Below are 65792 nucleotides of genomic sequence, written 5' to 3' on the forward strand. Positions count from 1 at the left end.
CGTGGGGTCATTTTCACCCACACAAGGCTTGACAAGCAGGTGAATTCAAGTCAAGGAGGTGGATACGGGTCTTCCGCTCCCACTGGACACATTTCCACGAGAGCGTCACAGAGGAGCCAATGGGAAGAACAGGGAGTATCTGGTTGGTCATCTTGCTGCACAGATAAGACCTCAGCAGGGGTGAAGGCATACAGCCTTGTTGGCAGCAGAGCTGACACTGGTCCAGAGGCTCCTGCATGCCCTCCCAGAGTTGCCTCTCCACTTCTTAACACTGGAACCCGTGCACTCCTCTTAGAAGAGGCAGAGAGGCAGGAGAAGACTTGAGCTGAAGAGATTTCACTGAGGAGAAGGATGAGTGAGATGTACACCTAGATCTAGAGTAGTCCCTTTATAAGACTTAGGAGGGCCCTTCCCAGGGGCTGGGAGCCCTGGGCTTGTGTTTGCTATCTGCTTCCTGGAGCATTGCCCCAATCAGGTGGTTAGGCCACACCTAGGAGGGTGTGCTTGGTCTTTCCCACTAGAATTCTAAGACAGTGTGTCTTGTCTCTCCCAAGCTTCCTCCTCTATAACCTTCTCTGTCCCTGGCTTGATATGGGCCAGTGGGGCATGTCACAGTTGGACCTGGATTGGGGAGAGAAACTGGGTTTCTGGACTTAAAAAATATGGAATTTTGGATTCTGAAGGCAGCATGATCTCCATTTTCATTCACTCAGTCCTTCTACATACTTGGTTTGAGAGTAATAACCACCACTGCCACTTACTGAGAGCTTAAGATGTGCTAGACATGAAGACACCTGCCGCCATTACTGTCTCCTTAGTCCTCAGCACCTTCGAGCTAGATCTATTGTCATGTAGGAGTTGAACATATGTGAATCAGATTGGTCAAGATGGCATAGTAGAAGGATGTGTGCTCACTCCTTCTGCAAGAGCACCACAATTGTAACTAACTGTTGAACAACCATTGACAGGAAGATGCTGGAACTGACCAAAAGAAGATACTCCACGTCCAAAGACAAAGGAGAAGTTGCAATGAGATGGTAGGAGGGATACTATCACGGTAGCATCAAATCCTATACTCACCAGTTGGGCAACCCACAATGTGAAGTACATTATTACATAGAAAGTCTATCACTGTTGCGAGGCTTCTGAGCCCATGTTAGGTTCCCACCCTGGACATCTAGCTAAGGGACTAGGCATCCTCAGGGAATCTGACTTTGAAGGTCAGGGGAATTTGATTGCAGTTCTTCCACAGGACAAGGGAAAACAGAGACTCCACTCTTGGAGGGCACACACAAAATTTTGTGTGTGCCAGGACCCAGGGAAAGGAACAGTAACCACACAGGAGACTGAACCAGATCTACCTGCTAGTGTTGGAGGGTCTCCTGCAGAGGTATTGGGTGGCAGTTGCTTACCTCAGTGACAAAGGCACTGGTAGAAGCAGTTCTAGGAAGTATCCCTTGGCATGAGGTATTCTAGAGGTCACCATTAGCTCTGCAAAGCCTACAGATGCAGAGCTGGGTCGCTTCAGGCCACCAAACAATTAACAGGGAGGGAGCACAGCCCTACTTATCAGCAGACAGTTAGATTAAAATTTTAATGGGCATGGCCCTGCCCACCAGAGAAAGTTCCAGTTCTTCCCACTGCCAGTCCCTCACATCAGGAAGTTTGCACAAGTCTCTTAGATAACCTCATGCACCAGAGGGCAGACAGCAGAAGCAAGAAGAACTACAATCCTGTAGACTCCAGAGCAAAAATCACAATCACAGAAAGTTAAACAAAATGAAAAGGCAGAGCTTTATGTACTGGATGAAGGAACAAGATAAAACTCTTGAGAAACAACAAAATGAGCTGGAGATAGGCAGCCTTCCAGAAAAAGAATTCAAAATAATGATAGTGAAGATGATCTAGGATCTTGGAAAAAGAAAGTAGAAGATGCAAGAAATGTTTAACAAAAAGCTACAAGAGCTAAAGAACAAACAGAGATGAGCAATACAGTAACTGAAATGAAAAATACACTAGAAAGAATCAATAACACAATAACTGAGACAGAAGAATGGATAAGCAACCTGGAAGACAGAAAGGTGGAAATCATTGCCATGGAACAGAATAAGGAGACAATAATGAAAGAAATAAAGACAATCTGAGACCTCTGGGACAACATTAAACATACCAACATTCACATTATAAGGGTCCCAGAAGGAGAAGAGTGAGAAAGGATCCAAGAAGATGTTTCAAGAGATAACAGCTGAAAACTTCCCTAACATGGAAAAGGAAACAGTTAACCAAGCCCAGGTAGAGCAGAGTCTCAGGCAGGATAAATCCAAGGAGGAACATGCCGAGAAGTACAGTAATCAAACTCACAAAAATTAAAGACACTGAAAAAATATTAAAAGCAACAAAGGAAAAATGACAAATAACATACAAGGGAACTCCCATAAGATTATCAGCTGATTTCTCAACAGAAACTCTACAAACCAGAAGGGAACGTTATAATATATTTAAAGTGATGAAAGGAAAGAACCTACAACCAAGAATACTCTACCCAGCAAGATTTGATGGAGAAATCAAAAGCTTTCCAGGCAAGCAAAAGTTAAGAGAATTTAGCACCACCAAACCAGCTTTACAACAAATGCTAAAGGAATTTCTCAGGCAGAAAACACAAGAGAAGGAAAAGACCTACAAAAACAGACCCAAAACAATTAAGAAAATGGTAATAGGAACATAAATATATACACAATTACCTTAAGTGTAAATGGATTAAAGGCACCATCCAAATCCATAGACTGGCTTGGTGGATACAGTGATAAGACCCATGTATATGCAATCTATGAAAACCCACCTCAAACCTGGGAACACATACAGACTGAAAGTAAGGGTATGGGAAAAGCTACTCCATGCAAATGGAAATCAAAAGAAAACTGGAGCAGTGATACTCATATCAGACAAAATAGACTTTAAAACAAACACTTTTATAAGAGACAAAGAAGTCCACTACATAAATGATCAAGCGTTCAACCCAAGAAGATGATAACAATTGTAAATATATACGAACCCAACATAGGAGCACCTCATTATGTAAGGCAAATGCATAAAGGGAGAAATCGACAGTAACACAATAATAGTGGGGGATTTTAACACCTCATTTTTATCAATGGATAGATCATCCAGACAGAAAATAATAAGGGGACACAGGCCTTAAATGACACATTATACCAGCTGAATTTAATGGATATTTATAGAGCATTCCATCCAAAAGCAATCAGAATACACATTCTTCTCAAGTGCACATGGAACACTCTGCAGGATTGACCACATTCTGGGCCACAAGGTAAGCTGTGGCAAATTTAAGAAAATTGAAATATCAAGCATCTTTTTCAATCATAATGCTATGAGATTAGGAATAAACTACAAGAAATAACTATAAAACATAAACACATGGTGACTAAACAATATGCTGCTGCTGCTGCTGCTGCTAAGTTGCTTCAGTCCACTAAACAACAAATGGATCACTGAAGAAATCAAAGAGGAAATAAAAAAATACCTAGAGACAAACGAAAATGAAAGCATGATGATCTAAAGCCTATGGAATGCAGCAAAAGAGGGAAGCTTATATTAATAGCAATACAATCTTACCTCAGAAAACAAGAAAAATCTCAAACAAACAACCTAACACTACACCTAAAACAACTCTAGAAAGAAGAAGAAGAACAACAAAAAAGCCTAAAGTTAGTAGAAGGAAAGAAACCATAAATATCAGAGCAAAAATAAATGAAATAGAGACATAGAAAAGATCAATGAAACTAAAAGCTGTTTCTTTAAAAAAAATAAACACAATTGATAAACCTTTAGCTAGACTCATCAAGAAAGAAAGAACTCAAATCAATAAAATTAGAAATGAAAAAGGAGAGATTATAACTGACACCATAGAAATACAAAGGATCATAAGAGACTACTACAAGCAACTGTTTGCCAAAAAACAGACAACCTGAAAGAAATGTACAAATTCTTAGAAAGGTACAGTCTACCAAGACTGAACCAGGCAGAAATAGAACATATGAAAAGACCAGTCATAAGCAATGAAATTGAAACTGTAATTAAAAAACTCCAAACAAACAAAAGTCCAGGACCTGATGGCTTCATAGGCAAATTATATCAAACATCTAGAGAAGAGCTAATACCTAGCCTTCTGAAACTGTTTCAAAAAATTGCAGAGGATGGAAAACTTCCAAACTCATTCTATGAGGCTACCATCACCCTGATATCAAAACCAGACAAAGATGCCAGAAAAAAAGAAAATTGCAGGCCAATATTACAGATGAACATAGATGCAAAAATCTCAACAAAATACTAGCAATCCAAATCCAACATACTTTAAAAGGATCATACACCATGGTTAAGTGGGATTCATCCCAGGGATGTAAGGATTTTCAATATCTGCAAGTCAATGTGACACATCACATCAACAAACTGAGAATAAAAAGCATAAGATCATCTCAATAGATGCAGAAAAAGCTTTTGATGAAATTCAGCACCCATTTATGATAAAAACTCTCCAGAAAGTGGGAATAGAGGGAACATGCCTCAGCATAATAAAGGCTATATATGACAAGCCTACAGCTAACATTATATTCAGTGGTGAAAAGCTGAAGGCCTTTCCTCAAAGGTCAAGAACAAGGCAAGGATGTCCACTCTCACCATTTTTAGCCACCATAGTTTTGGAAGGGAATCAGAGAGGAAAATAAATAAACAAACAAACAAACAAAAAAAAAACAAAGGGAATTCAAACTGGGAAGGAACTTAAACTGTCACTGTTTTCAGAGGACATGATACTACACATAGAAGATTCTAAAGATGCTACAGAAAACTATTAGAGCTCATTTATGAATTTGGTAATGTTGCAGGTTTCAAAATTAATACTCAGAAATCTGTTGCATTTCTATACACTAACAATGAAAGATCAGAAAGAGAAATTTAAAAAAAATTTCATTTACCATAGCATTAAAAATAAAAACCTAGGAATAAACTTACTTAAGGAGACAAAAGACAGGCACTCCAAAAACTATGACACTGATGAAAGAAATCAAGAGGACACAAACAAATGGAAAGATACCATGTTTGTGGATTGGAAGAATCAATATTGTCAAAATGACTATACCAACTGAGGAAATCTACAGATTCAATGCAATCCCTATCAAATTACCATTGGCATTTTTCACAGAACTAGAACAAAAAAATCTTAAAATTGTATGGAGACACAAAGGACTCCAAATAGTTAAAGTGATCTGGAGGAATGAGGGTCCCTGGCTTCAGACTGTATCACAAAGTTAGAGTCATCAAAAAAGTATGGTATCGGCACCAAAATAGAAATATGAATCAATGGAACAAGATAGAAAGCCCAGATATAAACCCACACATCTATGGTTAATTAAACCTAGACAAAGGAGACAAGACTACACTATGAAGAACAGTCTCTTCAACAAATAGTGCTGGGAAAACTGGACAGCTACATGTAAAAAAAAAAAAAAAAAGAAATTAGATCATTGTTTAATACCATATACAAAAATAAGCTCAAAATGGATTAGAGACATAACTGTGACCAGATACTCTAGAACTTCGAGAGGAAAACATAGGCAGAACACTCTCTGACATAAATCACAGTAATATCTTTTTTGATAATCTCCCAGAATAATGGAAATAAAGCCAAAAATAAACAAATGAGACCTTCTTAAACTCAAAAGCTTTTGCACGGCAAAGGAAACGATACACAAAATGAGAAGGCCAGCATAGATTGGGGGAAAATATTTGCAGATGATGGGACTAAAAAAGGATTAGTCTTCAAAACCTGCAAACAGTTCATGAAGCGCAACGTCATCAAAACAAACAAACAACCCAATCAAAATATGGGCAGAAGACCTAAATAGACATTTCTCCAAAGAAGACATATGATGGCTAAGAGGTACATGAAAAGATGTTCCACATTGCTAATTATTAGAGAAACACAAATCAAAACTACAATGAGATATCACCTCACACCAGCCAGAATGCTGCTAAGTCGCTTCAGTCGTGTCCGACTCTGTGCGACCCCATAGACGGCAGCCCACCAGGCTCCGCCGTCCCTGGGATTCTCCAGGCAAGAATACTGGAGTGGGTTGCCATTTCCTTCTCCAGTGCATGAAAGGGAAAAGTGAAAGTGAAGTCGCTCAGTCGTGTCCGACTCTTAGCGACCCCATGGACTGTAGCCTACCAGGCCCCTCCGTCCATGGGATTTTCCAGGCAAGAGTACTGGAGTGGGGTGCCATTGCCTTCTCCGCCAGCCAGAATAGCTGTCATCAAAAAATCCACAAAAAATAAATGCTGGAGAGGGTGTGATGAGAAGGAAATCCTCCTACACTGTTGGTGGGAATGTAAATTGACATAGCCACTATGGAGTACTGTATGGAAGTGCCTTGAAAAACTAAAAGTAGAGCTACCATATGACCCTGAAATCCCACTCCTGGGCATGTAACCAGAGAAAAACACCTTCTGAAAGGATATATGCACCCCAATGTTCATTGAAGCACTGTTTACAGTAGCCAAGACATGGAAGCAACCTAAATGTCCATCAATAGAGGAGTGGATAAAGAAGATGTGGTACATATATACAATGGAATATTAATGAAGTGATGCATGTTGCAGCAACATGGATGGACCTAGAGACTGTCATGCTGAGTGAATTAAGTGAGACAGAGAAGCAGAAATATCGTATGACATCCCTTATATGTAGAATACAGAAAGAAATGATACGAATGAATTTATTTACAAAACAGAAACAGACCCACAGAATTAGGGGACTAATTTATGGTTTCCAGGGGGGAAGGATGGGGGAAAGGATAGTTAGGGAATTGGAGAATGACATGTACACACTACTTTATTTAAAATGGATAACCAACAAGGTTCTATTGTATAGCACAGGGAACTGTAATCAATGTTATGTGGCAGCCTGATGGGAGAGGAGTTTAGGGGAGAATAGATACAAATATGTACATGGCTGAGTCCCTTCACTGTTCACCTGAAACTATCACTTACTTGTGTCTGACTCTTTTGTGACCCCATGGACGGTAGCCCACCAGGCTCCTCAGTCCATGGGATTCTCCAGGCAAGAATACTTGAGTGGGTTGCCATTTCCTTCTCTAGGGGATCTTCCTGACCCAAAGGTTGAACCCGGGTCTCAAGCATTGCAGGCATATTTTCTACCATTTGAGCCACCAGAAAAACCCTCTGGTTTTCTGGGAGATCCCAGAAAACCAAGTGGAAAAAAAGGGAAAAGCAATGTGGGTTTTTTTGCTGTTTGTTTATTCATTTATTTATATTTATATATTATTTACATTATGAGTACAGACTGTGTTCTGGATGTGAATGTGGGGGAAGCAGAGAGAGAGATGTTGTAGGTGTGAATGGTATTTGAACGTTGCTCCTCCTGAGGGAACGTGAGTGACCCAGTTGACCCAGGGTGAAGGAGACACAGTGTGGTGGTGGTAGGAGCAGGGAGAGGGTACACAGACCCCAGACCTCTTGCAATTCAGTGGTTCTTCCCATGTGAGGTCTCCAGACAGAGCCTTCATCCCCATGTCCTTGGGCATGCAGGTTGTTTTCTCACACTGTCCCCCGTCCATACTCGCTGAGGTCTGGTCCATGTCTCACTCTCACTGGCCCCAGTGCCCAGAGTTAGGTGAGAACTCCATGGACACTGGTTGAACCAGCAAGTGAGGTATTGTCAGAAAGGTTCAGGGGAAGAGTGTTGGAATTCTGAGGAGGGAGAAATCACTTGTCAAGTGGGAGAATCTGGGACAGCTTCATTGGGGGCATCCTTTGAATTGGTCTTGGAGCATTGCCAGCAGGTGACACACTTTGGGGTGAGATGGTGATCAGAAATAGGCACTTGCGCTCTCTGTGGTCATTAGGGTTGTGCTGAGCCTTGACCTGGGCTTCCAGCAGCAGTTAGGAGAGGGGCAAGAAGGGAGGGAGTATGGGTGGGGCACTCACTGGAGGGTATCAGGACACAATGCTGCTTCTCAGTTATCACCTTGGAGGATGGAGACTTTAATGGAGCCCAGAGCCTGTGCTCGCCTCTTGAAAAGCTTTCCAGATCTTGACTGGAATGGGTGTGTAGGGGGGATTTACTGTTATTAACTCTGTGACCCTGAGAACCAAAGAAATTTGCTTTCTCTTAGGTCATCTATGCAGACAGTATTGAGAGGTGACTCTAGGGTTACTTCTGCTCAAATTTGGGACATGGTGGAGAATCCACTCAAATATGCAAAGATCATTCCTGATCTCCCTCCCAGTCTCATAAAGGTAAGGCTGGCGCATCTAGGCTGAAGCTGGAGAGTGGGAGGAAGTGGTGGGGTCCATTCCCAGAAGGCTCCCTGAGATTCTTATCTACAGACAGCACTGCTCCTATTCTGGTGGTGCCAATCATAGACCCAGTGGGAGATTCCTGCCCTGAGTGTGGATATTTGATTTTCTATTTCTTTAGCTTCCACTTGGTGGTGCTACTGAGGACTTGTCACATAGAGTTGTCACATGAGGTTTCTCCAGGGTTGCTGGGATGTCTTTGCTGGTTTCCATGTGAGCACCAATCAGCAAATTTTAATTTTTGCAGCTGTGTCTTCTGGTAGTGAAAGCTTCTGAATTTATCTATACTCTAATTTATATTCTTCTTATTTATTTATACTCTAATCTTTTCCCAATGCCTACCACCAAGCTTTGCATAAAATCATGTTTTGGGGATAGAAGCAGAAGAGTAGCGCTTCCATGCACTCTCTGGGTGTGCCCCTCTCCTGTAACTCCTGGAAGCCCTCCAAACCCTTTATTTTGGGGATTTTATGGAGTCTTCATCACTTGGGATGATGGATCATTAACTCCATTTTCAGTACTTCTCTCTTCCTAAGAGAATGAGGGAAGAACTGAAAATTTCAAGCTTCTAATCATGGCTTGGTCATTTTGGTGACCAGCCCTCAATCAGCAGCCCACCCAGAGTCACTTCTTTAAAGCAAAAGACACTCCTATCACCCAGGAAAATACAAGGTTTTCAAGAGCCCTGTGTCAGGAGCCAGGGTCAAAGAGCAAGTATTAGAACATAAGATGTTTCTAGTGCAAGGGTTTCAGGAGCTCTGTGCCAGAAACTGAGGGCAAAGACCAATGTATACATTCTATTATCTCTCAGCTCTAATGAACACAGACTTTTGAATCATTTACTCTGGGGGACGGGGCTGGGGTGACATGGGATAGAGTAAAAACTGATTGGTTCTGTCTAATTGGTTGCATTTCTTAACACCAACAATGAAATGTTAGAAAAGAATAGTAAGAAAGCAATACCTTTAAAAATTGCAACACCCAAAATAAAATACTTAGGACTAAACCTCACCAAGGAAATGAAAGACTTAAATGCTGAGAACTATAAAACATTAATAAAGGAAACTGAAGATGACTCAAAGAAATGGAATTATATCCCATGCTCTTGGATTGGAAGAATTAATATTGTTAAAAGGGCCTTAAAAGCTTTTGCACAGCAAGGGAAACCATAGACAAATGAAAGACAACCCTCAGGATGGGAGAAAATATTTACAAATGAAGCAACTGATAAGGGATTAATCCCCAAAATATACAAGCAGCTCATGTATCTCAATATCAAAAAAAACAAACAACCCAATGAAAAAAATGGGTGGAAGATCTAAATAGATATTTCTCCAGAGAAAACATAAAGATAGCCAACAAACACATGAAAAGATACTTAACATTACTAATAGTGAGATGCAAATCAAAACTACAAAGAGGTATCACCTTACACTGGTCAGAATGGCTGCCATAAAAAAATCTACAAACAACAAATCCTGGAGAGGATGTGGAGAAAAGGGAACCCTCCTGTACTGTTGGTGGGAATGTAAATTTGTACAGTCACTATGGAGAACAATATGGAGGTGCCTCAAAAAACTAAAAATAGAATTATCATATGACTCAGCAATGCCACTCCTGGGCATATACCTGGAGAAAGTAATAATTCAAAAGGATTCATGTACCCCAATTCATTGCAGCACAATTTACAACAGCCAGGACTGGAAGCCACCTAAATGTCCATTAGCAGAGGAATGGGTAAAGAAGATTTGGTACATATAATAGAATATTACTCACCCATTTAAAGGAATGAAATAGTGCCATTTGCAGAGACATGGATAGACCTACAGCCTGTTATACAGAGTGAAGTAAGTCAGAAACAGAAAAACAAATATCATATAATAATATCACTTATATATGGAATCTAGAAAAGTGGTATAGATGAACTATTCACAAAGCAGAAATAGAGAGACAGATGTAGAGAACAAATTTATGGATATCAAAGTGGTAAGGTGGCGGGGGTGAAATATATTGGGAAATTGGGATTGACATATATACACTACTATGTATAAAATGTTGAGTTTCAAGCCAGCTTTTCACTCTCCTCTTTCACCCTCATCAAGAGGTTCTTTAGTTCCTCTTCATTTTCTGCCATTAGAGTGGTATCATCTACATTTCTGAGGTTGTTGATATTTTTCCTGACAATCTTGATTCCAGCCTGTGATTCATCCAGCCTGGCATTTTGCATAATGTACTTTGTGCTGTGCTGTGCTTAGTTGCTCAGTCATGTCTGACTTTTTGTGACCCCATGGACTGTAGCCTGCCAGGTTCTTCTGTTCATGGGGATTCTCCAGGTAAGAATACTAGAGTAGTTTGCCATGCCTTCCTCCAGGGGATCTTCCAGCCCTGAGATCAAACCTAGATTTCCCACATTGCAGGCATATTCTTTACCATCTGAGCCACCGGGGAAGCCCAAGAATACTGGAGTGGGTAACCTATCTCTTCTCCAGGGTATCTTCCCGATCCAGGAATTGAACTGGGGTTTCCTGCATTGCAGGTGGATTCTTTACCAGCTGAGCTACCAGGGAAGTCCATAATGTATTCTGCATAGAAGTTAATTAGCCGAGTGACAAGAAACAGCCTTGACATACTCCTTTGCCAATTTTGAACCTGTCAGTTGTTCCATGTCCGATTCTAACTGTTGCTGCTTTACCCATGTACAGGTTTCTCAGGAGACAGGTAAGATGATCTGGTATTCCCATCTCTTTAAGAATTTTCCACAGTTTGTTGTGATCCACACAGTCATAGACTTCAGCATAGTTACTGAAGCAGATGTTTTTATGGAATTCCCTTGCTTTCACTATGATTCAATGAATGCTGGCCATTTGATGTTTGGTTCCTCTACCTTATCTAAACCCAGCTTGTACATCTGGAAGTTCTCAGTTTATGTACTACTGAAGCTTATCTTGAAGGATTTTCGGCATAACCTTGCTATCATAAGAAATGGATGAAATTGTACAGTAATTTGACCATTCTTTGGCATTGCCTTTCTTTGGGCTGGAATGAAAACTGATCTTTTCCAGTCCTGTGGCCACTGCTGAGTTTTCTAAATTTCCTGACAGATTGAGTGCAGCAGTTTCACAGCATCATCTTTTAGGATTTGAAACAGCTCAGCTGGAATTTCATCACTTCCACTAGCTTTGTTAGTAATAATGCTTCCTAAGACTCACTTGACTTCACACTCCAGGATATCTGGCTCTAGGTGAGTGACCACATCATTGTGGTTATCAGGGTCATTAAGACCTTTTTTTTGTATAGTTAGTCTGTGTATTTTTGCCACCTCTTCTTAATCTCTTCTGCTTCTGTTAGGTCCTTACCATTTCTGTTCTTTATCATGCCCATCCTTGCATGAAATGTTCCCTTTATATTTTCCCTCTGATTTTCTAGAAGAGTTCTCTTATCTTTCTCATCCTTTTGTTTTCCTCTATCTCTTCACATTGTTCATTGAAAAAGACCTTATCTCTCCTTGCTGTTCTCTGGAACTCTTCATTCAGTTGGGTATAATTTTCCCTTTTTCCTTTGCCTTTCACTTCTCTTCTTTCCTCAGCTACTTGTAAAGCCTCCTCAGACAACCACTTTGCCTTCTTTCATTTCTTTTTCTTTAGGGTGGTTTTGGTCACTGCCTCCTGTACAATGTTAATAACTTCTGTCCAAAGTTCTTCAGGCACTCTGAATTAGATTACCAGATCTAATCCCTTGAATCTATTTGTTACCTTCACTGTAAAATCATAAATGGTTTGATTTAGGTCATACTTGAATGGTCTAGTGATTTTTCCTACTTTCCTCAGTTTAAGCCTGAATTTTGCAGTAAGGAGCTGATGATCTGAGACATAGTCAGCTCCAGGTCTTGCTTTTGCTGACTGTATAGAGCTTCTCCATCTTTGGCTGCAAAGAACATAATCAGTATAATTTTGGTATTGACTATCTGATGATGTTCATGTGTAGTCATCTCTCGTGTTGTTGGAAGAGGGTGTTTGCTATGACTAGCATGTTCTCATGACAAAACTTTGTTAGCCTTTGCCTTGCTTCATTTTTTACTCCAAGGTCAAACTTGCCTGTTATTCTGGGTATCTCTTTTTTTTTTTTTTTTAATACATTTATTTATTTTAGTTGGGGGCTAATTACTTTACAATATTGTAATAGTTTTTGCCATACATTGACATGAATCAGCCATGGGTTTACATGTGTTCCCCTTCCTGGACCCCCCACCCACCTCCCTCCCCATCCCATCCCTCTGGGTCATTCCATTGCCCCGGCCCTGAGCCCTTGTCTCATGCATCGAACATGGAATGGTGTTCTGTTTCACATACGATAATATACATGTTTCAATGCTATTCTCCCAGAACGTCCCACCCTCACCTTCTCCCTCAGAGTCCATAAAATTGTTCCATGCATCTGTGTCTCTTATTCTGACTCGCATATAGGGTTATCGTTACCATCTTTCAAATTCCATATATATGCATTAGTATACTGTATTGTTGTTTTTCTTTCTGGCTTACTTCACTCTGTATAATGGGCTCCAGTTTCATCCATCTCAGTAGAACCGATTCAAATGTATTTTTTTTAATGGCTGAGTAATATTCCATTGTGTATATGTACCACAGCTTCCTTATCCATTCGTCTGCTGATGGACATCTAGGTTGCTTCCATGTCCTGGCTATTGTAAACAGTGCTGCGATGAACATTGGGGTACACGCGTCTCTTTCAATTCTGGTTTCCTCGGTATATATGCCCAGCAGTGGGATTGCTGGGTCATATGGTAGTTCTATTTCCAGTTTTTTAAGGAATCTCCACACTATTCTCCATAGTGGCTGTACTAGTTTGCATTCCCACCAACAGTGTAAGAGGGTTCCCTTTTCTCCACACCCTCTCCAGCATTTATTGCTTGTAGACTTTTGGATAGCAGCCATTCTGACTGGTGTGAAATGATACCTCATTGAGGTTTTGATTTGCATTTCTCTAATAATGAGTAATGTTGAGCATCTTTTCATGTGTTTGTTAGCCATCTGTATGTCTTCTTTGGAGAAATGTCTGTTTAGTTCTTTGGCCCATTTTTTGATTGGGTCGTTTATTTTTCTGGAATTCAGCTGCAGAAGTTGCTTGTATATTTTTGAGATTAATTGTTTGTCTGTTGCTTCATTTGCTATTATTTTCTCCCATTCTGAAGGCTGTCTTTTCACCTTGCTTATAGTTTCCTTTGTTGTGCAAAAGCTTTTAATTTTAATTAGGTCGCATTTGTTTATTTTTGCTTTTATTTCCAATATTCTGGGAGGTGGGTCATGGAGGATCCTGCTGTGATTTATGTCGGAGAGTGTTTTGCCTATGTTTTCCTCTAGGAGTTTTATAGTTTCTGGTCTTACGTTTAGATCTTTAATCCATTTTGAGTTTATTTTTGTGTACGGTGTTAGGAAGTGTTCTAGTTTCATTCTTTTACAAGTGGTTGACCAGTTTTCCCAGCACCACTTGCTAAAGAGATTGTCTTTTCTCCATTGTATATTCTTGCCTCCTTTGTCGAAGATAAGGTGTCCATATGTGCGTGGGTTTATCTCTGGGCTTTCTATTTTGTTCCATTGATCTATATTTCTATCTTTGTGCCAGTAGCATACTGTCTTGATGACTGTGGCTTTGTAGTAGAGCCTGAAGTCAGGCAGGTTGATTCCTCCAGTTCCATTCTTCTTCCTTCTGGGTATCTCTTAACTTCCTACTTTTGCATTCCAATTCCCTATGATGAAAAAGACATTTCCTTTTTTTTTTTTTTTTTTAGTGTTAGTTCTTGAAGGTGTTGTAGGTCTTCATAGAACTGGTCAACTTCAGCTTCTTAGGCATCAGTGGTTGAGGCATAGACTTGGATTACTGTGATGTTGAATGGTTTGCCTTGGAAATGAACTGAGATCATTTCTTTGTTTTTGAGGTTGCACCCAACACTGCATTTTGAACTCTTGTTGACTATGAGGGTTACTCCATTTCTTCTAAGGGATTCTTGCCCCCAGTAATAGATATAATAATCATCTGAATTCAATTTGCCCATTACATCCATTTTAGCTCACTGATTCCTAATGTCAGTGTTCAATCTTGCCACCTCCTGCTTGACCACGTCCAATTTACCTTGATTCATGGACCTAAACTTCCAAGTTCCTATGCAATATTGTTCTTTATAGCATCGGATTTTACTTTCACCACCAGTTACATCCACAACTGAATGTTTCTGCTTTGACCCAGCCCCTTCATTTTTCTGGAGCTATTAATAATTTCCCCTTGCTCTTCCCCAGTAGCATACTGGACACCTTCTGACCTGGAGGGCTCATCTTCCAATATTGTTTCTTTTCACCTTTTCATACTGTTCATGGGGTTCTTGTGGCAAGAATACTGGACTGAGTTGCCATTTCCTCCTTCAGTGGATCACTGGAGCTTATGTCAGAGCTCTTCACTATAACCCATCCATCTTGGGTGGCCCTGCCTGGTATGGCTCATAGCTTCATTGAGTCATGCAAGCCCCTTTGCTATGACAAGGCTGTGAACCATGAAGGGACAGAAAGTGAAGAGAAATGAAACAGCCTCTTGATGAGGGTGAAAGAGGAGAGTGATCTTAGAAAAACTAAGATCATGGCATCTGGTGGCATCACTTCATGGCAAATAGAAGGGGAAAAAGTGGGAGCAGTGACAGATTTCATTTTCTTGGGCTACAAAATCACTGTGGATGGTGACTGCAGCCATGAAATTAAAAGACGCTTGGTGCTTGTAAGGAAAGCTATGACAAACCTAGACAGCATATTAAAAAGCAGAGACATCATTGTGATGACAAAGGTCTGTATAGTCAAAGCTATGGTTTTTCCAGTAATCATGTATGGATGTGAGAGTTGAACCATAAAGAAGGCTGATGGCGAAAGAATTGTTGCTTTTGCACTGTGGTGCTCTTGAGAGTCCCTTGGACTGCAAGGAGATCAAACTAATCAATCCTAAAGGAAATCAACCGTGCATATTCATTGAAAGGACTGTTGCTGAAGCTGAAGCTCCAATACTTTGGCTACTTGATGTGAAGATCTGACTCATTAGAAAAGATCCTGATGCTGGGAAAGATCAAAGGCAAAAGGAGAAGTTGGCAGCAGAGGATGAGATGGTTAGATAGCATTACTGACTCATTACTGAAATTACTGAAAGTAAATTTGAACAAAATTTGGAGGATAGTGGAGGACAGAGGAGTCTGGCATGCATTCCATGGGGTCACAAAGAATCAGGCTTGACTTAGTGACTGAACAACAACAACAACAACAACAAATGTATACAATAGAGAACCAATGAGAACCTGAAGTATAGCACAGGGAACTCTACTCAGTACTCTGTGGTGACCTAAATGGGAAAGAAATCTAAAAAAAAGGGGATGTATATATACATGTAACTGATTCACTTTGTTATACAGCAAAAATTAAGACAACATTGTAAAGCACTTATGCACCAATAAAAAATTAAAAATACCATACTACCCAAAGAAATGGAGTAGGAAATGGCAACCTACTCCAGTATTCTTCCCTAGAGAATCCCATGGATGGGGGAGTGGGCTACAGTCCATGGAATCACAAAGAGTTAGTCACGACTGAGTGACTTAGCATTCACACGTGCGCTAAAAGCAATCTACAGTTTTAATGTGATCCCTATCAAATTACCCATGATATTTTCCACAAAACTAGAAAAAATAATCCTAAAATTCATATGGACCCATAAAAGGCCAAGAATTTCCAAACCAAACCTGAAGAAAAGGAATAAAGCAGGAGGCAAATCATCTCAGACTTTAGACAATACTACAAAGCCACAGTAATCAAAATAGCATGGTATTGGTACAAAAACAGACATATGGATCAATGGAACAGAATGGGGAGCCTAGAAATAAACCCACACACCTATGGTCAATTAGTCTTTGACAAAGGAGTTAAGACTATACAATGGGAAAAGAAAAACACAGTCTCTTCAGCAAGTCATGTTGGGAAAGTTGGACAGACGCATGCAAATCAATGAAGTTAGAACATGCCCTCACACCATACACATAAATAAAATAAATTCAAAATGGCATAAAGATGTAAACATAAGACGTGACAACATAAAACTCCTAGAAGAGAGTATATGAAAAATATTCTCTGACATAAATCATACCAATATTTTCTTAGATCAACCTCCCAAAGAATAGAAATAGCAAAAATAAACAAGTGGGAATCTAACCAAACTTAAAACCTTTTTCACAGCAAAGGAAATCTTAAACAAAATGGAAAGACAACCTGCAGAATGGGAGAAAATATTAGTAAATGATGTGACCAACCAAGGGCTTGATTTTTAAAATATACAAACAGCTCATGCAACTTGACAACAACATCAACAACATCAACAACAACAACAACAAAACCAATTGAAAAATGGGCAGCAGACCTACAGAGACATTTCTCCAAAGAAGAAATACAGATGGCCAATAGTCACATGAAAAGATGCTCAACATTGCTAGTTATTAGAGAAATGCAAATCAAAACTACAAGATACCACCTTGCACTGGTCAGAATGGTCATCATTAAACAGTTTACAAATAACAAATGCTGGACATTGTCTGGAGTAAAGGGAGCCCTCTTACACTTAAGTGGGAATGTAAGTTGGTACAGCCATTGTGGAAAACAGTATAGAAGTTCCTTAGAAAAGTAAAAATAGAATTACCATGTGATCCAGCAATTCCACTCCTGTGCATATATCCAGATAAAACTATAATTCAAAAATAGAATTCAACACTGCTGCTATGAACATAAGAACATGCGTTTCTATGGTCATAGCAGCACTATTCACAATAGCCAAGACATGGAAACAGCCTAAATGTCCATCAATAGATGAATGGATAAAGATGTGGTACATATATAAAATGGAATACTACTCAGCCATGAAAAAGAATGAAATAATGCCATAAAGAGTCGGACACTACTGAGCGACTGAACTGAACTGAACTGAAGCAGCATGAATGCAACTAGAGATTATCATACTAAGTGACATGTCAGAAAGAGAGCAAATACCATATGATATTACTTCTTTGTGGAATCTAAAATATTCTACAAATGAACCTATCTATGAAAGAGAAACAGACTCACAGACATAGGAAATAGACTTATGGTTGCCAAGGGGGAGGGATGCTCCCGTGGGGGAAGGATAACTTGCGAGTTTGGGATTAGCAGATGTAAACTGGTATATATAAAATGGATAAGCAACAAGGTCCTACTGTATAGCAAAGGGAATTACATTTAATATCCTGTGATAAACTATAGTGGAAAAGAATATGAAAAAGAATGTTTATATATGTATAACTTGAGTCACTTTGCTGTATAGCATTAATTAACACAGCATTGCAATTCAACTATACTTCTATAAAAAATAAATTAAAATTACTATGTTTGCCTTTTGATTTAATCCCCCACGCAAAGGCCAGCTGTCTTGTCCTTTAAATGCCTGTCCTTATGCTGATTGAAAAATTCTGTGCCAAGATCCTTTTCTTTTTAGCCCTTCTACCGACAGAATCTAGCTACAAACACTTCCACGGAAACTGGAGACTTTGCTCTCCAATGAATCATTCCTTCTCTCTCTCTCTTCTTCCATCTTGAGCCTTGTGTACAGGGGTGGGAATGTAAGGAAGCTGCCTCTGCCCCCACTAGCTTTCTGTTAAAACCAGTGCCCTGCAGTGACTTTGTTTTATGGGTGGGTCGGTCCCCTAATATGCCCCTTGAGCCTGTCCCTTTCATTCTTGATGTGACCCTTCCCATGATATAAGCCTCCAAGCAGGGTGGTGAGCTCCCCCAGGATTCTGGTTCTGTTCTGACCATAGCTTGGTTCATACCTTGAGTACCACAGACTCAAGTTCCCTGGGTTGGTGGGTGATAGGATGACAAGTTAGCATGGCAGTAGAGGAAGCTGGGTACTGATTTGCAGGTTCTGGCTCCAAGGGGTGTTGTTCTTATCTCTGTGGCCTCTCCTCAGCCCTGTGTACCCTGCACCCAGAACCTACAATTCCCAACCCCACAACTCAGCCTGGTTCCCCTACTCCAAATCTTCCATGGCCGGCACCGTCTTCTCCTGGGCTCACAGTTCTAGGCCTTCAGCCTTGATCCCTCCTCCCTCCTATTTATGGAGCTTCCTACCAAATCATCTGGATCAAAGGAAAAGCAAGTCTGTAGTTTTTCTTTTTAGCTCTATTTCTATCCCCTCTACAGCCCTCATCTCTTATTCTTCTTTCCTACAGGTTCTCAATTTGTTATATACACCCATGCCACTGCTTTGTCAGCTTCAGCCTGTTGACAGCAAAGGCGAGTCTCACTGTGTCCAAGGAGGCCGCCCAGGGACCTGGTCACCCTTTTCCACAAATGCATAGAAAAGAAGCCCAAATCAGTCAGAGAGGAAACGTCTGAAGAAAGACGATTTTCTTGACTATCTAGTTATCTTTATGAGTGGGGTATGGTTGGATCTGGGGGGTTTGTCTCTCAGAGACCCCCAGAGAGAGAGGTGGGCTAGAGGCATTGGTGTGGCCCTCAGAGAATCTGGGTTCACCGAGCAACCCTCAGGTTGAGCACCTGCCTGGCTGCTCCTGAGCCCCCCTTGCCATCCCAGCACTCCTGTGGGAATAGTGTTCCTTTTGTCTTGTTTAAGGAATCTTTGCCTACCTACCCCAAGGTCTTGATACTTTCCTATGTTACAAGAGTTTATTCCTTTACTTTTCACCTTTAGACTTACAGTCCACTTGGAATTTTTGTTGACTTGTGAGGTCAAGTTTCTTCACGTGAATATCCAACTGATCCAGTCCAATGTGTTGAAATGCTTTTCTTTTCCTATGGCTCAGCAGTGCTTCTTTTGTCATAGAACAAGTATATTGTATTACATATGTCTTTTTCTTGGTTTTCCATTTAGTTCTGTTGACCTGGAACAAATAGACTACCAGATATTTCTCCAGCAAAGCTGTATTTCTTTGGGATCAGCAGCAAATTGCAGTTCAGTCTGCAACCATAGAGAGTCATGGGCAAGTTCCTGACATCAAGAGAAGAAGGATGATTTTATAGGGAAGAAAAAGAAGTTGGGAAACTGTAGGAAAATGAAAGAGAACAGGCCTTTTCCATAGTTAAGTCCTTGACAGGAAAGAAGTCTTTCTTAATGTTAGGCTCTGCCATTGTCACAGTCTGAGGGCTCCCCCTGCTGGTGTCCCAACTCGACTTAATTGAGGTTTCTGTTTATCAGCTTTTTGTTTGTTTGTTTGTTTTACTATTCTGTCAGTCTATTTGACTATCCTTGAATCAGATTCACAGTGTCTTACTTATGGCAGCAATTATAATAAACCTTACCTAACATTTAGTGTTATAAATCCTCCAACTCTCCTTTTCATAATTGCTTTGGCTATTCTTGGGGCTTTCTCAGTGGCTCAGACAGTAAAGAATCTGCCTGCAGTGCAGGATACCCGGGTTTGATCCCTGGGTTGGGAAGATCCCCTGGAGAAGGGAATGGCAACCCATTCCAGCATACTTGCCTGGAGAACCCCCATGGACAGAGGAGTCTGGCAGGCTACAGACCATGGGTTTGCATAGAGTTGGGCACAACTGAGCAACTAACACTTTGGCTATTCTAAGCTTTTTTCAATTTCATCAGTTCAGGTCAGTTGCTCAGTCGTGTCTGACTCTTTGCATCCCCATGGACTGCAGCACGCCAGGCCTCCCTGTCCATTGCTAACTTCCGGAGTTTACTCAAACTCACGTCCATTGAGTCAGTGATGCCATCCAACCATCTCATCCTCTGTCGTCCCCTTCTCCTCTCTCCTTCAATCTTTCCCAGTATCAGGGTCATTTCCAATGAGTCAGTTCTTCGAATCTGGTGGCCAAAGTATTAGAGTTTCAGCTTCAACTTCAGTCCTTCCAATGAACACCCAGGACTGATCTCCTTCAGGATGGACTGGTGGGATCTCCTTGCAGTCCAAGGGATTCTCCAGAGTTTTCTGAACACCACAGTTCAAAAGCATCAATTCTTTGGTGCTCAGCTTTCTTTATAGTCCAACTCTCAGATCCATACATGGCCACTGGAAAAACCATAGCCTCAACTAGACGGACCTTTGTTGGCAAAGTCGTCTCTGCTTTTTAATATGCTGTCTAGGTTGGTCATAACTTTCCTTCCAAGAAGTAAGCGTCTTTTTATTTCATGGCTGCAGTCACCATCCAACGTGATTTTGGAGCCCCAAAAAATAAAGTCTGCCACTGTTTCCACTGTTTCTCCATCTATTTGCCATGAAGTGATGGGACCAGATGCCATGATCCTAGTTTTCTGAATGTTGAGCTTTAAGCCAACTTTTTCACTCTCCTCTTTCACTTTCATCAAGAGACTCTTTAGTTCTTCTTCACTTTCTGCCATAAGGGTGGTGTCATCTGCGTATCCGGAGAAGGCAATGGCACCCCACTCCAGTACTCTTGCCTGGAAAATCCCATGGACGGAAGAGCCTGGTAGGCTACAGTCCATGGGGTCGCTGAGAGTCGGACACGACTGAGCGACTTCACTTTCACTTTTCCCTTTCATGCACTGGAGAAGGAAATGGCAATCCACTCCAGTATTCTTACCTGGAGAATCCCAGGGACGGTGGAGCCTGATAGGCTGTCGTCTATGGGGTCGCACAGAGTCGGACACGACTGAAGCGACTTAGCAGCAGCAGCAGCAGCAGCATCTGCATATCTGAGGTTATTGATATTTCTCCCAGCGGTCTTGATTCCAGCTTGTGCTTGATCCAGCCCAACGTTTCTCATGATGTACTCTGCATAGAAATTAAACAAGCAGGGTGACAATATATAGCCTTGACGTACTCCTTTTCCTATTTGGAACCAGTTTGTTGTTCCATGTCCCATTCTAACTGTTACTTCCTGACCTGCATACAGGTTTCTCAAGAGGCAGGTCAGGTGGTCTGGTATTCTCATCTCTTTCAGAATTTTCCGCAGTTTATTGTGATCCACACAGTCAAAGGCTTTGGCATACTCAATAAAGCAGAAATAGATGTTTTTCTGGAACTCTCTCACTTTTTCAATGATCCAGCAGATGCTGGCAATTTGATCTCTGGTTCCTCTGCCTTTTCTAAAACCAGCTTGAACATCTGGAAGTTCACGGTTCACATATTGCTGAAGCCTGGCTTGGAGAATTTTGAGCATTAATTTACTAGCATGTGAGATGAGTGCAATTGTGTGGTAGTTTGAGCATTCTTTGGCATTGCCTTTCTTAAGGATTGGAATGAAAACTGACCTTTCTAGTCCTGTGGCCACTGCCGAGTTTTCCAAATTTGGTGACATATTGAGTGAAACACTTTCAGAGCATCATCTTTTATGATTTGAAATAGCTCAACTGGAATTCCACTGGCTTTGTTCATAGTGATACTTCCTAAAGGCCCACTTGACTTCACATTCCAGGATGTCTGGCTCTAGGTGAGTGATCACACCATCATGATCATCTGGGTCATGAAGATCTTTTTTGTACAATTCTTCTGTGTATTCTTGCCACCTCTTCTTAATATCTTTTGCTTCTGTTAGGTCCATACCATTTCTGTCCATTATTGAGCCTATCTTTGCATGAAATGTTCCCTCGGTATCTTTAATTTTCTTGAAGAGATCTCTAGTCTTTCCCATCCTATTGTTTTCCTCTATTCCTTTGCACTGATCACTGAGGAAGGCCTTCTTATCTCTCCTTGCTATTCTTTGGAACTCTGCATTCAAATGGATATATCTTTCCTTTTCACTTGTGTTCTTTTCACAGCTATTTGTAAAGCCTCCTCAGACAGCCATTTTGCTTTTTTGCATTTCTTTTTCTTGGGGATGGTCTTGCTCCTTGTCTCCTGTACAATGTCATGAACCTCCGTCCATAGTTCATCAGGCACTCTATCAGATCTAGTCCCTTAAATCTATTTCTCATTTCCAGTGTGTAATTGTAAGGGATTTGATTTAGGTCATACCTGAATGGTCTAGTGGTTTTCCTTACTTTCTTCAACTTAAGTTGGAATTTGGCAATAAGGAGTTCATGATTTGAGCCACAGGAGTTCATGATTTGAGCCACAGTCAGTTCCCAGTCTTGTTTTTGCTGACTGTATAGAGCTTCTCCATCTTTGGCTGTAAAGGATATAATCAATCTGATTTCAGTGTTGACCATCTGATGATGTCCATGTGTAGAGTCTTCTCTTGTGTTGTTGGAAGAGGGTGTTTACTATGACCAGTGCATTCTCTTGGCAGAACTCTATTAGCCTTTGCCCTGCTTCATTCTGTACTCCAAGGCCAAATTTTCCTGTTACTCCAGGTATCTCTTGACTTCCTACTTTTGCATTCCAGTTCCCTGTAATGAAAAGGACATCTTTTTTGGGTGTTAGTTCTATAAGATCTTGTAGGTCTTCATAGTACTTTTCAACTTCATCCTCTTCAGTGTTACTGGTCGGGGCATAGACTTGGATTACCATGATATTGAATGGTTTGCCTTGGAAACGAACAGAGATCATTCTGTAGATTTTGAGACTTCATCCAAGTAGTGCATTTCGGACTCTTTTGTTGACTATGATGGCTACTCTGTTTCTTCTAAGGGATTCTTGCCCACAGTAGTAGATATAATGGTTCCATGCATTTTTTAAAAAGTAACTTGTCAATGTCTATAAAAATTCTGGCTAGAATTTTGATAGGATTGCCCTGAGTCTACAGATCACTTTTGGGGGAACTGAGAGCTTTAAAATAGCATAGTCTTCTAGTTCATGAATACAGCATATCTTTCTGTGGTTTCCAATGCTATTTAGCATAAACTCCAAATTTTCAAAGTCCTCCTTTCTTCTGACCTTTTCTCATCTCTTGCTTTCTGTTAAAATCAGTGCCTATCTCTTATATCTCTCTCTCTGCTTTTCTTTTACATCATTCCAGCTCTTCTTTCTGTCCCTTGAACGCTCCCATCTGAGTGTGTTTTTGTATTAGATTTACACTCTAATGGCAGGACTCTTCCCCTGGCTGGATCTCTTGTTATTTAGAAGCAAGGTAATATAGTAGTTAATGTACAACATGGTGATAATAGTTAACAGTACTGTACTGTATACTTGTAGTCTACTACAAGTATACTACAAGAGGACAAATCTTAAGTCTTAACACATATACACAATAGTAACTATGTGGGGTGATGGATGTGTGAATTAGCTTGATTCTGGTGATCATTTTGCAAAGTATACATGTATCAAAACATCAAGTTGTATACTTTAAATGTATACAACTTTTATATGTCAATGATATCTCAATAGTTTTTTTTTTTTTTAAAGTATAGGCTTCATGGAGCTGTACGTGGAACTGTGTTTGAATCATGCTTCTGCATTTACTAGCCTTCTGCATTTACGAGTCACCTTGAGCACATTCTTTACCCTGTTTTTCCTTAGGTTCCTGATCAGCAACTGTTATAAAGATGAGACAAATGGAAAGTCCATGGGGACAGTACTCAGCACAGAGGAGGCATTTTTAAAGTTATTTTATACTTTTAGTTATTTTGCCAGTCTCTAGAAACCTCTTAATCCTATAGAAGGCACTCCCCATACTCTGATACTATTCTTATTTTCTATATAGTAAAGAAACTAAGTTGCCTATCACTATTACACTTCTGTTCTCTTTCACCCTAAACATTCCCCCTGATTCCAAACCATCTAGTAATCTCCCTTCAAGCGCAGCCCATCCCACGTTTCAGGTACCAGTGAAGTCATTGACTATGATATCAATTTGCTCTAATTATAAACATAAAATTGGCCTGTAAAATAGAAAGTTTGGCTTTCCTGGTGGCTCAGACAGTTAAGAATCTGCCTGTAATGCAGGAGACCCTGGTTTGATCCCTGGGTTGGGAAGAGCCCCTGAAGAAGGGAATGGCAACCCACTCTAGTATTCTTGCCTGGTGAATCCCAAGGACAGAGGAGACTGGTGGGCTACAGTCCATGGGGTCGCAAAGAGTTGGACACGACTGAGTGATTAACATTCATTCATTCATTTATAATGAGAACTGGCACAAATCCCAAATGGAGCCTCATATTTAACCAGTGTAATCAGATTCATCATCTTGGGTACCAAAGTGGCCATATCTATTTACTTTTAAAAGTAATTGTTTGAATTCCTCTCCGCACCCAACCAGAAATCTAATATTATTCTCTTGGGGTCTTTACCTATCCTTGAATTGTCTAAAACCCTGAGTCCTTCAAGGCCAATGTGGGTGTCTCTTCTTTTTCAACCAAAGTCCTTTGATGCAGTGACTGCTGGCTGCCACAAGGTGTCGTTTTCAATGACTGCGCTCCACAATCGGAAAGATGTTGAAAGCTGGGATTTTTGTGAAGGCTCGGATTGTGTCCTGGTGGTGATAGGCATAGATGTTTGGCACCAAGCTTGTGGTTCTTTTCTAAGTACATTACCTTGAAGATTTGTGTAGGGGTCTGTCTCTACCTCCAGACTAAGAACTTTTAGAAGGCAGAATGTTAAACAATTTATTGCTGAGGAATATTTGACAAAAATGATATATATTTAAGGTGTGCAATTTGATGATTTGATATACATAATGCATTGTGAAATAACCAACATAATCAAGCTAATTAACATATTAATCATATATATGATATATATTGGCTTTGCCAATGGGTCAGCAGTAAAGAATCTGCCTGCAATGCAGGAGACACAAGAGATGTGGGTTCGTTCTCTGGGTAGGGAAGATCCCCTGGAGGAGGAAATAGCAACCCACTCCAGTATTCTTGCCTGGAAAATCCCATGGACAGGAATATTGAGGGCTACAGTCCAAAGAGTTGCAAAGAGTCGGACAAGACTGAGCACACACATATATAATATTAATAAATAAATAAATATATATATATATATATTTCTTTATTTTTCCTGCAGTGAGAACACTTACCTACCTTCTAGGCAAATTTTAAGTGTACAGTAAAGAACTGTTAACTGTAGCCACATTTTTTTACATTGACTCTTTATAATTTACTCATTTTGCATGGGTGAAACTTGTATCTCTTGACCAACTTCTTCCTATTTCCCTCTCCCTTAATTTCCTGGTAACCACCTTTCTACTCCTTTTCTTTGAGTTCAACCCTTTTAGATTACACATATTGTGCAATCATGCAGTATCTGTCTTTCTGTGTCTGGTTTGTTTCATTTAGCATAACCTCCTCTAGACTCATTCATGTTGCTGAAAATGGCAGGATCTCTTTTTTAATGGCTGGACAAGATTCCATTGTATACACATACCATGTTTTCTTTATGTGTTCATTTGTCTATGGACATTTTTTAAAGTTATTTATTTATTTATTTTTGGCTGTGCTGGGTTGCTGCGTGTGGGCTTTCTTTAGTTGTGGTGAACAAGGGCTGCTCTTAATTGTGGTGGCTTCTCTTGTTGGGGAGCACAGGCGCTAGGCGCGTGGGCTTCAGTAGTTGTAGTGTGTGAGTGGGCTCTACTGCACACAGGCTTCAGTCATTGTGACGCAGGGGCTTTAGTTGCTGATTGGCATGTGGAATCTTCACAGACCAGGGATCGAACCCGTGTCCCCAGCATTGGCAGGTGGATTCTTATCCATTGTACCACCTGGGAAGTCCATGTCTATGGACATTTAGGTTTTAGCATACATGAATAATGCTGAAATAAACACACAAATGCAGATATCTCTTTGAGATCCTGGTTTCATTGCCTTTGAATATATATCCAGAATTAGGATTACTGGATCATAAGGTAATCTTATTTTTAAGTTTTGAGGAAACCTCCATTATTTTCCATGAAGTCTGTACCAATATACATTCCCAAAAACAGTATATAAAGATTCACTTTTCTCCACATCTTCACCAGCATTTGTTACCTTTTGTCTTTCTGATAGTAACCACTCTGACAGGTATGAGGTTATATGTCATTGTGGTTTTGAGTTGCATTTCCTATTCAACTATTGAAGTTGAACGCTTCTTCATATACCTTCTGGCTAGTTGTATGTATTCTTTTGAGAAATATCTATTCAGATTCTTGCCTGTGGGACATTAGTGTTTTGGCTATTGAGTTGTATGAGTTTCTTATTTATTTTTGATATTAACCCTTTATCAAATATATGGTTTGCAAATATTTTCTCCTATTCTGGTTGCCTTTTCACTCTGTTGGTTGTTTCCTTTGCTGTGCAGAGCTTTTTAATTTAATGCAATTCCATTTGTCTATTTTAGCTTTTGTTGCCTGTCATTTTGGGGTCCATATTAAAAAATTATTACCCAGATCAATATCAAGAAGCTTTCCCCCTATGTTTTATTCTAGTAATTTTACAGTTTCAGGACATACATTTAAGTCTTTAATCCTTCTTTTAGTTGATTTTTGTATACGGTGAGATCATGGTTCCTTTTTCTGCATGTTGATATTCAGTTTTCCCAACACCATTTATTGAAGAGACTGATTTTTCCTCATTTTGTGTTCTTGGCACTCTTGTTGAAGATCAGTTGACTTTAAGGAGTGGATTTATTTCTGGACTCTGTATTCTGTTCCATTCATCTATATGTCTGTTCTTATGCAGTATCATACTGTTTTGATTACTGTAGTGTTGTAATGAATTTTGAAATCATCAAATGTCTTTAGTTTTGTTCTTATTGCTCAAGATTGCTTTGGTTATTCAGGATCTTTTACAGTTCCATACAAATTTTAGGACTGTTTTTCTATTTCTATAAAGAATGTCATTAGGATTTTGATAGGGATTGCATTGAATCTATAGATCACTCTGGTTAGAACAGACATTTTAACAATATTAATTCTTCCAATCCATGAGCAAAGGATGTCTTTCCTTTTGTCTGTGTTTTTAAAAATTTCCTTAATAAATATTTTTATAAGTTTTCAGAATGCAAGTTTTTCACCTCATGTTATTTCCTAAGTATTTTATTCTTTTTTTGCTGTTGTGAATGAGATTATTTTCTTCATTTCCCTTTTGGATAGTTTATTGTTTGTATATAGAAATACAGTGGATTTCATATGTTTATTTCATATCCTGTAACTTTACTGAATTGGTTTATTATTTATAACAGGATTTTTGTGGTTGTTTAGTCTTAAGTGTTTTCTATGTTTCTATCATCATGTTGTCTGCAAACAGATATTTTATTTCTTCTTTTCCTATTTGGGTGCCTTTTATTTCCTCTTCTTGTCTAATTTCTCTAACTAGAACTTCCATTATTATGTTGATAAGAAGTGACAAGAGTAAGCATCCTTGCCTTATGCCAGATCTTAGAGGGAAAGCTTTCGGTTTTTCCCCCATTAACTATGAAGTTACTTGTGGGCTTCTCATATATGCTGTTTATTGTGTTGTGATAAGATGCTTCTACACCTACATTGTTGAGGGTTTTAATTGTAAATAAAAGTTAAACTTTGTCAAGTGCCTTTTCTGCATTTATTAAAATAATCATGTTTTTTTCCTTTCATTTTATTAATGTATTATACCACCTTGATTGATTTACACATGTTGAACCATCCTTGCATCCCTGGGATAAACCTCACTTAGTTATGGTACATGATCCTTTTAATGTATTTTTAAATTCAGTTAGCTAGTATTTACTCAGGATTTCTGCATCTACATTCATCAGGAGTATTGGCCTATAGTTTTATTTTCTTGTAGAATCTTTACCTGATTTTGGTATTGGGGTGATGCTAGACTCAACTGAGTTTGGAAGTGCTCCCCCTTCTTCTATTTTTTGAAAGAGAGTAAGAAGCACTGGTGGTATGCTTTTCTGAATGTTTGGTAGAATTCACCCATGAAATCATTAGATCCTAGGCTTTTCTTTTTTTTCTTTTCCCAGACAAAGAAAACTAAGGGACTTTGTTGAAAGTAGAACTGCCTCACAAGAAATGGTTAAGAAAGTTCTTCAAATTGAAATGAAAACTCACTAAACAGCAATGTGAAAACATAGGACAACATAAATCTCATAGGTAAAGGTAAATATCTAGATACATGCCGTCTGTTGCAACACTGTAAAAGAGTCTACTGATTTTTATATTAGGATGGGGAAGGCTGTTGGGTGGGCCTTTTCTCTCACAGAAGGAAGTCATGGCCGAGGGGAGCCCTCTTGGGTCTAGTATATGGGAGCTCTCACTGCAGCAGTAATGCCTATGTTCAGGTGTGTGTATGTGTGTATGTGTGGGTTGGCTGTAGAGCTGGTGTTTAGGGATTTGCTTGTTGTAATGAGATGTGGGCTTTGGGTGGATACAGAGCGTTGGTTCTGGCAGGGGAAGGGAATATCAGTTCAATTCTGTTCCCCTTCTCCCCAGAACCTAGCACACATGCCAAAATTCTGAAGAAATATCAACATTAAGGAAGAGCTGATTAAAGTGAACAGACTTAGAGTATTTTAAATGTCTGCCAATAATAGACTAATAAAATAAATTTTGATACTTGAAACAAATGATCACTCCACAGTTATTAAAAATTGGGCTCGCATTGATTAATAGTGTGAGAAGATATCCATAGCATAATAATAAGAGACAAAATAGTTACAGCAGAGCTGTGGAAGGAGGTCATCATTGTGTAGTGCGATGGTGTAGAGAGTCATTTTTTCCCAGGTTGAACAAAGGCAGGGTGAAGAGGGGTGCAAATGACCTTCCACCTACTTCAAGCTATGGGCCAAAAATGGAGTTCCTTTTGAGTAACAAATTATTATGTGGAGATTGTCCAAGGATGTATCTACATATGAAATTTGATAAGTAGTTGTTTTCAAGGTTTTCACTTATATTTTGTCCCTTGGCTATATATATCAGAGTTGTGAACATTTTCTTATTTATTGCTTTTAAATGTCTCTCTGATTACTTTTTTAAAATAAATTCCCAGGTGAATGATGGCTGAATCAAACATATCTCTGTGACTTTAGCTTGGCATTGCCAAATTGCTTTACTGTTTAGAAATTTGAGCCCTGCTTTTATTTTCAAAATATAAAAGTGTATTGATGAACCACTTGTTTGCTGAGGAAATCATTAAGTTGGGCAGATGAAGGCTCACCCTGTAAACTGGAAAACATTTTGCTTTAACTATATACCTACTTTTCTCTCAAATCTTCAGGCATGCCAAGACACAATCTCTGGTTAATTAACTGTCCTTTGGTGCTCCCTTCTGGGAGATTTACTCATCAGCCTGTGTGGCTCCTCCCATGGAAGATGCATGGGTGAGACAGAAGTGGAAGGGGGTGGCTGAGAGAAGGCTTGGGGGTGGGGGGGAGGCAGTTCACCTGTCACTCAAGAACCTGTCAGCCAGATGGCACCTGAATGGAGGCCAAGCTTACACATCTGGACCCCTTTAGAGTAGATCACTTCCTCTTTGCAGTGGGTTACTTCCTTATAAAAAAGGTGTCCTTACTACTTATGTCACCTCTCACCCATCACCCAACCCATTTAAAAATCCTCCATCAGCTACTTTCTTGGCACAGGATAAAGCTGCAGCTCTAGCCTGGCACACAGGGCCTTTCACATTTGGTCTCCATCCTGCCTCTCCAGTCTTGTTTCTTCTAACTGCTCATCGATACCCTGTGGACTTCATCCCTCAAGCAAGCCACTCTCTCATGCACCTGAGCCTTTGCCCATGGCAAAGCCTTTTCCTCTGTCTGGAGTGTCTGGTTCTCCATGCCTCTCCTTGCAACCATATTTTCAAGTGCCACTGCAAATAGCATCTCCCAAGGAAACCTTCCTCAGCTGTCCAGGCAGGAAGAAGGTGTTCCTTGGGTGCCCAGGGTACGCTGTTTATGCCACTAAATTAGTAGTGTTCACAGTGCTCTCTGACTGTGTGTGACTCTGTCCCCTCCAAGCATCCCCACCCTGTGACTTGGCCTCATGTCTTACTCTTTATTGCCTAGAGAGGGCCTACTACTTGAGAAATATTTGTTGGATGGATGAATGAATGTGCTTCATGACTCTGGAGTTTGGGGGTTTGCTAATTGAGGGAGGGCATCCCCAAAGATGTATTTAAGTTGTGTGTCTGACCCTGAATGAGCCCTGGAGCTGTGATGATGAGCTCTGAGGTGGGGAGATGGATAACATGATCTTCTGTGGTTCTGAGATGCTTTAGATCAGGCTCTGAGGGCAGGTGGGTCCCTGAAACTGACTGAGTTAATCATAGAAAGCAGTGTCATGTGTTGTCATCTCAGGAATGCAATTAAGGCTCAATCGTGCTGCTGAGGAACCTGTTAAGAGTCACAGCACTGGCTGCCATAATTGGAGGCACTGAGGATGGGCAGGATGTGGGACTTGGCGGAGGAGCCCCTGCTCTCACAACTGCCTCCTGCCTGAGCGCCAAGGAATCTCTAGGATAAAACACAGGTCAAGACTGTGGATCAGCAGCAGCCTCACCCCAGTGGCAACAGGTCAGCGCCTGATCCAAGAGAGCTGTGTGGGTGGGCTGGGTTGTGTGTGTCCAGGATATCCTGCAAAGGTCCAGGATAGCTGAAAGGAGTCGCTTACCCATTTTGGAGGATGTGTGCCTTGTAGATGGATGTCCCAATAGCATACTGTGGCCTCAAAAGGGTTAAGGACTCCCAAATCAAAAACATGTCTTATAACCTCAAAGACACTGACTGATTCCAGCTCCAAATGGTCAGTTGTGTGATTTGGGTATATTTACTTAGCCTTTTTGAATTTCATTTCCTCCTCAGGAAAATGGGGTGGGGGCATGATGCCTACTTTTTAAGGTCATTGTGAGGACTGCATGGGATATTGTGCATAAACTGCTTTGCCCAGGGCCTGGCTGACTCTGTAAGAATTGGAACCAATTGTCCTGAATCTTATCTGCCCAGAACCCAGGGAAGACAGCTGGTGCTATAGGACAGCCCTGTCTCCTGAAAACAGGGATCTCATCTCTAAAGGAAGTAGGGAGCAGGGGGTTGAGGGCGCCTGCCTTCACCCATGTAGAGCACCTGGATGGTACTGTGGGGTGACTGGAAGAGGCTGCTGCACCCCTGCCTGCCCCTGACACTGGACACTGAACAGCCCCACACACAGAGACTCTGGGGACCCCGGGGGTGTGCAGATGACACACAGACTCTTTCAGAGAGGGCCAGTCAGAGCAGGAGTGGGAGCAAGATGGGATCCCTATGCCGTCTGTGTTCAGCCCCGAAAGGAAAACCATATTTGAGCATGTCTGGGGTTCTGGGTAGGAAAATTATCTCAATATTCTATTTGTGTTACAAAATAGTCTATGGGTAGTGGGTATCTTGCCTTCTCAAGGGGTTTAAAAATATTTCCATTGGGATATGTCGTCTTGCTTCCAAGAGTAATTTCTTCTCATTCTTGATTTCGAGGGCTCCTTGATTTCTTAATTTTGAGGGCTCCTAAGCTGAGGGCATGGTGAGGGGTGGGACACAGGACACAGATCCTGTCTCCTGGAGGGCTGCTGGCTCAGAGAAGGGACAGAGCCCTGTCCTGAGTTTGTGGAAGTTTCCTGCAGGGCAGGGAGGCTGAGCCAGGTTTGCAAGGGGTCAGGTGGGGAGGGCAGAGAGGGGCCCTCACACAGGTGGGCAGAAGATTCCTGGAGGAAGTACCCACCTGTTGTGGCCTGGCCTCTGTGTGGCCTGCTCTGCTGTGCTCCCTGCCCCCAGATTCTCCACTGTCCCCAGTTGCTTCCCCCTGCATCTCCTGAGTTGCCCCTGTCCTGGGCCCAGGCCCAGCCACCATGACGAACACACCAGTGGAGGAATCCCTCTTCCAAATCATCCACTGCTACCACGAGTACGCTGCCCGGGAAGGGGATGTAGAGACACTGTCGCTGGAGGAGCTGAAGGCTCTGCTCATGGACAACGTGCCCCGCTTCATGGAGACCTTGGTGCGTGGGATTGGGTGGGGATACATAAAGTATGGGGTTGCTTGTGGGGCTGGAAGTGAGTGGCGCGGGTGGAGGTACAGAAGGCCATCTCTTAGGAGACCTTCCGGCTAGGGGAGGGGGCGTGAGGTTGGGCGGAGGGGAGGATGTTTGGTGGGGGCTGCGTGGCCCAGCCTAGCTTTATTTTCTGTCCTTCCCTCTCTTGAAACTCTCTGCCTGGCCCCACTCCAGACCAAACACAGCTAATCCCTGAAACTCAGTCCTAACCCCAAACCTGTTTGTTCTTCTGCCTGACCTGCTTCTGGAAAGAAAAAGACCTAAATCCTTCCTCTGCCCACAGGCTAGTTCAGTCAGCGACCTTGCCCCACACCTGTCCTTAGAACCCTAGGCCCTTCTCCTGGGGTCTGTACAAGCCTCTCTCATCCACCTCCTAGTCCCAGTGGAGGACAGTTTGGGCTGTGGTGGCTGCTGCTAATGTGCAAATGGCTGGGAAATATCATTTCCCCTCCCATCTAAGAGGCCAGCAGAGTCCCTCTGCAAAGCCTGGGGGCCCAGCCCTGGAACTCAGGCTGGGCTCAGTCACCTCATCAGGCTTGTGCCTCTCCTCTGTCATCAGGCCCAGCCCTGTGACTCCCCAGCTCCTTGGGGACTGCAAGGCTGGAGGAAGTGTCTGTATCTTGGCCCTTGGCGCCCAGCCCTGGGGTCTCTGGACGCCACGTCTAGAGGACTTCAGGTGGTGCCCAACTCAAGGCCCTCCATTCCAGGAGAGGTGCCTCCTCTGGTCACGTCTCATGTCGTGTCCCCTGCCTGCCTCTGGGACATGTAAGAGGAGAGAGCCTCACCCTCCGTTTATTGGAGTGTAGCCTTGAGAGTCACAGGGCAGTGGGACCAGGGTGGCTGGCTAGTTCCTGTTGCTGGGAAAACTTTTTCTTTCCAAGGCCAGTTGCCAATATCATGGGGCTGTGCTAGGACCCCCAGAACCTGCACTGGGGGACTCACTGGGCAGACATAGCAGCCTGGGCAGGGGTCTGAGAGGAGGGAAGCTGGGACGCGCTTGCCCGAGGCTGGACGCCTCCAGTTTTCTCAGGTCAACCAAATTTGCGGAGGAGATAAGATAACAAGTAGATGGTGGGGCCATGGGGGAGATGGAGGGGGAGAATTTCCACAGGGATGAGGACTGCTCCCAGGCCCACGGCTGCTTACAATTGCAGTGACCTCCTTCCTGGAGGCTTTCTGAGAAGTTCATCCCAGCTTTCCCATGCCCACCAACGAAATCCTGCTGACATCTGCTTCACCCACACTGCTCACCTACCCTCTGACCTGGACTCCTCCCTGCTGTCCCATCCACCTCAGATGCCCCTTTCCTCCCTATACCAGCCCTGAGGGCTGTCTACTTGGGACGTCTCAGCAACTCCAGGGCCCCTAGCTCTGGCCTTTCCCGTCTTTTGTGCTTTCTGGAGGTGACACGGGCACAGAGTCCTAAACAGTTCCCAGGCAGATGATAATGCATGGAGATATATGACCCCACCTGGCACTGGCCCTGCAGTAGCTCTGGAGATGCAGACACGAGGGGCAGGGGGCTCTGCCCTGGAGGCTCCCACTGTGGAGGAGGAAGGCATAGCCTTCCAACCTGATGCCCCTGGGCTGGGCTGTCCCTGCAGGGGAGCTGGCACTTTAGCTGCGGGAGAGATAGGCAAGTGGAGCTAGTGCTAAAAAGCCGGCCTGCCAATGCAAGAGACACGGGTTCAATCCCTGGGTCAGGAAGATCCACTGGAGGAGGGCATGTCAACCCACTCCTGTATTCTTGCCTGGAGAATCCCCATGGACAGAGGAGCCTGGCGGCGGGTTACAGTCCATGGGGTTGCACAGAGTTAGATATGACTGAACCGACTTAGCCCACAGCCCCTGATGATGGGTAAAGGTGAATTGTGTTGGGGGTGCCCAGTCAGCCAGCACATGGAGCCCTCCTTGCACTCTGTCTCCCATGCAGCCCCAGGTCCAGTTAGCTGAGGTGCCCCCGACACTGCTGCCTGAACATTCTGCAGCACAGAGGGTCCTGGCCACTGACTGAGTGAGGAGTTGTCTCCTGCAAACCCCCCTCCAGACAGGGCCAGGCCACACTCTCCCCCGCGACTGCCCCCATCCTCCCACCAGCAGGCCGAGGAACGCCTGGCCTTCACTGCGGGGTGGTGCTGGAATGTGTGGTTGACCCTCTGCTCACTCTTCAGGGCCGGAAGGAGCCGTATTACATCACACAGTTGTTCCGGGCGGCGGACAAGAACCAGGACAACCAGATCTGCTTTGAGGAGTTCCTCTACATCTTGGGCAAGCTGGTGAAGGACTACCACTTGCAGTACCACCGGCAGCTGTGTGCCCACTACTGCACCCGGCACAGCCTCTATTAGGGGGAGTGCAGAGGCCTGCCTAGGGAGCGGGCATGACCTAGCTGTGGGCAGCTGAAGACACAGCCGTGTGTGTGTGTGTGTGTGTGTGTGTGGAGTGGATGCTGTGAGGGAAGAGAATAAAGCAACTTTGTAAAGACTTCTGGGTGTTGCTCAGTTCCTGGTTCCATGCATCTGTTCTGGGCCCAGAAAGAAAGGTTTGGTCCTACTCTGAGGATCAGTCATTTTGGGTGAGAGATAGTCTGTGCCCAGGAGCCCCTGTCTGAGCAGGGAGACAGCCCTTACCCTCAGCTTGCGGTCTGAGAGGGTGGAGTCTCTTCTCTTGGGGAGCCAGCTCTCTGACAAGGAAGCCGGGCCCCACCATTGATGTTCTGGTCACTCATTCACTACACATACCTGATTGGACAGGAGCCATGGGGGCAGAAGTTCTCCCAGCTTCAAAAGAGAGCCCTAACAAAGGCGGAGCCTTTGGGAAGGGGGCCAGGACAGGGTGGGAATGATGATGCTGGTAATTGACATGGGTGGCAGGTCCGTGGCCAGTCAGTGAGGGAAGATTGTGAGGTGGGTTTTCCACACATTGAGTCAGAGACAGGTCAAACTTAAAGGTGGTAATGTAGCCCGTCAATGAGGAGAGTGATGAGTGGAACGATCAGGGAAGGCTTCCTGGGGAGAGGAGGGTTTGGTTTTCTTTTTATTAATAAATAAATGATGATGGATACGGGTGTTGTTCTGACTCTGGGCTATTTGTGACTCCTCCCAGCTCAGACCTGCCCCTGCCCTCTCCCTGTGTTGTTTGTTTTTGTCTCTCCCTGGGAGCCCAGGAATCTGATGCAGTCTCTTGGGGGAGGGTCTCCTCTGCCTTTAGGTCCTGCTGGGTCCATCTTGGTGGGTTTCTTCTCTGAGGATGGTCTGAGACCCCATGTCCCGAGTGCACTGTGATAGAAACAATGAGTTATTTGAAAGAATGATGGGTAATTGTCTGCACCCCTATGCAGGTGATTGGGGGTATCATTTTAAAGGACTTGGTTTGGTTCCCTCTGCCAACTGAATTTGTGAACCAAACGGGGAACAGCGCCCTGCAGGCTGAACTAGAGACTTTTGTTCCTGATCGGTGGAGCTCTGAAGCAGGCCCTCTGGTGGATGGGTGGACGCCACATCCACACACTGGTTGATCGCCAATTCTTATCATTTAGGGGTCAGTGTCACTGGCCCCACTTTTCCTCTGGACCTCCCCTGTGGAGGTGTTTATCCTGTTGCATTGAGGTTATGTGTGGCTGTCTGTATCCTCCACCAAGACAGGGACCCCGTCCTGTCATCTCCATGACCCATGCACGGCCCAACATCAGCATACAGAGTGTGTGCTCAGCTGGCGTGGAGTGGGGGGTGCTCAGGAATGGGGCCTGTGGACTGGAATCCCATGACTGGGGTCTACGTTGCCTCCTGCAGGCCCTTAGTCACATCCAGAGACTTGGAGACAGTTGGCAGGGTGACTCAGGCCACCCTTGCCCCAGGCCCAGGTGGATCCTTCCTGCCTGTCTCACCTGAAATGTATTGGGTTGCACAGGCCTTTGATTACAAAGCAGTGGCTCAGCCCAGTCCTACTGCCTCTTCCTGGGGGTTTCTCCACCAGCCCTGCATGCTCTTTCCGCATTTCCTCAGCCATGGGCTCGGGCCTGGTGTTGAGACACACAGCCAGGACTGAGCTCTTTCCTGTAAACAGGACTAAGTTCCGTTCCCCCTGGGTTGCCCCATGTCCGTCAGTCTGATTACAGACGCTACCTTTTTCCCCTTGCGCTTGCCCAATTCCTGACACCATCTCCTGCTGGGTCAGCTCAGCCTGGCTCCTGCTCTCCCGGAAGTCCCCAAGGCTGCCTGTCCAGGGAGAGCTTCTCTGGGGCGGTGTTTCATGGCCTCGCTGATCAGCAGGCTTCAATGACAAGCACACGATGCTGGAGGGGATCATGGTTTATGATTGCCTCCCTGGACCTGGGGCCTGTTTTCTGTCCTTTCTGGATGAAGAAAGCTGTTTCTACCTGGACGTTCTCAGGAGTGGCTTCAAGGCAGGCATCTCCTGAGGGGTTGGGGCCTGGAAAAACATCATCTCCGTCAATCTCGCCATCACCCTCCTTGAGAGAGGTCAGCGTGAATGCCATCCTGGGCTGATGAACAGACCCAAAGTAGAATCTCAGAAAAAGCTAGCTTGTTCTAAAGTGTGCTTTTGGCATGTTAGCACCAAAACAAAGCAGGACACATGCCTGTAAGACCTCAGGTAACTCCCTGTGCCTCAGTTTCCTCATCTGTCACATAGGGATAGTTATATCTGTGATGTCCACTTCACAGTGCTATCAGATGAGTTAGTGGATGCAAAAACACTCTGAAAATATGATGTGCTATTTGGGGTAAGATGTGATTGTGCAGGTCATTTAGAAGTGGGCCTGGAGAACCATAGGTATGCGCCAAGTGCTTGATCATTGGTTGAAAACTTGTCATATTTGATGTCATAAACAGCCCTATTTTCCTATCAAGAGGTTGACTATCAAGGAAGGCAGACTGTATTTGGTGGGTCTATATTCTCCTTTGTTTCAAAAACACTATCATTTAAAGTGGCTGGATATGATAAAGGGAATTTCTGCATGGGATAAGGGCTTGATCAAGTGTTCAATTCTTCATTCATTTATTCCCTCAGTAAGTATTAACTGAGTACCTAGTATGTACCAGACCCCAAGATGTGGTGTGGTTTCTGCTCTAAAGGAGCCCTTAGTCCCAAAGAAAAGACAGGCAATAAACAGATGAACTCTAATATAGCAGAGCAAATGTGTGATGCAGAAGAGCTTGGTAGCATGGAGGTGAGAATTCACTCACTGTTGACAGCAGTGTGGGACAGAGAGTCAGCAATGGACAAGAGCAGATGGTGCCTGGGCTGGGTCAGGAAGGATGAGAAGCACTTTACTGGCAAAGAGGTATTCCAGTCAAGTGCAGGAAATGGATGATGTCACAGTAGGTCATGAGGCACCAAATAGTGTGTCTCTGTGGGCCTCAGTTTCCTCATCTGTAAAGTGGAAATTATGATAGAACATACTTCATTGGATTATTGTGAGGGTGAAATGGATTGATGTAAATAAAGCTCTTACACAATGACAATGGTTCCTGGCACATGGTAAGAGCCCAATAAATACCAACCATTGTTTTGCTATTGTTTGTGCTTATTGATTGTTGTTGCTGTTATAGTGTATAGCTGACACTGAGCTGGGTCCCAGGGAGGCAGAGACAAGTGTCCCTGTCTGGGTCCTCAAGGGTTCACAGCCCAGCTGGGGAATCAGACTTATTGATAGGGCAGTGATCACGGTACACACTCACACAGTGTTTGCTTACTATGTGCTGCTTTAAATGCCTCATGTGTTTTTTGTGTGTAAACTTTTAATTAAAATACAGTATCTATTAATAAAAGCCCACAAGTCATAAATATTTTGCATCTATTTTTAATGCTCACAACAACACTATCGGGCAGATTTTATTTTGGGTGAGTGGAAGCATTTAGGGTTTTAAAATATTTAAATTGTGGTTATATATATATATATATATATATATAACCTTGGAGTAGGAAATGGCAACCCACTCCAGTATTCTTGCCTGAAAAATTCCATGGACAGAGGAGCCTGGTGGGCTACAATCCATGGGGTCACAAACAGTAGGACATGACTGAGCTATATATATATATATATATATATATATATATATAAATTTACCATCCTAACCAGTTTTTAAGTGTCAAGTTCAGTTGTGTTAAATGTTTTCCCATTGTTGTGCATCCAGTCTCCAGAACTCTCATCATCTTGGAACTGAAACTCTGTACCTAATAAACAATTACCCCTACACCCCCCTCCTCCTAGACCTTGGCAACCACCACTCTACTTTCTGTTTCTATGAGTTCAGCTACTCCAGGTACCTCATATAAATGCAGATATGGTCTTTTTGAATGTCTTACTTCACTGTCTGTCCTCAAGGTTCACCCATGTTGTATTGTGTGTCAAGATTTTCTTCCTTTTTAAAGGCTGAATAATATTCCATTGTATGTATATACCACATTTATTTATCCATTCATCTGTGGATGGACACTTGGGTTGCTTCCACATTTTGGCTGTTGCGAGTAATGCTTCTGTGGACATGAGGGTACAAATATCTTTTAGAGACTCTGCTTTCAATTATTTTGGGTATATACCCAGAAGTGGAATTGCTGCATCAAATGGAAATTTTGTTTTTAATTTTTTGAGAAACCACTCTATTATTTTCCCTCAGTGGCTTCACTAGTTTACATTCCCACCAGCAGTGCTCACATCCTTTTCAAGACTTGTTATTTTCCATTTTTGTTGGCAGTAGACATTCTAATGAATGTGAGGTGGTATCTCATTGTGGTTTTGATTTGCCTTCTGTAATGATTAGTGATATGGAGTATCTTTTCCTGTGCTTATGGATCATTTGCATGTCTCCTTTGGAGAAATTTCTATTCATTAGCTCAGTTTTTTAAAATTTATTTTTAATTGGAAGATAATTGCTTTACAATGTTGTGGTTGGTTTCTGCTGTACAATGTGAATCAACTAGAAGTATACATAAATCCCCTCCATCTTGAACCTCCCTCCCACCCCAGTTTTCATTGGGTTGTTTGTTTTCTTTTGGAGTTGTGTTATAGGAGTTCTTTCTGTATTCTGAATATTAACCCTTCCTCATATATATGATTTGCAAATATTTTCTCCTATTATGTAGGTTGGAGGTAGACTTTATTGTAATCTCTATTTAATAATTGAGCTAACTAAAGCACAGAGAAGTTAAGTAATTAGCCCAAGATCACACAGCTACAAAATTAATGACAGAATAAAGACCAAAGGGCTGCAGGAACATGAAGTAAAGAGAGACTAATCCCATCTGCTTCTGCTTCCTCTAGGAGGCGATGATGGCTTAGGCCTTGGAGAAGCATAAGGAAAATAGTGGTTCGATGTATGAAGGATGGAGAGATGGGAGGGGCTTTCTCAGCAGAGTCATGTTCTTGTCAGATCATGCCCTGGAGCCTGGTGCTCTGGGATCTTGTCTGCGCTCTGACACATCTGCACTGGGAAACTGTGTGAACTGCTTCACCTTTCTAGGTCTCGGCTTCCGTGTGTATAGATTGAGGGGGCTCTGTGCCCCGACTTTCTGATAGGCATGTTCTGAGGGTCTGAATAGGTTACACGAATGTCAAGTGCTCTGTACAAGAGAAATGATAATAAATTTTCAGCACTGGGACCCAGGTAGGGGGGAAGGACTCGCTCCTCCTGAAATCCGGGGGGAATTGCCCACCTCCTTTTCTCCTCCTAGGGTTGAAGCATTTCTGCCTTCTCCCAAAATGCCTCTCTTCCCCCAACCCCACAGAGTTGTTTTCCTCTCTAGCCCAGACTCCTGGGGTCACAGGCACATAATCATCCCAGAGAGGATGGAAGGGTCCCTGCTGTTTATGTAGCGGCTCAGTGCCTTGTGCTCGTAGGGGGACCCCAAGCCAGCGTCCATCTCCTGGGACACAGTGCCCCCCCACCCCAGCCTCACAGAACAGAAGTGTTGTGAAAGTGTGGGGACAGCAGCAGAGAAACTGACTTAACCCTTGGCAGCACACATCCCCACTGAGTCCAGCCACACACATAACAACAATAATGGAAATACTCCACCTTACATTACTAAAAATCCAGCAACTAGGACAAGTGTTATTAACCTTTTAGGGGCCTTTGAAACCTTTTGACAACGTGATGAATGCTATGAAGGAATGAGCTTATTTGCATGTACTCAAAATGATGCACTCAACTTCAGTTCTATTTCCGAGATGCATAGAGAAGCCATGCAAATAACCACAGCAACAGTGGGAAGGACTTAGGAGTGAGTTTCCATGGTTGGCCATGCCAGGGGATGCTAGCAGCCCACAGGCAGAATCTTTATCATGCCCTCTTCCTGGTTTCTCCTCCTGGGCATCACTGCCTGGCACTTGCCTTCCTCCTACCTTTGCTGTGCTCTGCCTCAGGACTTTTCATTCTGCACAGTGATTGCCCCATTCTCCTTGTTGGGAAACTTGAGGCTGTAGCAACACTGGAAGGGAGTAGCTGCCTCTGAGTGGCCCGAGGCCCTGGGCAGCTGGCCAATCCTGGTTGCTATAAAAGGGAGCCGACACTGAGCCCTGCATATCCTTTGGCAACTCTGTTTTGGGGAGACCTGGTAAGTGGAACTGTGGTCTGTCCCACACTGCAGGCTTCCCCTGGGGTGGGCTGAGGAGTGCAGCAGCCTTCTCAGAGGAGGGGAAAGAAAGCTCGGTGGTATCTGGACAGAGTCCAGAGGAACAAGAGCCTGGGGTTGACGAAGGGGCTGAGGGCTCTAAGACTTTTGAGTGAGGGCAGTTTGGTCCCTTTCTGGACAGAGGATGAGGACATGGGGAGAGCTGGCAGCACTGAGTGTGCTTGGGTACCCTGCTCCTTCCCACACCCTCATCTACATCATCCCACCCCTTCCCCTTATAGCCATAGCCCTCTGCCGGCTTTAGTTATTTGGATGGTGCCATCCAAGACAAAGCCATCCCCTGGGGTAGAAGCTTCCTGAGTGTCCCCACAGGCACCCTTCCCACTTCGGGCTTGCCCGGGTGCTCCATCTTCCAGGTGGGGCAATCCTTGGACACCATGCTGACGGATCTGGAAAGTGCCATTAACTGCCTGATTGAAGTCTACCACAACTACTCCCTGCTGAAAGGGAATTACCACGCCGTCTATAGGGATGACTTGAAGAAATTGTTAGAGACAGAGTGTCCTAAGTTTCTGAAGGTGAGGAGGGACTGGGGTTCTCGGCCTGGCTCTGATGAAGCCCTGGGTCACTGATCTCCTGTATTGCCCCGTACAGACAGCCACGCCTCAGCTTCCCGGAGATCTTTACCCTCTGACTTCTTTCTCTCCAATCTTCACAGAAAAAGGATGCGGACACTTGGTTCAAAGAGTTGGACATCAATCAGGATGGTGGAATTAACTTCGAGGAGTTCCTTGTGCTGGTGATAAAGGTGGGCCTGGCAGCCCATGAAGACATTCACAAAGAATAGCAGAGCTATTGGGCCTGGACTCGTCCCTGCAGAGTAATAAAATAGTTGATACCTCAGGTCTCTCCTGATTGCTTGCTTTCCATTTGTGGAATAAGGCTCCTGTAGGGGTGGAGGGAGGGTTGGAAAACCCAAAGGAAGAGAAACAGACCTGTGTTGCCCCTACTACCCATCTATCACCACCCTCTGTGTTTACCACCTGTCTGCTCTCCTCCCGTGTTCTTCCCAAACTATTCCTGAGCTTTTCCAGCCCCACAATCCTGAGTCCTGAGTTCCAGGATTTAAGGATTTTAGAAAGTCCAAGATGCTATAGCTGTGGTATGAGTGATATGGGTGATATATGATATGGGTGATTTGAGAACAGGGTAACATAAAGAAAACTCAGAGTATTCTCTAAATTTTAATTTCCAGCAAAATGTCTTAGATGTAACTTTCAGGAAGTTAGCGATATAACTATGTAGAAGTGTGTGTGTGTGTGTGTGTGTGTGTGTATGAGAAAGAGAGACAGAGATACAGAGAGAGAAAGAGATAGAGAGTGATTCTATGTTGTGTGACTTTAGGTGGATTCTTAGAGTTCTACATTAAGTAACACCAATGAGCCCCCTGGCCCCCACACTTGTAATTTCTTCTAAAGAGGTTTAGGACACTTTCCTTCTCTCTCCATTCCCAACCTCTTAACTTTATTCAATAATAAAGGAAGGACTTCCCTGGTGGCCCAGTGGTTAAGAATTTGCCTTCCAAGGCAAGGGACATGGATTTGATCCCTGGTCCAGGAAGACAACACACGCTGCAGGGTCACTAAGCCCATGCACCACACCTACTGAGCCCATGCCCTCCAGAGCCCCTGAGCCACAGCTAGAGAGAAGCCCTCGCACTCCAACTGAGACTCAACACAGTGAAATAAATAAAATAGATATTAAAAAATAAAGGAAAGGGAAGATAGGTTAATACATTAATAAAACTCAATGTGAAGAATAGAGTATTCAATTGTTTCCCTGTGGGTGAATGCTTCGATAATCAGTGACTTATGGGGTTCAGGATGGGGCACACATGTAAACCCATGGCTGATTCATGTCCATGTATGGCAAAAACCACTACAATATTGTAAAGTAATTAGCCTTCAACTAAAATAAATTAATTAATTAAAAAAAAAGAAAACAAAGAGAAAAAAAAATAATCTCCCCATCATTACTCTGGGTTTCCAAGGGTCTGGTGAAACAGGAGGGCCAGAAAATGAATGGGCATCTCTCACCAGAAACCAGCTAGCAAGGTGAGTTTCCATGCTGCGTCTTTGGGACATTTGCCATTGTCCTCACTTAGCAGGAGGGGTGGTGATGTTAGTTATGGAGAAGGGGGTTGGGAGCTATCACCAGAGTCTCTACAACAGGGATTTTGACTTGGTTTATGGTACATCTCAGGGCTTCCTAGGTGGCGCTAGTGGTAAAGAACCTGAGAAGGAAATGGCAACCCACTCCAGTGTTTTTGCCTGGAGAATCCCAGGGACGGAGGAGCCTGGTAGGCTGCCATCTATGGGGTCATGCAGAGTCGGACATGACTGAAGCGACTTAGCAGCAGCAGCTAATGAAGGAGATGTAAGAGACGCGGTCGGAAAGATCCCCTGGAGGAGAGCATGCAACCCACTCCAGTATTCTTGCCTGGAGAATCCCCATGGACAGAGGAGCCTGGTGGGCTACAGTCCACAGGGTCACAAAGAATCAGATACAACTGAATTGACTGAGCAAGCACACATGCGTGGTACATCTCTGGAACAGAACTGAAGTTGAGTACACCATTCTGATTGTATGTGTATATGCTCATTCCTCTGAGTCTTTCATCACTAAAAAAAGATACAGTATGTATTTCCATTATTGTTGTTTTGTTTGTGGCTAGACTTGGTGGGGTGGGTAGGGGGTGGGGAACGTGTGCTGCTAAGGGCTAAATTAGTTTCTCTGCTGCTGCCCCCACCCCTTCACAACTCTTCTGCTCTGTGAAGCTGGGCTGGGGGCACTGTGCCCCAGGAGATGGATGCTGACTTGGGGTCCCTCTGTGTGCATCAGGCACTGAACCGCTGCATAAAGAGCAGGGAGACTTCCACCCTCTCTGGGATGACTGTGTGCCTCTAACTCCAGGAGTCTGGGCTATAGAGGAACCCAACTCTGTGGGAGTGGAGGTGGGGGAAGGAGGGGACCGTTGGTGAAGGCAGAAGTGCTTCAACACCAGGAGGAGAAAAAGAGTTGGCCAATTCCCCCCAGATTTCAGGAGGAACAAGTTTCTCCCTCACCCAACAAAATGCCACTCAGATGAGCTGGGTCCCAATGCTGAAGATTACTCACCCCAGATCACTGGGCTTTTACTTTGTGGTAGTGTTTACTCATACAGGGATGCAAATGAATAGGGAAAGATTACAGCTTAAACCCTTATTCACAGAGCAAGGCTTTAATTACCAGCTAGTTTTATTTTCAGCTAATGTATTAGTGAAAATGGTTGGCAGTCAGCAGAGAACTGAGACTGGGACATAGAATGGGATGGGGATCTAGTCATTAAATATGGAGGTGGGCTCCCTCTGGGCAGGTGTGGGAAGGTTAGGGGCAAAAGTTCTTCCTTCTCAGTTTTCCTGGAGGATCTCTTTATCTATTCCCCAAAGTCAAGTGCGTGTGTGCTCAGACGGTCAGTCGTGTCTGACTCTCACCTAACTCAAGAGTGTGAACACACTCCCTATATTGAGGAGGCTCTCGTTGCAGTTCTAAGAGGCACCTTTAAATGTGAGCTGCTGGTCCAAATGTGGCCCAGGCCAAAAAAGATGGGAAAGGTTGTCATGGTTCACCAAGAAGCATCCCAAGCCTCGCTCAATATTTAGGGAACATAATGGGTGAATGCACAAAAGGAGAGGGCAGCCCCATTCTGCCTCTCAGTTATCCACATTGGTGGTGGTGTTGTGTATATGTGTGTGTATGTGTGTATTTGTGTGGATATATATATGGGTCTGAGTGGGGGTGAGGGGCAACATATCCCAGTGCCTTTCACTCTCCTTGAAAATGCACTGTTAGACTTGTTGTTAATGGATTCTTTTGGGTGGGGTGGTGGTGGGGGACTTACCATTGTTAACTGTGTTCTGCTGATTTAAAGTCCAATGAGTCCACTTTCTCTGAGTCCTCTCAGAGGACCATGGGGAAGGCAGCCCAGAATGCCCTCTGGAGTTTCACCATAAGTGATGGGCCAATGATTGTGAAGAACTGCATTGACCCTGAGATGTCAAGTGGTTGATACCCAAGCTCATGGTTGAATGTGGGAGGTAGACCAGCTGGCGCTGTCCACGTGAAGAATGAGGTGGAGATGAGTGAGGCCATCTTTGGAAGGTCTGTGGAAGAGGCAGACTTGCAGATTTTAATGTAGAAACAAGGCTGTGCCCATTTCAGGATCTACTGGGCAGAGTCAGAAAGGGCTTGTAGCCCAGAGCAGGGTGTTTCAGTTTCCTGTTGCCCCAGCAACAAAAGAAGAACAAGGTGGTGGAAAGTTGAGAAATAAGTGGTTTAGTAGGAAGCCTCATGTCATTTTGAACCCACAAAGGAGAACTTGGCTCACCAATCAAGGCAGATCCGGCCTTAAAGGATGACCTGTCTGAAATCCCACTTCTCCATCCAGGTTCTCCACCCAAGACCCAAGACTCCTGACTTCAGCCAAGTGCCTTGCAGTTGTGACAGAATTATTAAAGAGCACGGGGAATATCTGGAATTGAGCAACTGTTGTCTAGGAGCTGAACATAAAGCTTATTCCGGTGGAGAAGACTTCCTTGTACATCCTTCCACTTGGGAACCACAGTGATTCTGGTTGGGTCCAGACATCAGCCTAGATTCTGGCCTCCTGACCTAGGGAATTCAGCCTAAATTCAGATGGGCTGAGAAGGGGAAAACAAGTGTTATTTGCTCAGTTGTGTCGCCTCTCTGTGACCCCATGGATTGTAGCTCACCAGGCTTCTCTGTTCATGGAATTCTCTGGGCAAGAATACTGGAGTGGGTAGCCATTCCCTTCTCTAGGGGATCTTCCCAACCCAGGGATAGAACCCTCATCTCCTGCATTGGCAGGTGGATTCTTTACCATTGAGCCACAAGGGAAGTCCAGAAGGGGAGGGAAGGTGTTATCCTTCTGGAAGGCAGTGTGAAAGGAAAAAAAAATCATCTCAAACCTGGAGAAAGACAAAATGGTGATTGCTTAAATCTTTGATCTCAGGCTAGAGTTTGCCTGAGTAGAAGCAAGTACTTGCCGCTTGTTAACCTTCCATCATCTGGCACTTTGGGAAGTGTAACATGGTCAGCACAGTATGTTTGGTTAACAGATCACAATGGATAAAGAAGTAGGTGATTTACATTTGCTTGGTGGGGTAATATGATTCTATAGCTTGGCAGAGATGTTAAACCCTTATGTATTTCCATATGAGACATACTCCATAGCCAACTTTGAGACCATGCAAATTTGAACTGAAAAAGGCAGCTCTGTGTGTGTATGTGTGTGTGTGTGTGCAGCTCTGTGTGTGTATGTGTGTGTGTGTGTGTGTGCTTAGTTATGCAGTCATGTTCAATTCTTTGCGACTCCATGGATTGTAGCCCACCAGGCTCCTCTGTCCACGGGATTCTCCAGGCAAGAATACTGGAGTGGGTTGCCATGTCCTCCTCGAGGGGATCTTCCTGACCCAGGGACTGAATCTGTGTCTCTTATGTCTCCTGAAGTGGCAGGTGGGTTCTTTACCACTAGTGCCACCTGGGAAGCCCCATATAAACTGTCTAGATTTGTTCAAATAATATTATGCAAAAAAGAAAAACTCAAATATATACATGACACTGAAACAAACTAGTCATTAGAAGCAATTACTTATCTTAAATTAAGTGACAATTCAGTATTATTCCAGGGTTTAGCTTTGGAAACAGAAACTATTGTAGATACAGTCATCATAAAAAGAAAATCAAGACATTCACATTTGCTTTAATTTTTATCTCCCTATTAAAACTTGAGTCATATTTAAGAATCTTAGTTAGTCATTCCTTTCCTAAATGTCTTTATATATTCTCAAATATTCTTCAAATCAGCTTTTAAAAATCTTCTTTGACGATTCTCTCATTAATGAATTAAAACAAGAATTTTGACACAGGCTCACTATATTTGTTGATAATTTTGCTTTTAAGCACTAGACTTTGTGATAGCTTATCTCTTTTGTTTCTTATAACACCTTTATAAGACTGATAATTGCTATTTCCATTTTGCACATAAGGAGGTTCAGAGAAGTTAAGAAACTCAACAAAATTTATTAATCTGGCAAATGGCAGATCTAGGATTAGATCTGTGGTTGTCTCCAGGCCGGAAACCCTGGTTCAGACATGAAAGTGCTTTTCTTCTAGTTGATTCCCAACCTGTGTTTGCAGAGGGCCTGCCATTCCTCTTCTGGCCTTTTTGGTCTCTTTGTCCTTGCCCCCTGCAGTTACCAGAATGAACTTTCTCTCTTGGACTTCTTTCTTCTATCTTCAGGTCATCACCCTCACTTGGGCCTAAATTACTGTGGTTATCTTTTTTTCCTGGTATGAGCAATCCTCCAGACAATGACTGTAGAACTGGGGATTAACATTTTGAGTTCCATAAGCTCTTAGGGACTGTCCCTCTTTTTGGGTTGGGGAGTCTTCCTTCCAGTTTTAGGAGTGGTGGAAATTTCCATGTGAATAATTCTCTTGTTTGCAAAATCATGGTCTGAACTGGCTGCTTAGGTCAGGGCAGAGACCTTTAGCAACTCTTTCAAATGATTTGTACCCATTGCTCTTTCAGTGGGCAGAAGTTTCTTCTTCCTCCCGAAGGGACCTCATTAGCAGCAGAAAGCATAGAACTATATCCTGCATGCAGAGTCAGAGATTCTTCATCAACCTAGCCCAGCAAGGGCTCCAATCAGTTCAGCTTGCTCAGCATCTTGTTTTGTTATGGCACATTTCCCCTCTATGCTTTCTAGTGCAAAATATCGAACACAAATAAAATGCTCTGAATTTCTTTCCTGCTTTGGTCCTAGAACTTTTCACTATGATGTAATTCATTAAGACCCCATCATAAATGTCATACTTACTGGAAAAATATTAGACATTTATTTTTTTGAAGTATAGCTAATTTATAATGATGCATTAGTTTCAGGTGTATGCACACATATATGTTATTTTTCAGATTCCTTTCCCCCATTGGATTTTACAAAATATTGAGTATAGTTCCTGTGTGCTATACAGTAAGTCCTCATTGGTCATCTACTCCATATATAGTTGTGTGTATATGTTAATCCCAAGCTTTCAATTTATCCCTCCCCTCTACTTCCCCTTTGGTAACCATGAGTTTGTTTTCTATGTCTGTGGGTCTATTTCTGTTTCATAAATAAATTTATTAGTATCATTTTTTAAAGAGTCCACAGATAAGTAATATCATATGATATTCGTCTTTCTCTGTCTGATATATTTCAGTTAGTATGTTAATCTCTAGATCCCTCCATGTTGATGCAAATGGCAGCATTTCATTATTTTTTATGGTCAAGTAATATTCCATCATATATATGTACCACACCGTCTTTATCCATTCACCTTTTGATGAACGTTTAGGTTGTTTCCACAGATATTAATCTTTAATAACAGGAAAAACAAAAGGATGCCCCCATTACCACTTTTATCTAATATTAGTATTGCGGGGCCCTAGCCAATGCTATAAGACAAGAAAAACTAAATAAAAAGTAATGGGAGATCTGGAGACGCTGAGCTTGTGGAGCAAACTAATACCCCGTGGGGCACTCTAGTCTCTGCATTTCATTACCTCCTCTGTTTCTCCTTCTGAATAACTGCTACTCTTGTGTATTTTTTCAGGAATGTGTCCAGCCAAGCTGGACTTAGTTCTTCCCTTGAGGCTATTAATGCTGTTACTGGAAAACACACTGATTAGCTGGTGTTTGTTAGTTTTCTCTGTAAGCTGAATGGCTTTTTTTGTAGCCTGCATCTGGAACATCCAGGCTTGGAGCAGAATAGAGGGTGCTACATTCTGGGACTCCAGAGGTCATCAGATATTAATGCTGAGTCCCCTCCTCTAGGAAAAGGTTCAGAAATTTAGAAACTTGCAGTCTGAGGTAGGACCTCAGAAGTCATTTCTGATGCACTCCCCTCTTCAGTTACCTATTCTGGGTCTCACAGAGAATTACCTTTTCAGTAAATTAAAAAAAAAATGCTTTATCTGCCTTCCTTTTACTCCAGAAATATTCTGCCAACTAATCCATGCTGTTGAAAGGTTTGGAGGTATCCTGTACAAATCCTTCAAACTCAGTCAATTCCAGCATAGACAGTTGACAGTCAACATCACATCTGCCCCATCAACCAGACTTCTGACACAATTCCAGCTACTGTTTCAAAAAGCAACTGGCTCCAATTCCAGGAAACTCAATTGATCCACAAGGCAGATGGGAATCTTCCAAGGAACTTCCAAATGCAATAAGTATGATTTGATCATTTACAGCTACGCTTTTTTATTTTCCCTGCTCTAACTATTTTCCCTATTTTAACTGCTCAAGTTTCCACATCTTCTACTAAGAGGGTGTTTGGTATCTCCTTCTTGAGCCTGGGGCTCACTCAGGCCAGTGGGGGAGTCTGAGGATCATTTCTGCTCTCATGAACAGCAGTAGTCTCTTTTGTGTTTGCTTCTATTTGTTATAAAAGCTGATGTTGAAGGCCAGTCTGCACAATTCTGTGGATGATGCATTTCTAGCAAGCTGCTGGGAAGCTCTCTGTAAAGGCCAGGCACTGTGGCCTCTATAGAGGACACTGTCACCCAAAGCACATGGGAAGGTTGGATTTGGAAGAGTTTCCATCAATTTTATTGTTCTTGTGTTTCCTTTGTCACTGGCATGATTTCTCCTTTTGCTCACCATATTGATTTGATTTCAGGAAAGTTTTCCTGCCTGTGGATCTGACTGGGGACAAATGTCTCTCTTGCCTCATATCTCTAGGAGATTTCTCTTCCCCAGTTGGGCCAGCAGTGATGTTGACTAACTGCCTACCGGGGTGGGGGTGGGGGCGAGGGTCAGAGGGCAGGTATCTCAATGCTATTGCCCCACAGAGCAAAGCAGAACTGCTTCAAGATAGCTCTCTGTTTTCCCTATTCTGAAAACAGGTAAACAGCTCCTGTTTCAGGCTTTAATCCGTCTGTATTTGGACACTTGTGTCTGATCCATCACTCATGCAGTTCTCACCTGCAGGGTTGTGGACTTCTCCAGTTCTGGGGCTCTCCAGGCTGGAAAGGGGCAGCCCTTGCTCCCTCTTGCTTCCTCTCTTGTTCTCTGATGGGGATGCAGCTGGAAGGAGCAGAGACCTCTGCTGAATTTCTTTTGGATGTCTGCCTTTCCCAGACCTGAGTTTTTACTGTCTTCCTCTAGTGTTTCTGCACCGGGATAGGAAAGGCCCTGGTGATTACTGAGCTGAATCCTGTGGGGCTGAAAGCTTCTCAAGAGGCCTCATCTCCCGTGTATGTCAGCCTCAGCTTCTGAGACACTATAGACAGATTCACCGTATGGGATTAGGTCACCAGAAAACAGCCATCTTGTCCACAAATAGAGGATGGCCATTTTCATTTTCTCAAAGTTTTTAGAGGTTGTCTCAGAAAAAGCTCCTTCTCAGACCTAGCTTCAGAGCCTTGGAATTTCCCATTGACTGATGCCCTGAGTGGAATTCAAAGTCCCAGTCAGGTGCCTTGGCCTGTATGGGGGCCCTTAGCTGCTTTCTCCAATGAGATGTGTCTGGCTCTTTTTTCCCTCCTGCTATGGACCAGAGACTACTGCCCGGTTCCCCCTGCCCCCTGCACCCCAGAACTAGCTTCAGGGACACCAGTCAATCTGGAGGGCCTCATCCCAGAGACTTTTGTGACAGGTGTCCTCCTTTCCCCTGACTCAAACAGGTTGAGCCTGCCTGGTGCACTCTTGGGCCCTGATGCCTCCTCCAGCAGTTTCTGGAGCACAGGGTCTAGCAACAACAGTCACCTTCTCAGGTTTCTGGGGAAACCCACTGGGGCCATGTAATTCTTCACAGCTCGAAGTACACCTTTTGTGGCCTCTGTTCTCCACCACAGTTACGGACGCTTTTTCTACATGAAGCCCATATGGTTCTTGCAGAGCCTCTTGACCTCCTCGTCTCTTTTTTTTCTTTTACATTTTCAGCCAGGTTCCCAGTCCTGCCTGGAATGCATGCTCCTCTGAGGCTGTAATGTCAGCTTTCATCAACCACACTCCCTCTTCACAACAAACTGGCTCCACCAACCACTCTAGGTTGGGTCAGAGCCTCAGTGTAGCCTCATTCCCAGAACCCACTGATCCAAGCAATGTGGGCCTGCCCCCTTCTAGGAAGAGGCTCAGAGTCTTAAGAAATTCAGCCTGGGGTAGAGAAGCTAATCAATCATTCTCCCCCACCCCCTACCCCGCACAAAATGTAGTATTTGCTTTATTTAAAATGACTGATTTTGGTTTTCCCTGGTGGTCCAGTGGCTAAGAATCTGCCTGCCAATGTGGAGGACATGGGTTTGATCCCTGGTCTTGGAAAATTCCACACGCTGCTGGGGAACTAAGCCCATGTGCCACAACTAAACTGAGCCCATGCTCTGAGAGCCCACACTCTGCAACAAGAGAAGGCATGACCATGAGAAGCCGCAGCTGGAGAGTGACCCCTGCTTGCCACAACCTAGAGAAAGCCCTTGTATAGCAACAAAGATCCAGGGCAGCCAAAATAATAAATAAAAATTTTAAAAAATTACTGATTTTTTTTTGTAGTAGCAAATCACTTTTTTTCATTAAAAGGCATTTTATTTTATTAAATTGAAGTATAGATGAGTCACAATGTTGTATCAATTTCTATTGTATAGCTAAGTGATTCAGCTATACACAAACACATATATTGTCTTCCCCCCCATTATGATTTTTCTCAGGATATTTTTCCCTGTGCTATACAGTAGGACCTTGTTGTTTATGTCTTTAACTTTGCATCTGCTAGCCCCAAACTCTCAGTCCACCCCCTCCCCCACCCCCTCCCCCTTGGCAACCACAAGTCTATTCCCTACGTCTGTGAGTCTGTTTCTGTCTTATAGGTAGGTTCATTTTTGTCATATTTTAAATTCCACATAAAAGTGATACAATATGGTGTTTGTCTTTCTCTTTCTGACTTACTTCACTTAATATGAAAATCTCTAGTTCCATCCATGTTGCTGCAAATGACATTATTTCATTCATTTTTATGGTTGAGAAGTATTCCATTGTATGCACATACCACATCTTCTTTATCCACTCATCTGTCCATGGACATGTCTTGGCTAGTAACAATCATTCTTCAAGCATACTAGACTACTCTGCTAGTGTGTCTGGCAACTCTCAGAGAATTACATTTTTCAGCAAACAAAAAAGTTATTTAGTTTCTTCCTTCTCTGCTTTCTGAAATACTTTACCAATCACTTGGTTTCTGTCTGGGGTACTAAAGGCTTCCTATAGATTCACAGGTATTTGCTGCTTTATTTTGCCTTATAATGAACTTATATGCTATGTATAGTCTTTTGTATGCCTCAAAAATGGTATGGGATGCAGTAGTAAGTGGGGGAACAAAAACAAAAAAGAAGCACTCTTCTGGAGTTCTTCAAGCAGTCTCACCCCTTTGAGCTGTATCCTCCTAGGCAGCAGTGACTACCACTGTTCAGTGGTATAAAGTTACCGTCCTGTGAGATGAAAAAGACCTAGAGATCTGCTGTACAACATAGTTCAGATCAGTCACTCAGTCACGTCCGGCTCTTTGCGACCCCACGGACTGCAGCACACCAGGCCTCCCTGTCCATCCCCAACTCCCGGAGTTTACTCAAACTCATGTCCATTGAGTCAGTGATACCATCCAACCAACTCATTCTTTGTCATCCCATTCTCCTCCTGCCTTCAATCTTTCCCAACATCAGGGTCTTTTCAAATGAGTCAGTTCTTCGCATCAGGTGGCCAAAGTATTGGAGTTTCAGCTTCAGTGCCTACATAGTGCCTACGGTTAAAGATACGGCATCACGCACTGAATCACAAACTAGAATCAAGCAAGATTCCTGGGAGAAATATCAACAACCTCAGATATGCAGATGATACCACTCTAAAGGCAGAAAGTAGAAAGTAAAGTGGAACTAAAGAGCCTCTTAATGAGGGTGAAAGAGAAGAGTAAAAAGCTGACTTGAAACTCATCATTCAAAAAACTAAGAATATGGCATTTGGTCCTATTAATTCATGGCAAATAGAAAGGGAAAGTAGAAGTAGTGGCAGATTTTATTTTCGTGGGCTCCAAAATTACTGTGGACAGTGACTGTAGCCATGAAATTAAAAGATGCTTGCTCCTTAGAAGGAAAGTTATGACAAACCTAGACAGCATACGAAAAAGCAGAGACATCACTTTGGTGTTATAGTCAAAGGTCCATGTAGTCAAACCTATGGTTTTTCCAGTATGTATGGATGTGAGAGTTGGACCATAAAGAAGGCTAAACACCAGAGAATTTATGCTTTCAAACTGTGGTGATGGAGACGACTCTTGAGAGTCCCTTGGACTCCAAGGAGATAAAATCAGTCAATTCTAAAGGAAATCAACCCTGAATATTCATTGGAAGTGCTGATACTGAAACTCCAATACTTTGGCCACCGGATGTGAAGAGCTGACTCATTGAAAAAGACCCTGATGGTGGGAAGGATAAAAGGAGAAGAGGGCAGCAGAGGATGAGATGCTTAGATAGCATCACCGACCCAATGGACACGAATCTGAGCAAACTCCAGGAGATAGTGAAGGACAGGGGAGCCTGGCATGCTGCAGTTCATGGGGTCACAAAGAGTTGGACATGACTTAGTGACTGAACAACAACAACATCGTGCACTCAAATGTTTGTTAAGATGGTAATCTCACTCTAAGTGTTCTTACCACAAAAACCAAAAACAAAGCCAAAGACACTCAAGGAAGTTTTCAGGGGTAATGGATGTGCTTATGACCTCCATTGTGGTGATGGTATCACCAGTGTTTGAAAATGTCTAAATTCATTGAGTTTTACACATTAAATATGTGCAATTTTTGTATATAAGTTATGCTTCAATAAAGCTGTTTAAAAAATAGAGTTAATTTCATCTGAAAAAGTAAAAAGAAAGGGAGCAGTGACCTTGGACAGGCTCTGCCACACCCAATTTCCTAACATAATCACAGCCTTGTATCAACATCAGTTGTCTAATTCTGAAGGGGTAAAGTAGCCCATGACACTGAGTAATCTGGATGTGATTTCAAAATAGAATTGTGACATGATTTGTTCAGTTCAGGATGAACACAGCACTACAAGTATGGTATTTTCTTGCCATTTCATGCTCCTACTTGTCTAGTTTCTCCTCCTCCTGCAGCCTCCCCATTCCTGAAATGCCCAAACACCCCAGTGGCTTTCTTACTCCATTGGTAGGATCTGTTCTGCCTCCACAAGCCAAGGAGATAGGGAGCTAGGGTCTCACCAGTTGTCCCCCTAAAGCAATTGCTTCTTGTGGTTGTAAGGTGTGGCCACTGAAACCTGGTCTGTGCAGTTTTAGGGACAAATTGCTAGCCCACTACTGCAGAGATGCGCTACAGGGATGGTCTGGGTTTTCATTTAGGCAGTACTTGTTGCCATGGTAACCATGTTAACAAAAAGCATATAGTGGAGTCTAGAGTACTGAATGGAGATCACTAGGCTAGATTACAAAAAGATTTTATTTCAGAGTCCTTGATAACCTCTTCCTACCTTGGGGCTTTGATCCTGGTCATCAAAGCCCAACTTGACAGCTTTTCTAACAGCCAAATTCAGGAATTGTGATGGGAAAGTGGGGGGAAGGCATTGAGGGATTGGTGTCTCAGTTCCTGTAAACCCTGGGATCCTTTTTGAAAAATGCTCAAGTGATTAGCTTTGCATTCTAGAAAAAACTGAGGGAGAGGTCTCCCTTCCCCTACAGACAGAAAAGATTTTTGTCCGCTTACCAAACTGAAGATAAGGCTGATAATTTATTTTGTTCCAACAACAAGAAGCAATGCCTCTGCTTCCCTGCCCTTTTTAGCTCTGTCACCACCTTATCAGAGAGCCTTTCCTATCTGTGTCCTTTCTAGACTGTTCAGTGAGGGCAAGTTCATGTCTGTTCTGTTTGTGGCTGCTTCCCCCAGTGCCTGGCCAGCAGTGACCAGCAGATATGAAGGGCTAGGAAGTGTTTGCCAGGTGAAGGAAACCACGCTGCCCTTCTGCTCACCACTGCTCAGAGGGTTAGAATTGATCTGAGCCTGCTTCCACATCTCCGGGAATGGAATCCCTTTAGACCCAGAACTTCCCATCCTTTAGAGCAGGAGTCCTCAACCTTTGGAATCTAATGCCTGATGATCTGAGGTGGAGCTGATGTAATAATAATAGAAATAAAATTCACAATAAATGTAATGAGCTTGAATCATCCTGAAAGCATCCCCCTACCCTGGTCCACAGAAAAATTGTCTTCTACAAAACCGACTCCTGATGGCAGAAAGGTTGGGGACTACTGCCTCAAAGCAATGTCATCTTATTTTTCCCCCTCTCTTTGCTTACCTGGGAATTTGCTTCCTTCCCAGAGAAGCATCTTTTAGAGAGGGTGCCTCTGTAAGGGCAGGCACTCATATTGATTGTCTCTACCCCGACCTGGGCTCTGGGATAACTTGGAGGGTGATCCCACCTTGGTGGGCTGCAACCTGCGCCTTCTGGTCACCCTGCCTCACCTTCAGCTCTGTGTGTGCCCCTCTCCATGTCTTGAGTGTGACTAACAAAGTCATTTCAGCTGCTATGAGTACTTTGTGGGTAATTTTAAATTTTGATATAATTTCAGTTTGATGTAATTTACTTTGATAATTCCAAACTCACAGAGAAATTACAGGTGCAGTACAAGAAATTCCCATATACGCTTTACTCAGATTTATCAGCTTAATTCACTGTTTCTTTGCATTATGAAAATTTAGAGAATATACATCATCAAGGTGTTTACATGATCACATTCAGTTTAATTCTCTTGGAGATCTATCTTCTACTTTAGAACACATATTTATTTCTCACTGAGGTTGGAAGAGTTAGAATGAATTCATGTTTTTGTTAGTTAACATTTTCTTTAACGTGCTGGGTTCCCCACTGTTGTCATGGTATTTTGACTAACTTCATAGAGGGAGTTGTGCAGGTGAATCTCTTATCAATTTGGCTCAAAATTTATTTGAAAAGGTTGTTTCTTGCTGTAGAGTATCCTATTACTTTTTGTACATCGTGACTTTAGAGGCAGTAGTATTTTTTTTATTAATAAACTTTATTTTTTAAAGGAGGTTTTAGGTTTACAGCAAAATTGAGCAGAAAGTCCAGAGAGTTCTCATACACCCCTTAGCCCTCCCTTCCCCAGCTGTATGGTTACTGACAGCTGGTAGAGGATGAGATGGTTGGATGGCATCACTGATTCAATGGACATGAGTTTGAGCAAACTCTGGGAAATAATGAAGGACAGGGAAGCCTGGCGTGCTGCAGTCCATGGGGTTGCAAAGAGTTGGACATGACTGAGCAACTGAACAACAACATTTGCTACAGTTGATGAGCCAACATTAATGCATTGTTGTTAACCAAGGTCCATAATTCACATTACTGTTCAGTTTTTGTGTTGTACATTCTGTGGGTTTTGACAAATGTATAATGACATGTATCCACCATTGCCGTATCATCTATATCAGACTATCAACAGAAGAGTTGTCCATACACTTCATCCTCCTTGGCTGCCATGAGCACCAGCCTTCCTACACAGTCCTGACCTTGAGGAGTTCCTGTCAATGGGGAGGCAGGGCCAGCCCAAGGGACAGCCAGGAGGCCACCAGTCTCTGGAATACCCTTGGGAGCACCAAGGCCAGCAGCAGGAGGGAACATTGCCCAGGCCTGGCCTTGCCCCTTGGGGCCAATCCTACCTTTTCAGTGGGGTCAGGTGGGAGAAGGGAGGAAGGTAAGGCAAGTACCATTATTCCACATGTGAAGAACTGTGCCATTCTCCTGCTGCATGGACTCCCTTGCCTTCTGAAAGGCATTGCTGGTCAGGCACAGATGTAGGGGCTGGTGCTCAGAGGGAAAGCTGGGATATAGCCTCCCCTACCAGTGGACACTTGTCAAGACACAGAAGAAGAAGGTCTCTTTGTTCTGCTGGACACCCCCAGTGTCCAGTGGCTGGGCCCTGGAGGGCTGGCTCTGGACTCAGGTTCGTGCCTGCTGGGCTAAATGACCCACATCTAAGCTGGGTAGGTAAAGGTAAAAGTAAAATCAACTTAAAGATTGCTGTTTACTGTTTTCAAGCCTTTTCTCACATATTCTATTAGCTAGCCTCATAACTACTCTGGGAACTAAAGGAGGCTGGTGAGTTGACTGACTCACGCAAATGAAGAAGCAGGCTCACAGGGGTCAAGGGCTTGCCCAAGGGCAAAGTTTGGTCCCTGGCACCCTTCTCACTGTGGCCTGCCAGGCAGCCCTGGTTAGCCCAAGACCCCATTCCAGTGTGGAATCCAAGTCACTAGTCTTGACCTGATTAATACTCAGAAATCTCCCACCTCCATGTGTGGTGAACAGTGTGTGTTATGATTCAGGAAGGTGTCTGAACCCATTAGACTCCAAATTCCTAGAGGGCAACCACGGAATTTGTGCTGCTCTGTGCCCAAGTCTGACACAGTGAGTTGGGGGGTGTGGAGGAGCGCAGAAGAAAGGATTTTTAAAAAGGCTAATCAAGAGTTGACTGTGTTAAAAAAAAAAAATGGAAGAAAAAGATCAGTCTGATACAAGATGGCATCATTTACCAAAAATTAGTTCTTTCTCTATAAAAAGTATGAGCATGTATTATTTTTACAAGAAAAAACAACCATTTTCATTTTAAGGAACAATTACAAAACAGCAAAGGTTTTGAAAGCAAACAATCTTGAATTTGGCACTTAGAAAATTTCCTTTACTTCTCCAAACTCCTTTTCTTCATCTTCAACTGAGCAAACCATTAGCACGCACCGCACTGTTGGAGTGAAGGCTGTTTGGAGAATTAGGTGAGGTTTTGTGTAAGGCGGTGCCTGGCATGACGTGAGTGGCCAACACATGCCCACTTTTAAAAGGAGGGGATTTCCCTGGTGGTCCAGTGGTTAGGACTTGGTCTGTCACTGCTGTGGCCTGGATTCAATCCCTAGCCGGGGAACTAAGATCCAGGAAGCCGGGCAGCATGGCCAGAAAACAAAGACTTTGGACTTTAAAACAAACAAACAAACAGCTTTAGTTATTTGTTAGACTTTAGTTCAGAAGTTTTTTTAGATGTATGGAAAAATTGAGAAAATAATATAGACAGCTCCCATAGTCCTGCATAGCCTCCCCTATTGTTAACATCTTACATGGTATGGTACATATGTTACAATTAATCAATCACTCTTGACGCTTTATTATCAATTGAGTTCTAAGCTTTATATTCAGATTTCTTTAGCTTTTTTTTTTTTTTTGGTGTGAGAAACAGCATTCTTTATTCATAAATAAAAATATATAATTACCAGAAATAGTTTACATGGCCAAAAGGGGGCATCAAAAATGAAATAAATCAAAGCTGTCAAAAGCAGAGCAAACCAAACAGGACACAATGAAGAGAAAACAACTCTGTACGTATTCTTCCAAATGCGGGGCCATCCGCAGCCGGCCTGGGCCAGGGTTCCTGCTCTGCCTGCAGAAGCAGCACGGGGGGACCACAGACAGGTGAGGAGAGCGGAGCATCCATGCCCACGGTGCACACACAGGTGTGCGCCCTCCTGCTCTGGCAGCTGTTACTCCAACAGCCCAACCTGCCTGACCCTTGGGTTAGAGTTCTTTGGTTTTAAACCAGTGTCCTTTTTCTGTTTCAGGATTATATGTCCACTTTGATTGTTTTTTATTACTATTCTCATTTTTGTTGTACAGATACTTAGCAAACGCCTCTCCCCAGCCCTTCCCTTTCTGGGTAGGAGCCATGCAGGCACTGAAACTTGTTCTCTTAGCCTCTTAACAGGAAGCAGGGAACAGAGCTCAATCTGCAGGCTGGGTCCTGCTCCAGGGCTGAGAAACCTGATGGGCACGTGTGTGTGTGTGTGTGTGTGTGTGTGTTGGGGGGATGCGGTGGGGGAAGTGTGGGTGTGGCAGGGATGGGGTTTTTTTTCAGGCTGAGATGGGGTGGCAGGTGGTGTGTGCCATGGGTGTAATCTGAGCTGCCTGCATTGCAGTCAAAGCCACAGGTCTGAAGCTTCTCTTGAGCAACAGAGTATCAACCAGCACTCACCCCAAGATGAATCAGAGATGTTTCTTCACCAGAGGTCAAAGGTGAAGCCTGATTTATAAAAACCTCCCTAGCCCCGGGATCCTCACCACTGCTGTGCACACTCCTGGCATTCCATACTTCTGTGCAAAGGGGTAAGTGTCCTTTCTTTGGCTCAGCCCTCGGGGGCCATTTGGCAAGATGGTGGGAGCCACAACTCCCTGCCATCTGAACCCCCTCTGGCTGACTGCACTTTGAGACCAAGGATGCCAGCTCTTGCTCTGATAGAAATACCCAGTCTCAGGACTTGGGAATGGCCAAGGTGGGTGGGGTGGCTGGCATGTGTAAGGGCCCTAAAGTACCATCACTTGGGGAAAGGAAACAGCCTGGGCAACCACAGAACCCTTCCCAGGTGAGCCCGAGTGCCCAATACTCTGAATTATACTCCCCAGGAGATGGGGCACATGGAACACGTGACAGTTAAGGCTGATTCTTTTATACTTTAGGTGGTATCCTATGTCCTTCTCCCCCTATTCTATCCACAAATAAGAACATTCACCGTGGGTCAAACAGAGCAGCAGACCCGGGATAGCAGCCCTTGTCTAAACCATTAATCAGGAACGAGGAGACAGTGGAAGTGTGGGGTTGGGGAGGCACTGCCCAAGACCTCCCTTGTCTCCTGAAGGTGAACGTAGGTTGCTAAGATGACTAAGCTGGAAGATCACCTGGAGGGAATCATCAACATCTTCCACCAGTACTCCATTCGGCTGGGGCATCACGACACCCTCATCAAGCGTGAGCTGAAGCAGCTGATCACAAAGGAACTTCCCAACACCCTCAAGGTATGGGAGGCCTCTCTCTTGGCAAAGTTTCCCACCCACTTGCACTGAGAGCGGTGGCCTGAAGAATGATGGCGGGGGCAAGGACTGGGGTGGCTTCACCCCAGTTTGCACTCCCAAGGATGTTCCCCAGCCCCTCCCAGCTGTGCTACAAGGACCTACCCCTCTCTCTCTCTGAATAGCTCTCTCCATCTCCTTAGGCTTCACTGCTTCCTCTCTCTGTAAAGTGGAGAGAGGCAGGGCTGGGCGGGGTTGGATTACTGAGCTATACAACATCTTCTAGGTTAAGACTTGGTTCTAGGATGGCTCAAGGCGGCTGCTTCTCTCTGCCTTCCGTTTTCTCATATTGGATTCTCCTACATAGTTTTGGCTCATGAGTTACTGTTCCCTGGCTGCCCTGAGAGATGCGAGGCCTGGAGAAAGGGGAACTCACTGTCCCTGCTTTCTCTTCTCCTAGAACACCAAAGATCAACCTACCATTGACAAAATATTCCAAGAGCTGGATGACAATAAAGATGGACAGGTCAGCTTTGAGGAATTCGTAGTCCTGGTGTCCAGGGTGCTGAAGACAGCCCACGAGGATATCCACAAAGAGTAGGAATCTCTTTCCAGCAATGTCCCCAAGAAGACTTTCCCTTCTCCTCCCTGAGGCTGCCTTACCTGAGGGAAGAGAGATTTAATAAACATACTTTGGCAAAGTTCTTAGCAGAATCTGTGTCCTTTTTTCCTTTTGACAAACTTGATCCTTCCTTACCCCTGCTGTTGTGACAAGCCCCATTCAGACCTCTGTGACCCCCTTCTCTGTCTACTCATTTGTTCACCAACAATTTATTAAATCTCTCTAATTTGTTCATTTATTTAACAAATATTTAGTGAGCATCTATAATAGCCAGAGACCAAAGACATGAAGTCCTCATCCTTTTAGGGTTTTCATTCTAATAGGGAGGGAATTGAAAATGAACCAACCAACAAACGACTAAGTATTAGCATACAAATGCATCCTGTGATACACTGGTAGGTAATGAAAAGAGATATGTAGAAACCTAAAGCAAAGGAATATAGGGTAGAGGGAAGGACAGGGTTCCTGGTTTAAATATGTTGACCGAGGGATGCATTTGGGCAGAGATCTGAAAAGGATGGAGAGCAGCTTGTGGATGTCTGGGGGTCAAGAGTTCCTGCAGAGAGAGGTCGAGGCCCTGAGACAGGCTCGAGCCTGACCTGCTCAATGGCCAGTACGAAGGCAGGTGCAGAGCTGAGGTGGGGCTGGTGGGAGATGAGCGGAAACAGGTGCAGGAAGCAGGGGCTTACAGTCTGTGAGGAGGACTTTGGACTTTGTACCAAGTGTGCTAAGGAGTCACAGGGAGTTTTGAGCAAGAGAGTGAGATGATTTCACTCATGCTACCTGTATGGATCATGAAACTTGGGGCAGATTTGAAAAGATATGGGAAAAAGGGAGACAGGAGCAGGAGGCAAGCATGAGGTATGGGGGAGGGAAGACTTCTCAGGCCAGACTCCCTCCCCAAGCTGGTCTAGGCTAGGTTCTTTGTGACGTGGTCCCCTAGGACTGTGCTGCTCTCGTGCCGTGCTCTTCTCTCCTGCTGAGATTCTGTATCCACTGGGGTGCTTATTTGTTTAATGTCTGTCTCCTGCATTGACATGGGTGTGTGGGAGTAGGTGCAGCGTCTCTGTCATCAGCACTGTGCTTTGCATGCAGTAGTTGTTTCAGAAATATCTCTTATAGAAGTGAACATATGGGGGCTTACCTGGTGGTCCAGTGGTTAAGCATCTGCCTTCCATTGCAGGCAGGGGACACATGTACTATCCTGGGTCTCACAATAGGGCTCATAACAAAAAGCCCTAATCCTGAAACAAATATACCCAGTGCAGTTAAAAAAAAAAAAAAGAATGAATGAATGAATGGAAATCGTTGTTCAGTCACTCAGTCATGTCCAACTCTTTCTGACCCCATGGACTGCAATGCACCAGGCTTCCCTGTCCTTTACCATCTCTTGGAATTTGCTCAAAATTCATGGAAATTAATAGGCTATTGATTTGATCCCCTATAAAAGGTCCAGGGGAAAACAGGAATGCGTCTGGAATAATCTCCCTAGGGGCCAAGTTTCAGGTTCCCTAGTGAAAAGTGCATTCCATCTGAATGGGAAGAAGTTAGTGGGGGCCTCCCTGTCCACCATCTCCTGTCGAGTGCTGAGTCAGGTCTGGGATAGATGGCATGCCCCTTTAGTCCAGATGTCAAGAGGTCCATTTCGTTAAGAGGTCAGAATACCCGCACATTATGGGTGCATGTACCCTCCCAAATTCACTTGTTGAGGCTCTAACCCCTAGTGTGTTGGTATTTGGAGATGGGCCCTTTGGGAGGTAATTAGATTAGTCATGAGGGTGGGACCCTCATGGTGGGATTAGTGCCCTTATAAGAAGAAGAATAGAAATTCTCTCTATGAGCACATGGAGAGGAGGTCATCTGAACACACAGCAAATTTACAAGCCTGGAAGAGAGCCCTCACCACACCCTCAACTCTACTTGGCAGCCTCATCTTAGGCTTTCAGCCTCTAGAACTGGGAGATTAAATGTCTGTTGTTTAAGCCATCCAGTTTATGGCAGGGCTCCCCAGCCTTCAGGCTGTGAACTGGTACCTCCTGTCAGATCAGTGGCAGAATCAGATTAAAAATAAAGTGCACAACAAATGTTATGTGCTTGAATCAACTTAAAACCATCTCCATACCCTGTCCATGGAAAAATTGTCTTCCATGAAACTGGTCCCTGGTGCCAAAAAGTTTGGGGACCTCAGGTCTAGGGCATTCGTTACAGCAGCCTGAGCAAGCTAGGACACCATGAAAGCAGCAGCCAGGGCCCAGCCTTAGGCTCTGATATACCCACCTGCCTCCTCTTCAGCAGCAGGAACAGGCCAGGAGGGCAGAGTTTATGATACCATTTTAAAAGATTAGGTAACTTGCTGGAGCCCAGGTATGACAGATATGAGGAAAAGTGAGAAGAGAAACTTCATATTGGGGCAGGGGTGGGTTTGTATTTTGGTGCAAATCCAGGCAGAGATGATGTGTAGAAAGCTGGGAATCAGTACTGAGGCCAGGAAGTGATAAGTCCTGGCCCTGGGGCCCCAGGGTTGGAGGTTCACTGGACTGTCCATCAGAGGAAACCACTATGTCTGTGATGTGGATCTGAGGCAAAGTTGAGGCTGGAGGGGATTGTGGAAAGTAGGAACCTATGGAGACCTCTCCTGGGGATGAGGCCGGGGTAGAGGATGAAGATGGGGATGGAGTGGGATTGGCAGAAGATGAAGGAATTCAGGACCCAGAGAAGGTGGTCTTGGAATGAAGGCTTCCATCACTGAATGAGAAAGGAGGACCACTTAGGGAAAGCCCTCATTTGCTGAGTGACCTTGGGAAAATCACTTTGCCTCTCTGGATCTCTGTCTTCATTTTTGAAGAATTCAAAGGAATTTTGGAAATTCATTTGAAGAGTTTAGACTAGATGAACACTCAGGTATAATTCAATTTTAATGTTCTGAGATACTTGGATGGGATGGAGAACTTTAAGTAGGATCTAGAAAGATGGGAATCAGGGTATTCTTGGGCAAAGAAATGGTAGTGGCCTAAGTATGAGGATTAAAGTTATATTTCTGGATTCAGATCTTAATTTTACCTTTTACTAATTGTGAGACCTTGAACTAGTTAAAATCTCTAAGCCTCAGTTTCCCCATCAATAAAATAGAAATAACAGCAGCATCTTTCCCAGAGTTGAAGTGAGGATTAGATAACCTAGCAAAACATGCAAAGCACTTAGCACAGCATCTGATGCCAAGTAAGCACTCAGTAGGTATTAACACTAATAGTAAAGTACTAATTTATATGGGAAGGCCACTTTCCAATGCAGGAGACAAGGGTTCAATTCCTGGGTTGGGAAGATCACCTGGAGAAGGAAATGGCAACCCACTGCAGTATCCTTGCCTGGGAAATCCCATGGACAGAGGAGCCTGGTGGGCTACAGTCCATGGGGTCACAGAGAGTCGGACACAACTGTGTGACTGAGCCCATATTATGTGATAAGGGACACAAAGTGCACTCTTCCAGGTGCTCTGAGTGCACCCCTGCCCTTCAGGAGGATATCTTGGGCCGGCACACTGCCGCACACAGTGAGCTAAGCTTACTCGCACATTGGGACTTTGAAAGTCAGGAGAAGAATCTGGATTCAGTGAGATGGCCACCAAGAGCCCCTGGGGCTAGCATGGCTAGGACTTGTCATTTAACTTGGCCCATATGTAAAAGTCTTCATTGTTAAAAGGAAGCAAACCAGATTGTGAAAATCTGATGGGCAAGACCTGACTTCTGCTTCTCTGTTTTCCCTTGTTACTTAACCCAGCCTCAGGTAAGCAGAAGTTCAATTCTTGCCCTTTCAGCATTAATCTGAGGAATCTTTCCTTAATCCTCCCTCCTGGACACACCTGCTCCACCCAAAAAGACTAATGAAAAGCACCTCCTCTGTGCTCCCAGGCATATTGTGCTTCTCATCACCTTTGTTTTACGGCCACAACTTAATGTGGAAAATATCTATTTGGGTGTCTGTTGCTCCTGTTAGGTTGAAGGCTCCTTGAAGGCAGGGGAACTGCAAAGTGTTTGACACAAACATCAGGTCCAGTAAATCCTTGTAACAGCCTCCAACCCGATTCCTGTGCTCCTACTCTGGATCCCCAATCCCTTGTGCATGCAATAGCCAGTGTGATGCCCAAACATAAATCACATTGTGTCACTACTTGACAAAGACCCTGCAGACTTTCTCCAGTGCTGCTTGTCATCCAGGTCTCATTCTCATTGTCACCTCCCCAGGAAGACCTGTCTGGTTCCCCAGCCAAGTTAATTCTAGCATGTCTTCCTCTTATTGTGGGACTCATCCGCACCTGCAATGATCTATTCTTTCTTCCTTGGCTTGTTTCTTACCTGAGTTTCCCTAAACAGAAACTCCAGCCGAGCTGGGACCTGCTGTGTTTTGTGAACTTGTGACAATGTCCTGCCCCATCAGTTATTCAGTGATGCATATTGGTTTAGTAGAATCAAGTTACTGTTTGCTAACTGAAGGGAACAACAGCTTTTATAAAATGAAAGCGAGATGCTTGTGGTGGTGGTGAGGAAGGTGGGGGGACCTGACAGCAAGTACTCCCCATCACAGAGGGCTTTGGACTCCTCACTGTGGAAAGAAACCCTCTCTCCAGACCTCGGCAATATTCGAAGGCAGTTGTCACAATCCCCTCCAGCTTCTCTTTTCCAGGCTCAATACCTTCAGCCCTCTCTATAACTGTTTCCCATTGTAATCTCCTTCCATTGTTAATGGGCATGTCAGAAGCTGAGCATCTTTTGTTTAGGAGGCATCATCTCTGGTGAGATATGACCCTGATTATACCTCAAAAGCATTCCCTTCACTGACAATACCCTACTTACTTGAGACTGCACCTCAGGCCTGAGATCAAGAGGCAGAAAGCACCAAGTGAAGGAGATTCAGAAAGAAACTCAGAAAGAAAATTGTAGGAAGGGGAGAAAAAGAGAGGAGGCAGACCAAGAGGAGAAGAAAGAGAGGAGGGGGATGGATGGAAGTGGGCTGGACTGCCCTGTGCCCCATGCTGGAATCCTGCTACCCTGGTGAAAACACCCCCTACTCTCTGCTTCACCCCTCGCCTGCCTCAGTCTTGTTAAGAGAAACACATAGACTGAAACTGCCCACCCTGGCCAGGCACTGTGGTAGCCATTCGTGTGAGTTATTTTATGACAGGAGGTCCTGGTAAGGAACATGAAATTAACAAGCCACTTCAAATCAGAAGAATTCAGGAAAGGTGAGTGAATTCA

The 65792-nt window shown here is 43.6% G+C and overlaps 2 protein-coding genes across 2 annotated transcripts; both read left to right on the forward strand.

Annotated features, from left to right (window-relative positions):
• The first annotated feature begins 40593 nt into the window (after positions 1-40593).
• Positions 40594-41812, forward strand: S100A8 (S100 calcium binding protein A8). Its single transcript, XM_081486030.1, has 3 exons — positions 40594-40891; positions 41326-41487; positions 41628-41812. The coding sequence occupies exons 2-3, from the start codon at positions 41347-41349 to the stop codon at positions 41754-41756; spliced, it is 270 nt and encodes an 89-aa protein (XP_081342156.1). The 5' UTR covers positions 40594-40891; positions 41326-41346; the 3' UTR covers positions 41757-41812.
• Positions 41813-58829: 17017 nt separating this feature from the next.
• On the forward strand, positions 58830-60622 carry S100A12 (S100 calcium binding protein A12). The gene is made up of 3 exons (XM_081493091.1): positions 58830-59237; positions 59768-59924; positions 60379-60622. Exons 2-3 carry the CDS (start codon positions 59787-59789, stop codon positions 60517-60519), a joined length of 279 nt encoding a protein of 92 aa, XP_081349217.1. The 5' UTR covers positions 58830-59237; positions 59768-59786; the 3' UTR covers positions 60520-60622.
• The last annotated feature ends 5170 nt before the right edge of the window (positions 60623-65792 follow it).

This window comes from Giraffa tippelskirchi, chromosome 5 (genome assembly GCF_054371585.1).
Source record: "Giraffa tippelskirchi isolate mGirTip1 chromosome 5, T2T-mGirTip1v1.2.pri, whole genome shotgun sequence".
NCBI lineage: Eukaryota > Metazoa > Chordata > Mammalia > Artiodactyla > Giraffidae > Giraffa > Giraffa tippelskirchi.

What these genes read in the sequence shown, in the direction of transcription:
- S100A8 (XM_081486030.1), top strand. Translation starts at nt 41,347, where the DNA reads ATGCTGACGGATCTGGAAAGTGCCATTAACTGCCTGATTGAAGTCTAC. An exon ending in AGTGTCCTAAGTTTCTGAAG is followed by an intron (nt 41,488 to 41,627) that starts GTGAGGAGGGAC and finishes CAATCTTCACAG; the next exon opens with AAAAAGGATGCGGACACTTG.
- S100A12 (XM_081493091.1), top strand. Translation starts at nt 59,787, where the DNA reads ATGACTAAGCTGGAAGATCACCTGGAGGGAATCATCAACATCTTCCAC. An exon ending in AACTTCCCAACACCCTCAAG is followed by an intron (nt 59,925 to 60,378) that starts GTATGGGAGGCC and finishes CTCTTCTCCTAG; the next exon opens with AACACCAAAGATCAACCTAC.